The following is a 57084-nucleotide window of genomic DNA, read 5'->3' as shown; positions in this document are numbered from 1 at the left end:
GGTTAAAGGTCAAGTCACTTTCCAAAGTACAAAAGCAAATGTACTATCCTGACGACCTACCTAACATTCTCAGCCACAGCAGAAGCTGGAATTTCCAGAACTGCCCTCCAACAGTAACATTCCCATGCAGCGTTCAAACCCTAATCCTTGGAGTATAAATAAAGGCTGAAGATTGAAAAATGCGGTTGGAAGAATCTCACACGCGCAAGCTATATTCAAACCTTCTAAGCATTCTTTCTTCTGAATTTATTGTGTTTACTATTAGCTTTTCAGAAGCAATTTCTTTGTAAACATTCTTTCTTAAACAGTTGTTTAGTTACCTTTAGGAGATCAAGTTTGATCGGATCCTAGAGAAGACTAAGAGAGTGAATCTTAGTGTGAGCTAAGTCAGTGTATTGTTAGTCACTTGTAGGTTTCAAGTGCTGTTGTAACAAGTACCTGATTAGTGGATTGCCTTCATTCTAAGAAGGAAGAAATCACCTTAACGGGTGGACTGGATTAGCTTGAGTGATTCATCAAGTGAACCAGGATAAAATCCTTGTGTGCTTTTCTATCTCTTATCTTAAGCACTTTATTTGTTCTCGAAAGATTTGCCAAAATCTTTAAGGTGGAAGTTTTATTCTGAAAACGTTATTCAAACCCCCCCTTTCTACCGTTTTTCATACTTCAGTATGTATTTAACATTAGATACTACCATTGGAGATGCTCTACATTTTTAATAATACTTCACCTTTTTAGTACTAATATTGCATTTTTGACTAAATAATATGTACTAAAGTTTTTTACCCGTGCGCTGCACGGCGAAGTTTACTATTGTATTTGATAAATTAGTGGATACTTTGATTATAAAAAAATCATAATAAATAAGATGAAGATATTCAAAAAAACATAAATTTGGACACACAATTATAGTGTTCCGTACTCATACACCGATTTAACCAATTTTGTACATGTGGCGAATAAATGATTGAGTTTAATTTTGGTGCACTGACAGTATAAAGCTTTTTTACACCCTCAATCAATCGGATGAGACTCTCTACTATAAACTTAGCCTTGATTCTTTCATCCCTCATGAAAAAACCTCTTCTACCGTTGTTTCTCTTGAACCCACCGTTTATGCATAACACTTTCTTCAGCGCATAAAAAGGTTGACCATGTAACAATTTCAAAATGTCAAATAACATGATGAAGTTGAACCTCTTGCCAAGTCACAGTCAGAAAGTAATGCCTTCTATGGTTTTACTCAACATATACTCCTAGAACTTTAATACAAAAAAAAAAGAAATATGGAGATCAACCGGCTTGAAAAACTAACATACTTGCTATAAATTACAAATAAATGCAGGGGAGCAACCTAAACACAAATATTACATATATATATATATATATATATATATATATATATATATATATATATACCAAGAGGGGGTCGGAAGCAGAAGGAGGGGGATGAGAAGAGGATTAAGAGAAGTAGGACGCCTCCACGGAGGGGCTTCTTGCAGAAAATTAAATTGCAGAAATTAAAAACAGGAATTAAAACAGGAGGCTCAGCCTTCCATAAACAGAAAAATAAAACTTGAACAAGATATATATTACATAAACATAGATTACAAAATTGAAACTTAAAAACTGAAAAACTGAAACTTAAAAACAGAAAAGATTGAAAGAAAGGAAAACTGAAGGAGAACTTACAGAAGGAATTCTCTCAGTGTTTCTCTCTCTAAACTCTCTATCTAAGCTCTACCAAACTCTGATTAACAAGGTTCAGAATGAGCCTATTTAAAGAAAAAGATTGGACACTGTTTGAATAGTTCCGGTTGAATAGTTCCGGTAAACGGTACTATTTGACGGGTACTATTTGCTACAGTAAAAAGTTCTACTGTTGCTACAGTGGATTACAATAATTGAGGTAAATTATTACAAAATCAAATTATTACAAGACGACAATTCTTTAGCAGAAGTCATCATCATCTGATTCTGAGGTTTGGACATAATCCGACCCAAAGGATGGCTCGGAGATTTTGAGTTGGGGGGCCTTTGAGGATGAGGCCTGCTCATTTGGCTCTTTTAATAATTGAAGAGCGGATTGAAGATTTTTCAGCAAGTCTTCTTCTGTTGAAGCTCCTGCTAGGGCCGCTGTGATGTGGGCCTTCTGATTTAGCAAGAGGCTGGTTTGTGGACTTGCGTGCTTGAGATATTTCTGATTGGTTTTGAACCATTGGCTCACATTTTCTTTGTAGGCTTTTGAGGCATCAAAGACCTTCCACCATTTGATGAGAGCCTGTTTGAAGAGGATTGGTTGGGCCTTGGTCTTAAGACCATAACGCCAAGAGAATACCCAGGAGAGGGAAAAGATTGTAAAAAAGTTTAAACAATCAGGATAATTGTTTAACTCTTTGTTCCAGTGTTTGATGAAAAGATTGTATCCCTCAAAAACTTCAGAGGGGAAAATTTCAGTGGTTGGTCCAAAGAAGCTCCACCATGAATGAAACCAATTTGGAAAAGAATATTTGTTGGTCCATTTAAAGTAAATGAGCCAAGAATGTTTGAAACTTTCGTTTTGAAGACCAAGGATTATATTATCCCAGGCCTTGATATAATCCCAATAATTGTAACCGACTGGGTCGAAATTCTGGGAGAATTTTTTGTAACTGTTTGGATTTGGTCCAAAGTTAGTGGGACGAAGGACACGGAGGATTTGGAGAGTAGAATGAGTAATTAGGGAATTGTCAGACTTATCCCTAAAATGCTTGATTTCTACGCTGTTTGTGTGTACAAGAATAAACTCATAGAATTTTTGGGTTTTGTTTGGGTGAATGGGGTCAAGATGGTTTGGGAAGAGTTTAATGCCAATTTTGTTAGCCAGGTTAGCTCCTCCAGAGTTATTCCACCATTCTGGTTCAATGAAAGTTTGGAATTTGGAGATTGTTTTGGTCAGATAACCGGAATTCTGGTTGGGTTGAGCAACAACAGGTTTTTTCCCGCAATGAGTTGCTAAGGTTTTGGTTTTATTAATGATGGCTTGGAGGGATTGGATATCTTGGTCATCTTCTTCATCGACAAGGCTGGCCCAAGATTTATTTGGAAGTTTGGTGAGGCCTTGGGGTAATTCGTCTAGGCCTGATTGTTTGAGGGCAAGGAGTGTTGGAATGGACAAAGCATAATCTGCTTTGGTTTGCTTTGGTTGTGGAGATTGGTTTTGAGCAGTGGGCTCAGTTTTTTGGACAGTGGGTCCAGATTGATGGGCAGTGGGCCCAGATAAGATTAAAGAGTCAGAGATAATAATACCTTGGCTCTTGCTTTTGCCTTTTCCTCTTCCTCGGGAGGAGGAGGATCCTCCTCTGGAGGACATCTTAAGATCTTCCCTGCAAATATTCACGGGTGAGAAAATCAGGGAGAGAATTAGTAGATCTTTTTATATATTCAATATCGAAGTCAAAAACACTTAAAATAGCTTGCCATCTGGCGAAGATATGTTTTGAAGCTAAGTTTTTGACATCTTTTTGTAAAATTTCTTTTGCAGATTTGCAGTCCACGCGGACTAAGAATTTTTGATTTATCAAGTCAGATTGAAATTTTGAAATGGATAAAACGATTGCTAAAACTTCTTTTTTGACAGTAGAATAATTCTGCTGAGCAGGGTTCCAATGTTTTGAAGTAAAAACAATGATTTGTTCTTTGTCCAAAACCTTTTGTTTCAAAATACCACCAAAGCCAATATCAGAGGCATCAGTTTCAATAATCTTGAAAGCTTGAGGATTAGGAAGATAAAGACAAGGAAGATTCTTGACACGTAGTTTGATTTGTTTGACCACGTTGGTATGAATATCAGACCAAGGTGGAGGATCCTTCTTGAGTCTATCATGAAGGGGTTTGATTATAGTACTGAGTTGAGGACAAAAGTCAGCAACATAATTGAGACATCCCAAAAATCTTTGCAATTGGGTTTTGTCAATGATTTGATCAGGAAATTTATCGGTGAACTCAATGGCTCTATTGATAGGGATGATAGTTCCTTGGTGAATGTTGTGGCCAAGAAATCTAATTTTGGTTTGGAACAAGCTGACTTTGGTTTTGGAAACAGCCAGGCCATTCCTTTTGATAACAGAGATGAAAGTATTGAGATGTTTGAAATGTTGATCTATGGTTTGAGAAAAGATCAAAACATCATCAATGTAGACAATAGTGAATTTGGAATAGGGATTGAAGATTTCGTTCATAATCCTTTGAAATTCAGAAGGGGCGTTCTTTAGCCCAAAAGGCATAACATTCCACTCATACTGTCCAAAAGGGACAGTGAAAGCAGTTTTATACCTATCCTTCTCCTGTAATTGAATTTGCCAGAATCCAGATTTCATGTCAAATTTTGAAAAGATCTTAGCATCATGCAGTCTGGCTAGGAGATCTTTCTTGTTGGGAATAGGATATCTAATCCAACAAAGAGCTTGATTGAGGGGTTTGTAGTTGATGACCAGCCTAGGGGTTCCACGTTCTATCTCAGCTTGCTTGTTGACATAGAAGGCTGCACAGGACCAAGGGCTCTTACTCCTACGAATAAGCTTTTTCTCAAGAAGATCATTGATTTCCTTTTGGCAAAAATGAAGAAGTTCTTCATTCATTTGGATGGGTCTAGCTTTGGTTGGGATTTGTTTGTCAGAAAAATCCTTTTCATAAGGAAGTTCCACCATATGGCTCTTTCTTTCCCAAAAGGCATTGGGTAGATCAGAACAGATGTTGGATTGAATATTTTCTAAAATATTCTCAATCCTTGATTTGACAGAGGTTTGTTGTAATTGAACATCAATGTTCTTGTAAGAGATTTCTTCCTTGAGGAAGTTGATTTGCTTCTCCTTGTAGGATATGACATTCAAGGTCTTATCAAAGGGAGGTTCAGAGAATTTGAACAGAATAGGCTGCCCAAGGTGCTGGACAGTGATGCCTTCCTCGTTAGTATTATAGGGAAAGAGCTTCTTAATGAAAGGAGTCCCTATAATGACTTTTTGGCTAAGATTCCTGACTAACAGGAAAGGAGTTTCGATTTCAAGGCTACCATTTTTGATAATGGCTGATGGGATCTTATACTTGATGATTAATCTAGAACCTTCAGCTGCACTGAGTTTCTCAGTTGTTTTTTCAAAATATCTTGTGGGAATAAGTCCCTCAGAAATACAACTGGAATCCGCCCCGGTATCAAAGAGAGCAGGAATTTCTAGAACAAAATCTCCTATAAGGATTTTGATGTGGACATAGAATTTCTGGATGATAACCTGGTTAATAACTTCCAGAAAGTCATCGCAATTGTCGTTGGGGACAAGATTGGAATCAGGTATAGAAGAACTATCATCTTCATAATTCCTAGTCAGTTTATCTAAGATAAGCTGCTGACTTTTTTGGATTTGTTTAAGGCCTTTGACTTCCACATTCAAAGTATTGATCTCAGATTGAAGGTCTTGAATAGTGACAGGTTTGACAGTAGATCTTTCAAGACGTTTGAAGGTGTCTCTGAGATTGAATTTATTGGTAGTAATGGGACTTTTGGGAGGCCTATCTTCAAGAGTAGATCTGAGGCGTTCCAAATAGATTTTCTTTTCTTCGGGATCAGGGATAAAATTAATGGCCCTGAAGAGAAGATCTTGCTCATTGGTCAAGGTATTGATGGACAAAGTATTGACAGAAGATGATGATCCAGAATCATCATTCTGGATTTGATTTAGGTCTTCAGAGACCTCAGAGTCCGAAGGATTGGAATCTTCTTCATCAGAAGTTTGGATGAGAAGATTATTGATCTTGTCTTCAATCTCAGGTTCAAGATGAAGTTCAGAGATTCTTCTCTTGAGTCTGCAATATCTGCTGATATGGCCAGGTTTGCCACAATTATAGCAGGTGACATCTTTTCCTTGAGAGGTTCCTTGAGAGTGTCTGTTCTCAGGAGGGTTTGGAGCTTTCGCAGAATGGGGTTTAGATCTAGGTTTGGGTTTCCTATGATCATTCCTGCTAGATCTCCTTTTCCATTGTTGTTTAGGAGGATCTTGCTTTCTGGGTTTAGGTTTCTTGGGACAACCCTGAATACCAAATTGTTCGCAGAAGGTTCCCAAATCCCTGCGATTCTGAGATTTCTCTTTGGTGAGTTGCTGTTGGATTTTGTCATCTTGACAGATTTTGAGAGCAACTCTTTGAATGATTGCTATGAGCTGACCATAGCTAAGAGTTTGATATGGGATTTCTCCCCCAGGATTTTGGCTTCTAAGTTTTTCCCGAACTTTGTCGCCAAAAGATTTAGGAAGACCTGCCAGGAATTTCTCTTTCCAGAAGGCTTGTTGGCTGTCTTCACGGGTGTAGACTCTGGTCAAGAAGGTATCCTTATACCATCTAAAATCACCCAAAGATTTACACTTAAGATTGGACAAAAGATCACCAGATCTATCCTTGATGAGGGAAGGATCTCCAATAAAGTGTTGGGCTATGGTAAAGATTAAGGAGTTGACAGCATCAGGAATGAATTTGCCATCTTCGATGATAGGATTACCTTCTTCATCAGTCTTGATGGCAGTCAAGATCTGATTCTTCTCGTCTTCAGTGAGATAATTATCCCACCATCCTTTGAGCTGGCCACAGAAACCAGCAACCAAGACTTCGACAATAAGAGATTCAGGACAACTATTGGCGGTAACATAGGCTGTGGCTACCATAGTCATATTTTGGAGGATTTTGGTGATACCATACTCATTTTCACCATCAATATTCCATTCATAGACATTGTTGGCGCTGAAGCTTTTGAAGTTTGAGGATTCTTCTAAAAGAAGATCAGGAGCAGTAGCTCTAGGATAATAGAGTTTGGTCTCTTTTCTCCACTGATTCCTAGAATTGTGATTAACAGTGTTGATAGGAATACTCTTGACAGATTGGATATCAGAATCAGACTCAACCTTACCATCTTCAATATTGTTTAAAGAAGTAGAGGCATTACGAGTAGAAGTCCGAGTTTTTGGAGGAGCAGGAGCAGAGACTGTAGGATTAGAAACTGCTTCCGGAGTTGGAGTTTCCTGAGTCGGAGTTTCAGGGATCACTTTATTGAGAAGCTTCAGTTGCTCCACAACTTTCTGAAGAAGCTCATTATCAGATTCATTCTTGGCACGAAGAGATTGAGCTGAGTGCCTAGATCGGTTACTGATTTGGAAAGGTTTGAATAAAGGTTTCTCCAGTTGACATCCTTTAGGGATATCAAGATCTGAGGAAGAGGGTTCAGTCTTGACCTTTCCTTTTCCTTTTCTAGCAGAATCATCATGAGTCTGAGATTCTCCAAGAGTTTGAAGATACTTATTGGTATAATTGGCCTGTTCCATGAGGTCTTTGATGTCCTTACTGGTGACCTCACCTTCTTCTTCCCTAGTCTTGAAGGGAGAAGCCAAGACAGGTGTAGATTGAGCTCCTTTAAGAAGGAAAGGATTTTTAGGAGGTAGATTAGAAAGGGTTTCTTTTCCATCCTTATGCTGCCACTTAATCATGTCAACATGGAAGGGGTAAGATTTTCTATTCTTGTTGGCATAATCTTGAAACCATTCAATAAAGAAGACGTTTTGCTGGGTTTTCTCAAGGAACCCATAGAATTTTTCTTGGATCTTTTTTCTCTTTTCACCCTGATACTTTGCAAAGAACCATTTTCTTTGCTGAGTCCAACGGTCAGAGTAGAAATCTGCTTTGATACTTTCTTTGTCAACGACAAATTCAGTAGTGATTGCTCCAATGAAATCAGATGCTTCTCCAGGAGTTTCTAGAGAAGAATAAGTTGGAGACAAAGTAGATTGATGATCTTCTTCACCCTTGTCATAGGTAGTCTTGACCGGAGTGGAATTGACATATCAAGCCAGATGGATAGTAGATGCGTCATGAGAGAGGGAAGGTCGAGCACTAGACTCAGGCTGGTTCCTTCTAGTCATAGAAAAAGATCTTCTGGACATGGCAGATTGGAAATCAGAGGATGTCCTAATAGATCTAGGGATGGAGAAAGAATTTCTTCTATCAAAGATGAGATCTACTTGGCCAGATTGGTGTTGGACAATTTCACGAAACTCAGGAGTTTCAACAGGTTGGGCTGGAGTAGCCTTTTCCAAAGACCATTTCTCTGGAAGGGTGATATCACTCCATTGGATGGTTTTGGGAACAATAACGTTTGCCTTATCATAATCTGTAAGGAAAAGAGTTGTTTCTCCAGATTTCTCACAATTGGTTCGCAAGAAATAAGATTTGATAGAGTTCATTACCTTGTATTGAACCCTGTAGATCAAAGAGATTGGTATGGAATCTTCTTTCATATCAAGGCCGTGAAGCTTGATATTTAGGAAGAGAACGTCAAGGATGTTTTTGTCTTCCAGACTGACAGTTAGATCTGGAAAGCAATTGAAAAAGATTGGTCCATTACTCAGGCTGGTTTCAACCGTTCCTAAGAGGGAGTCATGGAATTGATTATGTCTAATATCCCTAAGACAAAGAAGAACAGAGATGTCCAGAGACTTCCTAGTTAGGGGTTTGAGACCAACTTGAACACTACCTATGTGAAGATAGTTGAAGTTCTTGCTGATATGATCTTTGACGCTTTTCTCAGAAAGCAGATGGATTTCTTCATTATCAGATCTGAGCTTGTAGGTTTGCTCAACGGTTTTGATGATGAAGTCTGATCGTTTGAAAAAGGATCTGTTTGGTTTGTAGATCTCAGCATGAGAGATTTTAGGGATTTCCCAGTTGTCGAGATCTTGATTGATATCTTCAAAATGAATTTCTTCTTTGAAGACAGATTTGGATAATTGATTGGATTGATGAGGATGATCGATAGAAGAAGAAGAGGGTTGGGAAGATTTGAAAGAAAGCTTGGAGGAAAAAGAACGAAGCATCATGAAAGATAAATCTTCCTCACCCGTAAGTATCATCGCCATCACCTGGTTCTATAGAAACAGATAAATAAATTAGAAATATAAGTTAGGTTCTGCGTTGTTCTTAATAGTTGAGCAGTATAGATCTGGATCAGACTTAAGTCACCACAAAAAGAAACTAAACAAGGACATAATATATATATATATTATTTCCTTTTTCCCGTGATACTGTATAATCAATCAATTAATTTTGATTATAAAGGGACAAAATTTGAGATACTTACAATAAAAGTACAATTAAATTAACAATGAAGATATTTGACATACATAAATTGAGACACAATTATATGGTTTGAAACTCATACACCCATATAAAAAATGAGTTTAATGGATATACACTGACAGTGTAAAATAGTTTTACACAGACATCCAATTGAATTCCGCCAAATCAGAAAATATCTTATTCTTTTAATTAAAATTAAAGTCAAATGTAATTATCTCTCCTATGTGGCATGCTTTGATTGGATGACTGTGTAAAACTATTTTACACTGTCAGTGCATATCCATTAAACTCATAAAAAATATTACAAAGATTTCACAAAATAAAAGAATTAATTCACAAAAATAATAACTTGTTAGAGTGCATATATACATGATTTCATGTTTTATTTTTTACCATTCATGATCAGATCTAACGGTCATGATTGATTCTTATTTTCTCATATAAGAACACCTTTCACATATGATACATTCTATACATACACACAGTGTGTATATATACACCTATATTAAAATATTTTACAAACCTCTTATAACATAATTTCACTCTTAAATCATATATTTATTTGTGAGATAATGAAAGTAACAGTCTATAACTAAACTAAATATGTAAATTTGTCTATTAATTTAAATGTCAAAGTATATTCTTAGTTAAGTATACATTTCAGATTAACAATCCAATAAAAAAGCACAATAGTATAATTTGTGTGCAAGAAGATATATGTAGCATATCATTCGCTGATGCTGTTATATAAAACTATTATTTGACACAAATAGAAACATAACAAAAGGATAAAAACAATGAAACGTATAGGCCTCTATTCAAGTGAAGAGCTTAATGTTCAAAGAAAAAAAAGTGTAATATATATTACAAAACATTCCTCTTCTACTAACGCACAGTTCCCTTCTTGAAGCAAATACTTCAACTCAAGGATTCTCTCTAAACTCTATAATAAAGCCGCCTCTACCAAGGAATTATTGCACCAAATCATAAAGTCTCCAGCTTAGTGAGAATGCATGTGTCTTGAGCATTGATGAGGATCCAGTCTTGTTCAAACAAGCCATGGAATGTAGCAATTATGAAAAGTGGTTCAATGCTATGAAAGAAGAGTTGAAATCCATGGATGACAATAAAGTATGGGAACTAGTCGAGTTGCCTCAAGGTTCAAAACGAGTCGGATGCAAGTGGGTCTTTAAGACTAAACGTGACTCGAAAGGCAACATTGAAAGATATAAGGTTAGACTTGTCGCCAAGGGTTATACTCAAAAGGATGGCATTGACTACAAATAAACCTTCTCTCCAGTTTCTAAGAAGGACCCTTTGAGAATTGTCATGGCTTTGGTGGCTCATTATGACCTAGAGCTTCACCAAATGGACGTAAAGACTGCTTTTCTGAATGGTGACTTGGAAGAAGAAGTTTATATGGACCAACCAGAGGGTTTCTTGACCACAAGAAAGGATAATTTGGTGTGTAAGTTAAAGAAATTAATATATGGACTAAAACAAGCTTCCCGACAATGGTATCTCAAGTTCAATGATACCATTACGTCATTTGGTTTTGTAGAGAACACCGTTGATCGGTGTATCTATATGAAGGTCAGTGGGAGCAAGTTTATTATTTTGGTTCTGTATGTTGATGATATCCTACTTGCTGCTAATGATATGAGTTTGTTACATGATGTAAACAAATTTCTCTCTAACAACTTTGAAATGAAAGATATGGGTGAGACATCCTATGTTATAGGAATAGAAATATTCCGTAATAGATCAGAAGGATTGTTAGGATTTGGACTGGGCGAGACCCTAGAGGCCCTCGCCCAGTGATGCTCGCCCATAGTCGATGCATAAGCCAAAGGTTAGGGCCTCCTCCAAGAGGCCCAACCGGCCCATTAAGGACCGTTAGATACGCCAGGCCCAACCCCTCGCATATAAATAGGGGGCGGTTACCAATTGTAAAGGACTCTTAGCTCATTTGATGAATAACAAAATTGAGATTCAGTTACACTCTTTCTCTAAGCAGTTACACGCTCTCTCTCTAGATTCTCCCATTGCAATCCTCTCATTCTAGGTACTATACCTTCTTTCTATGTTCTTGGCTGGAACATTTGCCGTCGTCTATGGGGATCGGTAGATTTCGATTCCCAGACTACGTGGATTGTTGTTCTTTGGACTGGGCGAGACCCCAGGGTCCCTCGCCCAGGAGCGCTGGCCTAGGGTGATAAGCGGACCAAGGACTTGGGCCTTCATCCCGGAGGCCCAACTGGCCCATTAGGACAATTCAGAGGCACTAAGACCAACTCCCCCAACTATAAATAGGGGAGGAATACCCATTTATGAAATAACAAGATTAAAATTCAGTTATTCTCTCTCCAAAGTGGTTACGCTCTCATTCTCTCTAGGAATCTCACATCACGTTCCTTACACCTTAGGTACTATACCTCATCTCAATGTTCATGATGGAACATTTGGCGCCGTCTGTAGGGAACGGTAGATTTTGATTCCCGGACTGCGTGGAAGGCAATTTGGTTTAGAGAAGTTCAATTTTCTGTGTGATTTTCTTCGGTTTTTAGTTTTTCGCTTGAAGTTCTTTGGTTCACTAAGAAAGATCGATGGAGACACGTCGTCGACGATGCGACGAAGATCAGGAGCAGCGGCGCGGTTCGCCTCTACGTCGCGTGAGAGGCAGGCCGCAACGCGACCAAGTTCGCCGTGAAGAAACCGATCGGTTAACTCCTCCACCACCACCACCTCCACCTCCTCCTTCTCCAGCGCCTCCATTACCTTCTCCACCAACTTCACCAGAGCAGCAGAGAACACCAGCGCACTCACCCGGAGCTTCGGGAGAGGAGACTCCGGCACCTCAGGCACAGATCTCTGGTCAAGACTGGAGGCGCTTGATCCGTAGTGTTGATGATATATGGCAGCAAAACGATTACTTAAAAGAACAGCTAGAATATTATCGTTCTGAGCAGCAGGATGAAGGCGAGCGCGAAGCGGAAGCCGTGGCTGAATTCGAACCGTTCTCAACGGCAGTAAGGGAGGTTGCTATACCAGATAACATGAAGAATATTGTCCTTGAGACAAACAGCGGGAAAGCTGATCCCAAAGAGCACCTACTATATTTCAATACAAAAATGGTGATCAGTGCCGCTTCCGACGCTGTGAAGTGCAGGATGTTTCCAGCTACGTTCAAAGGCATAACCATGGCGTGGTTTACCACGCTACCTCGAGGATCCATCACTAATTTCCGTGACTTTTCATCAAAATTCCTTGTCCAGTTTTCCGCCAGTAAAACCAAGCAAGTGACAATTGAGGATCTCTGCAACATTCGTCAATCTGAGGGCGAGACTCTAAAGCAGTACGTAAAACGATTCAGCGCGGCATCAGTAAAAATTGAGGAGTCAAAGCCGCACGCCTGTGCACGTGCCTTCAAGAACAGGTTGCAGCCGGGGAAGCTGAATAGCAAGTTGAGCCGCAAGCCGGCTCGGTCCATGGCAGAGATCCGGACGCGAGCAAACACCTATATTCTGGACGAAGAGGATGATGCTTTCAAGCGAAGGCGCGCGAAAAAGGAGAAAGACGGCGAACGGGGGAACGCTTCGCCTGAAGAGAAACAGAATAAGGAGAGGGGAGAGGGCAGCAAAAGGCGAGACAGGAAGGTGAGGACAGGAGAGAAGGCTGCGAAGGAGCCATTGTACCCCAAGAGAGAAAATTTTGAGCGCCGCAGACCGTGGCATCAAGCTGACCCTCGCCGGGGAGAGGAGTCAGGGAAGAGTCTAAATGCACATTTGATAGAGTTGCTTCGAGAGGTCAAGGCAACCCACGCGGTTGAGGAAGGCGAGAAAGAGGCCGACCCGCCCCGAGTGGCGTTGGATAAAACGAAGTGGTGCGAGTATCACCGCTCGGCGGGCCACGACACGGGAGATTGCTTTACCCTGAAGAACGAGATTGAGAGGCTCATTCGAGCGGGACGATCGCAGATGAACGACCGTGGCGATCGGTGGAATGGAGAACGACAGCAAGGGAACCGGTAGAAAGGGGCCGTCAGCAGGATGACCGCAGGCGAGACGACCGCCGACGTACGCCAACCGCTGACAAAAAGGAAACACTGACAACAAGGAAGAAGGGGGCGGAAGAAACCTTTAATAAAGACCTTGAGCCGCCAATTGGGACAATAAACACAATCACGGGTGGCTTTGGCAGGGGCGGAGACACAGCGTCGGCAAGGCGAAGGCACGTGAGAGCGGTGACATCAGTGCAACAGTATGAAACCCCATTCGGTTTCCAGCATCCAGATATTGTGATATCGTCGGCAGATTTCGAAGGGATCAAGGCACACAAAGACAATCCTGTGGTTGTAATGATAAGGATTAACAGTTTTAATGTGCGGCGGGTTCTTTTGGACCAAGGAAGCTCCGCTGACATCATCTACGGCGATGCTTTTGATCAATTAGGATTGACGGACAAAGATTTGATGCCCTATACAAGAACGTTGGTAGGCTTCTCGGGCGAGCAAGTTTAGGTACGCGGATATGTAGATCTGGACACAGTCTTTGGTATCGACAATAACGCCAAGCTACTCCGCGTAAGGTATCTTGTGTTGCAGGTTGTGGCATCTTACAACGTCATCATTGGAAGGAACACACTCAATCGCCTCTGTGCAGTAATTTCGACGGCACACCTGGCGGTGAAATATCCGTTGATGAGTGGAAGAGTGGAAAAGATTGTAGTTGATCAAAGGAGGGCGAGAGAATGTTACAACAACTGTCTCAGCCTGTATGGAAAGAAAGGAGCTGGCGAGGGACACAGGTGTCATGAGGTTGAGGTCATCCAAGGTAATCAAGGCAGGCAAGGGGGAACGAAGCAGGGGGTTGACAGGAAGATAGCAAGATCAGGGAGCAACAAAGGACAGGTCAGGATAGATGGCAGGACGAGCAAGGATGGACAGTTCACGGACGCGCATGTAGAGGAGCGTTGGGCAAGTGTGATCGCAGATTTAGAAGCGTATAAATTCAGCAGGGGTGTTGGCGATCGAGCCTAGGCTCACGATTAGTCAAGAGAGACGCTTAGAGAAGCTGGTAGAGGACAAATTTGACCTCTTCAACTGGAGCTCAAAAGAACCAGAACTCTGGGAACTACCGATGTTAAGGAAACCGAATCTCTCGAATTCAGGGCGAGATGAGCAAAAGGGAAAAGGAATCACGATTCAAGGAATGGATCAGCGAATCGTCCAACAGGGCAGCGGTGAGAAAAGAGATAACAAGGCGCGCGAGCGGTCTAAGGACAAGAAGAAGGCGAGGAAAAGGAGCCCAGTGAGTCGTCTCCCGGGTAAAGCAAAAAGAGAGTCAAAATATTGGAAGCCTGTGGGTTCGGTAGTTTTCAAGCCAGGGACGTCCAAGCGCGACAAGCAGAAGGGCAAGATAGGAGAAGTTCCTCATTGTCACGAGGCGGGCATGGAAGGAAGCCAGCCCAAAAGTAACGATGAGTGGATAGCGAGCACGTCGGGCTCGAAAGATGTGGTGATGGGGATGATACTTTGTCCCGAGGGGCTGGAAGCGGAAGCGTATGGAAAGCAGGGCCGAGGACGCAGCAAAGGAAGCAGGAACAAGGACACAGCAACAAAACAAAAAATTAGGACAAAAAATAAAGATGCACTATTTTTCTCCGCCACGGGAGTTTTTTAATGAGGCATCCCTCCCATGTAAAATTTTTTAATAATCAAATACAAAAGGATATGCTCAAGTAATACTCCTAGTTGGATTACAATACGACGGTCGCTCGGTGGGAAAAATTCCCCGAAGGTGGCGATCCCAACACGACCATGATGTTTGGGGATCGCTCCGGGAAAATCCGACGCGAACCGCTGCTATCCAGATAGCAACTCAACTAACATGTCACGTTCGCCCGGTGGGAAAAATTCCTTGAAGGTGGCAATCCCAACACGACCTTGATGTCTGGGGATTGCTCCGGAAAGTCTGGCGTGAATCGCTGACCTCTCGTTGGCGATGTGTGCGGGTAATCTCCTTGTCCAAGGACAAGCAGTTTATCCCAAAAGGCTCCCCGAAATATGGGCAAACGAGACCTCCCCGAAATATGGGCGAGAACAAAAACTAGGCATAAGTCTGGGTAAACCTATATGGTCATTGGGTCCCTAGCAACTGTAAGTCCTCGCCGGGACAAAACCGGCGAGGCCACACCTGCTTTTACAGGAAATATTGGTGTGAAAAAGAAAGCCTTAGTCCAAGGCTGAGCTAAAGTCCTAGTTTCGCTGGCACACATTCAAAATCGCTACACGAGCACAAAATGCAAAGCCCAAAGGGCACAAGGGCGCGAACGAGGAGAGAAATGGACAAACGGAATCCCAGCAAATTTTCATTAAATAACGTGGGGTGATATTAATTATAAAAAAGGGGGGGGGGGTAAAGAAAAAAGGTAGATACAAAGATGATACAAAATGTTCAAACTGCATTAACGTCTTCTGTTTCCCTTGCGTTTTCAGCTGCCGCGAAATATGCAGCATTGAAGCCCGGGGGATCGTCTTAGCCGACCAACCCGTGGGGGGTGACCTTCTTGAAGGCTCTCGTCCCGCTGAGGTCAATCCCCTCATAAAAATATTGAACTTGGGCTTTGGCGAGGAAGAAACCGCTACTACGCTCTTCCATAGCCTCAGCAGCAGCCCTGACCGCCAACCTTGCCAGGAGAGTTCTGATCTCGGAATTCACACGGTTTTCTGCGTCCGCAACAACTATGGCCTTTGTTCCTAATTCGGACCTCACCTCGGCGAGGGATTCGTTCGTTGACCCCAACTCGCTGCGAAGGAATGCGATCTCTTTGTCTTTGACAGGGCAAACAGCCCTGCCCGCCGCGATCGCCTCGGCCTTTGCCTTCAGTTCCTGGAACATTTCCCGCTCGCCCTCCAGTTCCTCCGTTCTCCTTTCACAAGCGGATAAGTCAGCCTCGCGATAACTCATCTCGATACCCAAATTGTTCAGTTTAGTCATTTGGGCCGCTACCTGGGTCAACAACTTGTCACGCTCGCCATGTGCTTTGAGTGTAGCGTGGCGGTAACCCTCAGCCCTCTAACGATGCTCTTCAACTTCAGTGGCTGTGGCTGAGTCCTGTGACAACTTGGCGAAGAGACACCCCGCACGCAAAAGGCTCGAGATGGCCTCTCGCGCCACACCATCAAGGTCAGGACTCTCAGTTCCTCTCATGCTGCCAAGAAAAGGGTCAGTTAACATAAAGTCGACAGGGCAGGGCTGCTGATTTGAAACAAAGCACGTCTGCCCATCAAAAATCGGATGGCTAGCGGCGGGGGAAGAACGGCGAAGCGGAAGCGAGGCGGTGGGGGTTTGGTATACACTGCAATGAATGGTCCAGAGAGAGGGTCGTTTGGGGAGCACTAGAGGGAACGTCTTCCGAAGCATGTTGATCAGCGATGACTTCCTCAGGAAAGGGCGAGGACCCCGCATCGCCCGTGGGGTTTGGCTTTTCCCCGCCCACCAGGTCTTGGCGAGGGGCAGATGTTTCGCCAGCCCTGGGGTCTCTTGGCTTTCTTCTTTGTTTTTTTTTTTTACTTTTGAGGCGAGGGAGTCGCGACCCTCGACTTTTCATCTGTGCCAGGGGCGACCCTTTTGGATTTTTGGGATTTTCTTGTTGGGGAAGGTTGGTCAGCGTCGTCGGTGGACATCGGAGCCGGCTCGTCAATCTCCAGCGGAAGGATGGAGTCTGGTATTGACTCGCCAGACCCCGTGGCAACGACGTTTGGGGCCGTCACGACCGTTTCAGAAGGGGTAGCACCGAATCTTATGGTCCGTTTCTTTAGAGAGGAGGCGGCGACCTCGACATCAGCATCCGCGACAGCACATTTCCTCTTAACCCCGTTAGTATTAAAAATGAGAGGAAACTCAAGTGAGTCAGCAGCTAGGGCGCGCTTGAGCGCGACTTCAGTGAAGTTCATTCCTCCTAGAAATGAGGGGAGGGTGTTTTTGCGAGCGACTTCAAGCAACTATGAGCACTCAAGGATGGGGAGCCCAGCGAAAAAGCCAAGGATGGCTTTATCTTCATCGCTCAGCGATGTGTCGGACGACTGCGGGACGTCGCGAGGACTCTCGGTCCAGTAGAAAGGGAACAGAGCAGTCCCGTCCCGGCGGGTGAAGGCTTCAGGGTAGGTAGGATGTACGAGTATGCGGAAGTACCGGCGCCCGGGTCCCTTCTTGACATTGCTATTGTAAGGGTAGAGGCGCTGCCGGCCCGTACGAGATTTCAGAGAGACCCACCTAGGAGTTAGAGTCTTCAAGGATTTTGGCTCCACGCTGTAGAAGTAGAAAAAATGGGAGGTTTTTACTTCAAGACCGACGGCGTCGCAGAGAATCTCAAAGCACCGAATGAAGGCCCAAGCGTTCAAATGAAGTTGGCTTGGGGCTACATTGATTTCTTTCATTACCTGACAGAGGAAAGGGGAGAAGGGTAGTTTAATCCCAGGTCGAGGAAGAAGTACTCGTAAACATAAAAAAAGTGGGGTTGCTTCACGCCTTGTTCTATCGTGCGGTGCTGCCAGGGACGGCGGATTTCCAAGCCCCGACCGGTGATGAGGACATCTTCGAGGGACTTCTCGTGGTAAAGCCCGCCGGCCTGGCGGGATGTCTCGGCAATAGACTTGTCAGTGGACTCCTCAGAAGGTTGGCAGATGGCCTCCTGAGTGGGGTCTTGAGTTATGGACTGGGGTAAGGTGGCGAAGATTTGGTGCCAGAAAGCGTTCTTTTCATTTTCAATAAGGGGAAATCCCTCGGAGGGGGGAGGGTTAACCGAAGAAGGAGATGTGGGAGGATCCTTTGGTGCGGCGTTGGGGAGTCATTTTTGCTGGGAGGAAGGATAAGGATGGGAAAGGAAGAGGGTGCTAGTTTGTCAATTTCAGCAGATTGTAGGAATTTCAGAAGTGGTGAATGAGTGAGGGAAGGGGATTTTAAAAGTTGGGATAAGCAGCGGTTGGGAAATCGTGCCTCATCATGGCAAAGGTGTAATGATCACTCAAGGGAGTGTGGCGCGGATTTCGGGAAACAAAGGCAGCGCATTAAATGAAAAGTTACAATGGTTGAAGCTTATTGGCTTGAATTCAATTTGTCAGGCTTTACTATGATTCGAAAGGACGTTTCAAAGGTAGTGGTTGAGATTCCATGGATTTGCTGACCTTTACACCACCTCAGGGCGCAACGCGTGGCACAGGCTCGACACATGTCAAAAGTCACGATTCAGGGCACGTGCGTAACTATGGCAGGGCGAGCAGATCCAGCATCATCGCCACAAGCTCGCTTGTGGACTCAAACCGCCGGAGGAGCAAGATGGGACGTTCGAAACTTGAATTTTTAAGCTTTAAATTACCAAGCCATGTTGGCAACTGTCCTTTGATTTCATACCTTATGTTTTAACATTAGTTAGTTCCGTATGGTCGTCGCCTTGTTTCTTCAGTTTAAAGACACACTTAGCTCTCATACTTCGAGCTCGGTGTCTTGTGGACTTGTGGTCTGGGCGAGACCCCAGGGTCCCTCGTCCAGGAGCGCTGGCCTAGGGTGATAAGCGGACCAGGGACTTGGGCCTTCATCCCGGAGGCCCAACTGGCCCATTAGGACGATTCAGAGGCACTAAGCCCAACTCCCCCAATTATAAATAGGGGAGGAATACCAATTGTAAGGGACTCTTAGCTCATTTATGAAATAACAAGATTGAAATTCAGTTATTCTCTCTCCAAAGTGGTTACGCTCTCATTCTCTCTAGGAATCTCACATCACGTTCCTTACACCTTAGGTACTATACCTCATCTCAATGTTCATGATGAAACATTCTTGGTCGAATTTTGTGCAATTTCCTCTGATTTTCATGTTTTTGGTTGAATTTCTGGTTCACGGTTGAAGGCGTGGTGTAAAGGCGTGGTTCACCACTGCGTCGTGTGAGGGGAAGGCCTCGTCGTGAGGAGGTTCGTCGCGAGCAATCTGAGCAACCGACTCCTCCTCCTCCGACGCCTCCATTACCTACTCCACCGTCCTCACCTTCGTAGCAAGGATCTCCGGCACGCTCGCCGGAAGCCTCAGGAGGTGGGTCGCTGTTACCTTAAGCTCCGATCACTCACAGAGATTGGAGACGTTTGGTATGCAACGTTGACAACATACGGCAGCGGAATGATTACTTGCAAGAGCAGTTGGACTATTATCACCTTGAGCAACAGGACGAGGGAGAACGGGAGGCGGAGGCTGTAGCGGAGTTTGAGCCTTTCTCTATGGCGGTGAGGGAGGTAGCAATTCCTAACAACATGAAGAATCTCGTTCTGGAGACGTACAACAGAAGGAAGGATCTAAAGGATCATTTTCTCTACTTCAACACGAAGATGGTGATAAGTTCAACTTCTGATGCGGTGAAGTGCATAATGTTCCCGTCAACTTTCAAAGGCACGACAATGGTTTGGTTCACGACTTTGCCTCGCGGATCTATCACGAACTTCTGCGATTTCTCATCGAAGTTCCTTGTTTAGTTCTCTGCAAGCAAGATCAAGCATGTCACGATTGATGATCTGTATAACGTTTGCCAGTTAGAGCGAGAAACTTTAAAGCAGTATGTGAAGCGGTACAGCGCAGCATCTGTCATGATCGAGGAGTCGGAGACGTAAGCCTGTGCGCGCGCCTTTTAGAATGGACTGTTGTCGGGGAGGCCGAACAACAAGCTAAGTCGGAAGCTTGCTCGTTCGATGGCGGAAGTTCGCGCTCGGGCGAACACTTATATCCTGTATGAAGAAGACGACACGTTCAAAAGGAGGCGTGCCAAGACGGAAAAAGATGGCGGTCAGAGGGACGTATCGCCAGCAGGCAGGCGAGGTCGGGAGAAGGGAGAAAGTAGCAAGCAAAGGGATAAGAAAATCAAACCATCGGAGAAGCTAGCGAAGGAGCATCTCTATCCGAAGAAGGAAAACTTTGAGCGACAACGCCCGTGGCAAACTGATTCTCGCCAGCGCGAGGGGTCAAGAAAAATCCTGAATGCACATTTGACAGAACTACTTCGGGAGGTCAAGGCAGCGCATGTAGTTGAAGAGGGCGAGAGGGATGTTAATCCGCCGCGGGTGGCAGTGGACAAAACTAAGTGGCGCGAGTACCATCGCTCGGCGGGCCACGACACCGGTGATTGTTTCACATTGAAAAGTGAGATTGAGAGGTTAATTAGGGCAGGACGCTCACAAATGAATGATCGCGGTGATCGCTGGCATGGCGAGCGCCAGCAGGGGAATCACTATAAGGGAAACCGCCAGCAGGATGACCGCAGGCGGGATGACCGTCGTCGGACACCAACAACGGACAAGAAAGAGACATTGGGGACAAGGAAGAAAGGAGCTGAAGAAACCTTCAACAAGGATCTCGAATCGCCGGTTGGAACAATCAATACAATTGCAGGGGGCTTCGGCGGTGGCAGCGACACACAAGCGGCGAGACGAAGGCATGTTAGGGCGGTAAGTTTTGTACAAGAGTTTTCAATTCCATTTGGTTTTCAGCACCCAGACATAGTGATATCATCGGCAAACTTTGAAGGAATTAAGACACATAAGGACGATCCCGTGGTGGTGATGGTGAAGATCAACAATTACAATGTGCGGAGAGTGCTTCTAGATCAGGGTAGTTCTGCGGATATGATCTATGGTGACACACTTGATCAATTAGGGTTAACAGATCAAGACCTGATGCCATATTCTGGGACTTTGGTAGGCTTTTTGGGGGAACAGGTTTGGGTACGCGGCTACTTGGATTTGGACACAATTTTTGGCGTTGATGAGAACGAGAAGCTCTTGCGAGTAAGGTATTTGGTTTTGCAGGTGGTCGCGTCGTATAATGTCATCATCGGTCGGAACACGCTAAACCTCCTCTGTGCGGTAATATCGACAGCCCACCTGGCAGTGAAATACCCGCTGAACTGCGGGAAGGTAGGAAAGATCGCGGTAGACCAACGTCGGGCGAGGGAATGTTACAACAACTGCATGAGCTTGTATGGTAAGAAGGGAGCTGGCGCCGGGCATAGATGTCACGAGATTGAGATTTTGGAGGGCGATATGGATCAGCGGAGCGTCCAGGGCCGGGATCAGAACGGCGCGAGAAGGCAAGGACGGTGGATCAGTGAAAGGTGCGGGGGACCAAGAAGGAGTCGAAACCAGGAAAGGCCAGACGGCAGGATAGGGAAAGATGGGCAATTTACCGATGCTCATGCTTAGGAGCGCTGGGCAAACGTGGTCGGGGGCCTGGAAATGTATAAGTTCAGTAAGGGAGTATTGGCGATTGAGCCCAGGCTCACGACCGATTAGGAAAGACGCTTGGAGAAGTTGGTAGAGGACAATTTTGATCTCTTCAATTAGAGTCAAAAGAATGCGGCATTCTAGGGGTTGCCTAGGTTCAAAAAGCCAACCCTGTTGGGCACATGTCAGGAAGGAAGCGGAGAAAGGGGGGCAGTGCTACATGGTGCGGTTCAGTTGAAGATTCAGCGAAGCCGAGGCGAGCAAAGCAAATTGGGAAAAGTTGATCAATCCCGGGGCGAGTCGAATACTGAAGAGGAGCGGTGCCAAGCGCGTCGCCACAGGAGCAAAGGGAAAGGGAATGTAGAATGTTGGAAACCAATGGGGGCCGCAAATTTTAAACCTTCAATGGCGGCCCGGTACGTCAAGCGAAGGGACAAGTTAGGCAAGCGCCCATTCTACCATAGGGTGACCAAGGGGGGCGACCATCCTCACAGGAGTGACAAATGGGTGGCGAGCACGTCGGAGCTAAAAGATGAGGTACGTGGCGTGGTACTCTGATCAGAGGCGACGACTACTTGGAAGGTAGGAGCAATGGCACGGCAGGAAGGAGCAAAAATTAGGACAAAAAATAAAGATGTACTTTTTTTCTCCATCGCGGGAGTTTTTTAATGAGGCATCCCTCAATAAATGTAAAACTTCTTTTTACAATCAAATACAAAAGGATATTCTCAGCAATAATCCTAGCTCATAACTGAATTGTAATGTTTGCTCGATGGGGAAAATTTCCTGAAGGTAGCGATCCCAACACGACCTTAATGTCCGGGGATCGCTCTGAAAAGTCCGGCGCAACCGCTGCTACCCGTTGGCGACGTGTGCGGATAAGCTTCTTATCCCAAAAGTCTCCCCAAAATATGGGCGAGCAAAAGACTCCCCGAAATATGGGCGAGCGTTTCTAACTAGGCTAAGCCTTGGGCAACCCACCATAAGCCCTCAGTTCGAAACTGAGCAAAAGTCCTAGCTAAACCTGGCACACCCTCCAAGTCGTCAAACGTAATTCAGACTTAAATTGAAAACAAACGCAAAATTGAACAATGGCGAAATAAAAAGCAAAAGAAGACAAAAAGTCAAATTTTCATTAGCAGCCAGCCTCGCTGGACGGTCATAATTACAATAAGCGGTAATGAAAATAAAAACAAATAGTCAAACTCAATTAATATCTTCTTTTTCCCTTTCATTTTCGGCAGCCAGGAAGTACTCCGCGTTAAAACCTAGGGGGTCATTTGGGCCAACCAAACCCTCGGGAGTGAATCTCTTGAAAGCCCCCATCTCGCTAAGATCCAGCTCTTTGTAGAGGTGCAAGACTTGGGCCTTCGCCAGGAAGAAGCCAAGACCACGCTCTTCCACAACTTCAGCAGCAGCTTCAATCTTCAACCTCGTCTCAAGGGCCTTGACATCGGAGGATGCCTGGGTCTTTGCCTCCGCGATAGCTTTGTCTTTAGCCTCTATCTGGGTTCTCGCCGTGGCGAGGGCTTCATTTGTCGATGATAGTTCGCCGCGCAGGAACGCAAGCTCTTTATCCATAGCGACGCAGGTTTCCCTACTCGCAGCGATCGCCTGGGCCCGGGCGTCCAATTCCTTCTGCTTGTCGACAAGCTCATCTTCTAATTCTTCAATTCTAGCCTCGTAGTCAGACAAGTCAGACTCGCGTTCACACATTTTGATGCCCAAATTGTTCAGCCTGGTCACCTTGTCCGCCACCTGGGCTACTGGCCTATCACGCTCGCCATACGCTTCAAGCATGGCAGTGCGGTACCCCTCCGCCTTCTGACGAAGCTCTTCAACCTCAGCGGCGGTGGTCGAATCTTTGGAGAATTTAGCAAATAGACAACTAGCATGGAGAAGGCTCAAGACGGCTTCTTGAGCGACGCCATCAAGATCAGGGTCTTCTACCTTCTTCAAATTCCCAAAGAAAGGATCAATGAACATAAAGTCGACAGGGGTAAGTTAGCGATCCACCGTGGGACCTTCTTTTTCCTCGGGGTCCATGTGTTCGGGGGCGGGAAAAGAGTGACAAGGCGAGGGCGGAGGCGACGACAGAGCGACAAGAACCTGATCCTCGTCATTACAATCCATTGAACATGCGGGGGATGCCCGAGGTGAGCTCACCTCGACTTGTTGAGTTGAATGATCAGATACAAGGACTGATTGAGGGGCGGTGGTAGTGGTCCCCTCGGGCGCAGGTTGGTTGGCGATGAACTCCTTAGGGGCGGACGGTGTATTCACCCCGCTTCTGGATTCGATTCGCCCCCAGCAACCGGATCTTGGCGAGAAACGATGGTCTCGCCAACTTTAGGCTTTTTGGATTTTTTGTGTATCTTTTTCACCAAGGGGGCGACAATTTTATCTTTTCCATCTAACAATGGTTCGCTAGATTCAACTTCTTTGGATTTTCGGTGCTTTTTCTTCCATGGAGGGAGGACAGTCTCACCAACAGTCTCGCCGACAGCGCTTAGAGTTAGCTCGCTAGATTCGGAAGGGACGGTCTCGCCGGCGGTACCCGGCGCTGGCCCACCAGATAAAGCCTTTGTGTTCTTTTTCGGAGAGGGGGCGACGGTCCCATCGTCAGCACCCGAAGCGGCGATGCGTTTTCTCTTGCCCCCACCGGTGTTGAAAATGGGGGAAATTCAATCGCCTTGGCGGCAAGGGCACTCTTTAGTTCAGCCTTGGTGAACTCCATTTCCCCTGAGAACAAAAGGAGATATGCGCAACAAGGGTTAGTAATAGATACAAAAGAAAAAACATGATGGTGCGATGCAAAGAGGGGGTAGGAGGGAATCCAACCTAGGACTGGACCAAGGGTGTTTTGGCGAGCGGCCGCCAACAGTTGCGAGCACTCAAGAATGGGGAGCTTGGCAAAGAAGCTGAGGATAATTTTATCTTCATCGCTTAGCGACGCGTCCGAGGGCGGCTGAACAACGTGGGGGGCTTGAGTCCAGTAAAAGGGAAACTGGGCAGTCTCATCCTGTAGGGTGAAAACTTCAGGGTACGTGTAATGCACAACCACCCGGAAGTATCGACGTCCGGGCCCCATCTTGACATTGCTTTTGTATGGATGGAGGCGTTGTCGACCTGTGCGGGATTTTAGAGAAACCCAGCCTTGGGCCTTCAGTGACTTCGGCTCTACGGCGTAGAAATAAAAGAAGTGCGCAACCCTCGGCTCGAGGCCGACGGCGTCGCACAGTATCTCAAAGCACCTTGCAAAGGCCCAGGCGTTTTGATGCAGTTCGCAGGGAGCGACGTTGATCTCCCTCATCACTTGGCGGAGGAAGGGGGAGAAGGGTAGTTTGATCCGCAGATCAAAGAACAGGTACTCGTAAACGTAAAAGTAATGGGGCTTCTTTACGCCGTGATCAACCGTGCGGCGCCGCCAAGGGCGGTATCTATTTAAGCACTTCCCAATAACAAGAATGTCTTCAAGGGACTTTTTGTAACAGAGCCCGCTGGCCTAGCGGGCAGTTTTGGCGACGGATTCATCGGAGGCTTGCTCGGAAGGCTGGCAGATGGCCTCTTGGGTGGGAATCTGGTCTGTGGGTTCAAGAAGGGTGGCGAAAACCCGGCGCCAAAAGGCCTCGATGGCCTCCCCGACGAGGCGAAGCCCTCCTGGAGGACAAGGGTCAACCGGGGGTGGAGATGCAGGGACATCGTTCTGGGAACGGGAAGATTTCTGGAGACGGCGTTGGGAAGTCATTTTGAAGAAGGTAAAACGGAAGGGGGCGCGAGCACATGGATGTAGGAAGTGGTGTTAAGGTATCAACTCTCTGAAAGAAGTAGAGAGGCAAAATAAGGAAGCAGGGCTCAAAGTTCCTAAAAGTGACGAATGATGGGAGAGGGGGGTCTTATAAGGAAGTAGTTGTTGAGATCGTGTCCGCATGTAAGGGTAGTGGGAGATCGTGCCTCATGATGACAAGGTGAAATGATTACTTTGGGGAAAGAGACGCATATTTTGGGGAAGTGGGAGCGGCGCATTAAATGAGAAGTCAAGACGGCTGGTTGGTTTAAATTTAGATTGGCAGACTTTATTGAGATTTGATGGGATGTTTCGAGGGCAGCGGTTGGGATTCTGCGGATTCGCTGACCTTTGCATTTCCTCAACATATTACACGCGACCTACACGTATCAAACCACCGTGATTCACGGCGATCGCAGTAGCAGCTGGGCGAGCAAGTCAATCGGTGTCGCCACAAGCCCACTCGTGGGCTTGTGGACTCAAAGGAGTCTGTCAAGAAGAGTCAAGATTTAGCTTTGGCTTTATTTATCATGCCATATTGGCGACCTACCTTGTTCACTAGCCTTGATATTAGTTAGTTTTTCTTATGATTGTCGCCTTTGTTTTAAAAGACACTCTTAGCCCTCATGCTTCGAGCTCGGTGTCTTGTGGACTAGGCGAGACCCCAGAGACCCTCGCCCAGTGATGCTCGCCCATAGGCGATGCATAAGCCAAAGGTCTGGGCCTCCTCCGAGAGGCCCAACCGGCCCACTAAGGACCGTTAGATAAGCCAGGCCAAACCTCTCGCCTATAAATAAGGGGCGGTTACCAATTGTAAGAAACTCTTAGCTCATTTGATGAATAACAAACTTGAGATTCAGTTACGCTCTCTCTCTCTCTAAGCGGTTACACGCTCTCTCTCTAGGTTATCTCATTGCAATCCTCTCATTCTAGGCACTATACCTTCTTTCTATGTTCTTGGCTGGAACATGATTGTCCCAGAAAGGTTATATCAATAAAGTGTTAGAGAGATTTAGAATGAAAAGTTGCTTCGCAGGAATAGTTCCAATTCAGAAAGGGGACAAGTTTAGTAATATGCAATGTCCTAGGAATGATTTGGAACGAAAGGAAATGGAGTCTATTCTCTATGCATCAGTGGTTGGGAGTTTGATGTATGCTCAAACATGCACTCGGCCAGATATCAGTTTTGTTGGTGGAATGTTAGGCCGATATCAAAGTAATCCTAGAATGGACCACTGGAAAGCTGCAAAGAAAGTCCTTAGGTACTTACAAGGCACCAAGGATCACATGCTTACATACAGGAGGCCAGATCACATTGAAGTGGTTGGCTACTCGAATTCAGACTTTGTTGGATGTGTAGATTCAAGGAAATCTACATTTGGTTATGTATTTTTGCTCTCTGGTGAAGCAATATCATGGAAGAGTGCAAAACAATCAGTTATTGCTACTTCAACTATGGAGGCTGAATTTGTGGCTTGCTTTGAGGCCATTATTCATGCATTATGGTTGCGGAATTTTATCTTAGGGCTTGGTATTGTTGATAGTATAGAAAGGCCGCTAAGAATTTATTGTGATAATTCTGCAGCTGTCTTCTTCTCTAAGAATGATAAGTACAAAGCACATGGATTTAAAGTACTTAGCTGTCAAAGAAGAAGTGCAGAAACATAGAGTGTCTATTGAGCATATTGGTACTGATATGATGATAGAGGATCCGCTAACTAAGGGATTGCCGCCCAAAACATTTTCTGGCCATGCTGTAAAGATGGGCATTATAGACAAGTCCTTGTTAGCATAATATTATTGAATGCATATGTACATATGATGGGTTTGCTTGTATGGACATGACACTTATGAATTCAATTAAATATGTGTTTCTGTTTGTTTTACCTGTTATTCATAGTACGGTGTATACGTGTATGGTTTAGATGAGATAACAAGTTGTGTTTTGTTTGAAAACATTAAAGTTGAACATTGCAGGAAGTGTTCATTAAAGTTGTTTTGATTTGATTTGGTTCTGTGATACATGGAAGGGATCATGTCGCATGATGAGTTGTGACCGCCATGATCCGATCATCTCATTTCAATTAAAGATGAACTGATAAATTTCAGCGTAAAGTGCGCACTTATGGTTTGTTGAATCTTCAAGTCGTCACATGGGCCAAGTGGGAGATTGTTAAATTATTTTAATAATTAATGTGGCTCATGTAACTTATAGAATTAACTTTATGAAAAGATCCTCAATGTGATGGTCATTAGGATATTAAAGCAATTAAAGTTAGTTGGGAGTTTCAAAATTCAATTTTGAATTCCCTCTCCTCTTCCTTCAGAAAATTAAATGATGAGTGGGTGGTTACAATAACCAACCTGCAATAAAGGGAGCAGTTTTCAAAGTAACGGATTCTACCTCTCTTCTCATCCATCAGAGAAGGACTAAAAGTAGAAGGCAAAGAGGAGAGAAAAAGATTAAGAGAGCATAAGGATTTCTTCATGGATTCTAGCATGAATCCTGGTTAGTTATCTTCTCCCTTTAAAGTTAGTGAGAATCATATGAATTAAAGATCCTGGCTTAGGTTTTCTGTATGTTGAAAACCCTAGAGTAGATGAAATTTGCTAACATGAGTAGCCACTAAGAATTCCATGAACACTCACTCCTTCTAAAAGAGGCAGAAATTAAAAATGCTTGTGGACTATTATCAGCAATATTCAGCAGTACGCGAAGCTGCTTCTTCTTTTCGTTTGTGGAACTTCAATGCCTCCCTTAATGAGGGAGACTTTGATTTGGAGCTTTTAATGAACGTTTTGATGGAGACAGACACATATGCCATCAAGTTGTCATTATTATAATAAGAAATTAAAGGAGTTGCTACCACTGTGGTGGGAGTTCAAGTGCTCAAATGTAACTTCAATTGTAACTTATATGTTCCTCCTTACCCACAAAATAAGAAGCCAACTTGAAAAATCTTGAAACTATCATTGGGTGTTATTTACCACACCAACTTATAGCATTCAGTACTTTGAAACACAATGTTATCCTATCCTAACAGTAAAACATCACTTTCTTAACATTCTCCTTCACTGCAGGTAATGACCTCACAACAACAGGTGGAGGAGTACTTGTACTTGGTCCATCCATTCTGCGACGACGAGCAACATCACCGGTCATGGTCCCACTGTCCAAAGCTTCAGGTTCCATATAGAACCTTGCTCGGTATGCTGCCAAATGTGCATAGTACGCTGGCGGCACTGCAATTGTCACACATAATCATTTACCAAACACAACTTGTAATCAAATTTGAACTATTGAGTCGAAAAATCAATGATTTAATGTGTAACAAACTATTATCAGAGATGGAAAAAAACGGATCTGGATCCTCTGCAGCAGCCATCTCCCTCAATCTCTCTGCTGCAGAGTTTTTGGCCATTAGATTCATCTACAATTCACAGTCATAAACATTTAATTTTTTTAATCAAATAAAAAAATACGCACGTGACGCACAATGGAAACTTGATAGGAGCACCGCAACCACCTAGAACCAAATTTCTTCTCCCTTTACCGCTGCATTGTTCATCACCACATTCCAAACAACAGTGAGTTTGCCTTGCCTCACCGATGGTCTATGACAATGTTTACCAAATCAATCTACTCAAATTGAACCAATTGATTCTTCGTTTGAAACTGAAAACCCCCAATTTTCTAGGTAAAAAAATTTCTGATTTGGAAATGAACACAATCATTGGTAGATGTAATCCTATATTTCAACTACTCAATCTCAAACACAATGGCCCCTAGTTGAAATATCATGTATTTTCAGAACCTACAATGCGATTGATATCCTCGTAGGCTTATGAATTGGTGTGTTATGGTCGCTCGTTGCCAGCGGTGGTGTGAATGTGGCCCACTAAACGAAGGAGACGGTGTCGAACTGTCGGTGGTGATGGTGACCAGCCGTTGGATAGTGCAGTGGCAACGGGAAGTGGAAATGATTTCTGGTGGTTGCAGTTCTCTTCAGGGACAGCTTGTGTCACGTGCCTGCTTTTTTATTTGATTAAAACACATTTTTAATACTTAAAATTCTGAACCGTTGGATGAATCTAACGGCCAAAAACTCTGCAGCAGAGAGATTGAGGGACTAGCTGCGGCAGAGGATCCAAATTCAATTCGAAAAAAACTCACCAATAGATACTGATCGCGTGCACCTTGCATAGCTGCAACAAATATTTAAAAATATTAGATTACAATATCTTGATTCCAATATCACATTACTAGTTTATTACTTACGTATAGCACAGGTTGTAGGTAAAGCTTTGCAATGCATCAGCAGTGAAATTGTTTTCATCCCATAGGACGTGGTAATAAGCAGGACGACTTGTTCCCTGTAACATGATTCATAGTCATAAGAACATATATAATCATTCACTTCCAATTTGAAAGAAGCTAAATTTACCTGGATGCCAGAATGGCTACAAAGATAGAAATCGAACTCCGTCGGATGGCAGATTTTGGAGTCCACAACGGTACCTGCAACTTTCACATCAGACATGCCCAACAAGAATATTATTATGATTATTATACATGCATGAATGCACGCTTTGCACACTATCAAATTACCGGGCAAAATATTGCCACTCGCATCAACAGAACTCTTGTCATCATGGTCCCTAGCAAAGAGCCTAGTGTGATGGCGCTTCTTAACCACAACAAAAGTTACATGAGGCTGATATTCGGGCTCAAGCGATGCACAAGCCTGAAAGCGGGGGAATAGAACAAATAGTTAGCAATTAACAACATATATTATTTAAACAAATTGTTGGATGATATTCTCCACCTTTCGGATAGCATCAAGCTCAAACAATAAAACTTGATGATGCTGTCCTTCACTTACACCATCCCTGCAAATTAATAATAATTTAGAATCATACCATGATACCAACATCAAAAGAATACTATGATCACAAAGGATTTAAACATTATTGATAAGACTACCTGTAAAATATGATGCGTTCGGGCTTTCGTTGATTTGTAGCCCTAAAGAAAGATATAAGAAGTTCCCTACCAACAAATTATGCAATGAGACAAGTAACTAGAAAAACTGAACTTCAAGGAAAATTTTCTGATTGGTTACTAGCTGGCCATATGATTACAAGGGATAAAGATAAGAGAGTACTTGATCATTCCACCGGTTGATGTTCCTTTGACTGGATCATGCCATTGTTTGAAAAGATCTTGAATGATCTCCTCTCTATGTGTTTGGGCACAAACCAAACCAGCATACTTGGTGATTTCAGGCCAATCTTGAGAAGCAACAACCTATAGTATCAACAAGCATGATTTTAGAGAGAGTGAGCTAGTATAAAAAATATATTTTCAAGCATCAGTCGCTTGAACCTAGCTAAACACACAAATTAAAAACACATACAGCTGCTATGGATGGACTTGATTCCTCTCCAGGGTGCGGATGAGTGACATCCGCCCCAAAAACAATTGTAACCTTGTCACTGACAAAAGGAATTCTTTTTGAAAGAGCATCAACAATGACAGTGTTTCTTCCCCCGACCTTCACATTAATCTTCAATGCTACGTTTGCCAAGTATTGTTGTCGATTCCTCTTGAGAACATTCTTACTCAAACAACATTGTGAAACAAGCCCAAGATCGGTCTCACATATGCGTTTGAGATCCCCTACATATAAAACGACCAGGAAAGTAACAATAGAAAGGGAAGGTGGTGGAGAAAAAGAGAGATCACTTAAAAAATCATACCATAAAGAGAGCCATTGTTATCCGGTAAAATAACAATGAGCAAATCAACATCCCTTCCCCGAATTATGTTTTTAGCATCTTGATATTGGGCTCTCAGAACCTTGCCAACTTGATCGGGTGGAGCACTCCGTGTAGGAACCACCGGCTCACGATTAAATGTCTACCAGTAAAATCAAGTAATGAAGTAAATTGTTTGTCTATAAGAGAAGAGAAACAATTTTAGCAAAGATAATTTATACATAACATACCATGCCTGAAGTCCTACACATTTGGGCGAGTTCATAGCAAAAGCTTTGGGCAAATCTATCCTGAATGTTCCTTGCAAAGTTTATGCAGAACCAGTTGTTGACTGCCCCACCCTCGGCCAATTTCTGAAATATTAAGAAAGCGAAAGGTATTTCAAACTTAAATTAACTTTGAAATATTGACTCTAATCATAGTAAGTTGATAATCATAGAAAAAATACCTTGTTCCTCATATTCCATTTGCCTTCTCGAGGAAGACATTCCTTTTCATTACCAGTATCATGATATTTGAGCTGAAGGGAAGATAATGTCAATTGCCATAAGTAAAATCAAGTGTCAAAATGTGTTGTTTAAGAACAAAAATATACCCAAGGTGGAGGAAGGACCCGAGCTTCAACTTGAGCAAGCTTGTCACTGATTTTGATTCCAAACTCTTTAGCATAAGGATCTTCATGATAGGCATTCCTATTAAGGGTCTGCACTATATCGTTCTCCCTTTGTCTAGGACGTTGGCAAGTGGATTTTAGCAAATTAGTAATTTGCTTCTCATTAAGGCGTTTTGTGTGCCGTTGGCCATGTACTATCTTGCAAACCTACAATATTCCAAACAATTAAGGGCACGTTTGTTTTTGAGTTGGGCCCTTCAAAAGCACTTTCAGTTCTATGTAACTTTGTGCCATTTTGTTTGGTAAATTTTAAACCCAATTTTACTCAACCCACTTTTAATCCTAAATCCACTTTCACTCAACTCACCAAAATCAACACTTCTACGTTGAGTGAAAGTCCCGTTGACACTATTCTAAATAAATTTTAAAACTAAAAAATCTAATTCAGACAATACTACCCCAACTTCCAATATTTACCCATTTCTCGTAAAATCTCATGAAATCTGTTTAAATTGAAAAACTCAATTCTCATTCACGAGAATGATATATTATAAACTAGTGATTTTTTTAAATATAATAATATACTGTATTATCTATTAAAGAAGTAAACGTTGTTTTGTATTTTGATTTAGAGTATATATAACTACAGCTTACCTTTAAAAAAAAACAGCTTAATTAATTATGTTTTAGTTACTTTTTAATTTACACATTTTAATTACTAACATGTATTTTTAATACTTTTATATTAACTACAGTACAAGAGTAGTTAAAAATAATGAATGGATTTTTTTTTCATATTAATTTTATTATAAAAATCATACCCCTTTTAGTAATTGTACAACCTAAAAATGCTTTTCATTAGTATTATCCAAACATAATTCATGATATCAAACTCTGTTTCGAAATAAAAGTATCTAAACATAAATCACATTACAACTAACCTACTTTAACTCAAACTCTGTTTTCCAAACCCACATTCACTCAAACTCTGTTTCGCAAACTGAAATCCAAACACACATTAAGTCATTTACATGCATACACATAATCCAAACATACATGAGGAAAGCTAACAACACTCTCCTCTGAACACTCGCGCTCTCTCTTTCCATGCATTTAGGTCCCACCAAATCTATATAGGGTCACATAACTTAGTGAACACTATATAGATTTTATCCAATTAATGAAAGAATGTTAAAAAGAGAGTATTGCTAGTATTTTCCATGAGACAAACTTACCAACTGCTGATAATGAATTTGTTAGATTGTTTGTTTACCTCCATTGGTAAATAGTTAGGCTTCTGTGTGTTGCCCACTTGCAAACAAGGCAAGTGAGGATGTTGAATTTCATAGCCATATGACTTATAGAAATAGTCAACAACAGACTTGAGTGTTCCCCTCTCATCCACATGGAATCTAAAATTAAATATTGACAAAACTCAGTCAATCAAAAAACTAAAGATCAACTTATTTAAATAAAAAACTATTCTTCTTGTTACTCACGTCAAATCTCCAGTAGCCTGTGAGGTCAGACCACAGACACGATATTTCCTTCTCATGTTTCCACGATGTGTTACTTCCACTTTGAGACCACAAAGTGCTTTTTTTATCTGAAAGGAACAAAAACAAGAGTTCAAGCTAGCGCATAGAGAAAATAGTAATAAAATGTTGCAGTGTATGTAAAAGATGAACCTTGCCGCGGTCACCATTAGACAATGGACTACGAGAGCGTAAGACATCCCAGTTGAGCAATTTAGTCACAAAATCTTTGACTGGCAAAGCCTCAATAAATGCGGTTGATGATATGTCTACACATAAAGCATTATTAACATTTAGCTAGTTAGTAATTACTGAAGGAAAATTTGAAGCAATACAAAATGATATTTACATACCAATGTTGAGTGACAGTCCCATTTGAGTGGGACGAATGCTTTGATAGAAACCACGCCAACTTTCCAATCCGTCACCTAAGGACTGAGTTCTACCAATATCAGGTGAAAAAAATGATCTCCCCACTGGACAATACCTATAATAACATCAAAAATCCAATTCAGGCCAAGACAGCTAATTCCACTACTCAAACCTGCAACTCCAAAGTCACACAATAGCAATTTTACTTGTTAGTAGGGAGTTCACGCAGAACAATGTCAAGAACTTGGAGAGCTTCTTGAGGAGCGTCAGTTTGCCTTCCTTCCAAAAAGAGTCCCAAGTGGTGAAGATCTGCTTGAGCAGCGAATTTTATCACCACTTTGAACTCATTATCCCTCCTCCTCCTCCTGTATCAAAATAAAATTAGAGACAAGAAGATTAACAAATGAACAATTAATTAATAGGCCCCTAGTTGGTAGTTAACAATAAACATGAAGCAAATTAACCTCGGTGCGCCATCATCATCATCCTCTACAAGGTTGATTTGAAACTCTTCTAATGTGAACGGCAATGACCCTGCTGTATAGAGGCTCTTCCTGCCATCATAGGCAGGAAGTCTGTTTCCCAGAGAGTCACGGTACTGCCTCACCAGCTGCTTCATGATAGCACGGTTCACATCATTAGAAGTCACTTCTGGAGTAATAGTGACCTAAGCAACCAAGAGAATCAACAATATAAGTAACATGCATGTTATACACAAAACGAAAGGCAATTATTACCAACCATTTAAGGATGAACTTACATCATAATGATATAGTTCTTTGTTAGGAAGGTCCAAGAAGAAATGGTTAGCCTTCACAATGCACTTAGTGCCAAGGGTACCCTTTCCCGGGCGGAGGGGAATTTCAATTGTTGATGAAGTAGAAGCACTCTTCTTAGAAGGGCTTTTCACCTCCTCATAGCTTTCACCACCACTAGGTCCTTCGGTTCTTCTCTTTCTGTCCATGATGAACCCTGCACACACACAACACAATGGAAAAAACAATACCAGTGTTTTTTATTAATTACTAGACACAACAAATATTACAAATGCAATCACATCAATGCAAAAGGTAATTAATAACTCGGAAAACACTCAAACACACTAATATAATAAACTTTAGTTCTCACCAAATTCTTTTGAGAAAATGATAAAGAGAAGCCACCGTAGGGGAAGAGAAGGAAGGCAACGTTCAAGGAGAACGTACGTGATTGGTATGAGTAAGCATATCAAAGAAGAGAATCAGGCTATTCCCATGATAATCACCAGCTAGTTTCAAATGGGAAGAAGAGAATCAAGAAGGAAATTACCAAAAATAAAAGATCAATGGTGCAAGAACCACACATGAATTGATCAATGGGAGTTTGAATATTTTGTAGGGGGCGAGGAATGAGAGAAATTAATTTTAGATTGTCATTAATCTAAATCAGAATCATACATGTGTTTCTATACAAGAGGAAATTGATCTAACTATCACTAACTAACTGGAACTAACTGGAATAGCAGGTTGTTACAACAGAATGAGTTTTTTTAAGTAAAAAACTGGTAACATACCCGTGTCCGGTCAACCTCAATGATTGCTTTCCCCGTTAATTGTAGTGACCAACTCACATATTCTAAATTATGATCGTGTGTATATATATATATATATACACATAGGGAGCGGATGAAGTGAGAGGAGTGGTTTAATGTGAGAGATGAGAATAAAGAATAAGAACAGTTGGATTATAATTGATGGTTAAGATTTAATTCAATTTACTGTACTCCACTTATTCTAATTTCCTAACCCACGCGCAACTTCTATTTCTCCCGTTCCCTTTCTTTTCTCGCCGCAGCTTCGCCATTGATGAATCATGAATCCTTTCACCCATTAATCTTTCTCCATGTTCTTCCTCTTTTGCATCATCACTCTGGTTAAGGTTGTGAAAGTCATACCCCCAAATCCCCAATATGTACCGTTTCAATTTCCATCCAGTCTCAAATTAACATAACATAGAATCTTCCTTGATTTCTATGTATGTGCCATGTGAAATTGTGGATTACAGTGAAGAAAATTAGAATTGCATAGAAATTAAACTATGCTATATGAAGGCGGTGACAGTGAATACAACTCCTCCTTAAAATAAAATTAAAAAACTCAAATACGAACTGTGCGAGAGAGATATGCAGACAAACGAGGAAGATAAAAGAGTAAAGACGCGTGCGCGTGGGTATGTGGAAAGAGAGACATTTGCAGATTTTATGAACAGTGTAATCTGAACCGTTAATAATGATCCGATGGATCTTATTGATGGCTCTCATCTCTCACATTAAACCGCTCCTCTCACTTGATATGCCCCCCTATATATGTGTGTGTGTAAGTGTCTATATGTATGTATAAGGTATGTGTGTGTGGGGAATCCTAACTTACGTATGTGTGTGAGAAATTTAGAGGAGCAAGATATGAGCTATGATACGTTTACACCTCTAACTTCATTTCCACCTTCACTTTCTCTTTATCTTTTTCTTCTTTTTCAATCATATCACATTTATTACTCTCTCTTCTTTTCTTTCTATCTCTCTCTTCTCTCCATCTTTTACACATATATTTATAAGGTGTCAAAGTAACTTAATTTAGATATCGGTATCATCTTACATCTTGTCACATGACCAAATAACCAGCTCAATTATTTTCAACATAACTCTCACTTTTGGGCATAAAGGTAAATTGGGTTTAATTTTTTAATAAAAAAATGCATTCCCCCATCAGTTCCAATTATCCATCTCTACCTATCACACCTATCATGCTACTTCATCAATCACCCAAAATCCCACTACTACAAGAGTTAATCTCACCATGGGCAGCACATGCGAAACCATGAAGCCAACAACAAACGGCAAAAACAGAACTGTGAGATAGTTTGAATGTGTGATTTTCTCATTAATCTGAATAGGTATACATACAAAACTAAGCCAAAACATTCCTAATATGTCTAGCTTAATTATATACATGATTGTAGCCTAATTACAAAGACTAAATAAGAATAATACATATTCCTATTCTATCACACCCCCGCAGTCAAAGCGGGAGGTTCACTGACGCTGAGACTGGTTCGAAAATCATCAAAAAGGACTCGAGGGAGGCCTTTGGTGAAGATATCCGCAATCTGGTGACGAGAAGGAACATGAAGGATGCGTGCCTGGCCACGAGCGACCTTCTCTCGAACAAAGTGAATGTCCATCTCAATGTGTTTAGTGCGCTATGATGGACAGGATTGCCGGATAGGTAGATGACACTAACATTATCACAGTAGACCAAAGTAGCCTGAGAAAGAGAAAAGTGAAGCTCCAAAAGTAAGTTGCGGAGCCAACATGATTCAGAAACCACATTAGCAATGCCTAGGTACTCTGCCTCAGCACTAGAGCGGGAAAGTGTGGGTTGTCTCTTGGACGACCAGGAAATGAGCTTGTCGCCGAGAAACACACAGTAATCAGAAGTAGACCGACGAGTGTCGGGACATCCACCCCAATCTGCATCGGTGTAGGAAATAAGCTTCTCAATAGGAGAAGGATAGAGATGTAAGCCAAACTGTAAAGTGTCCTGAATATAACGCAGGATGCACTTCAATGCAAGCATATGTTCTGTGCGGGGGGCATGCATATGAAGACACACCTGCTGAACAACATAAGAGATGTCAGTACGGGTGAATGTGAGATATTGCAAAGCCCCAGCAAGACTCTGATATAAAGTAGTATCATCACACAGAGTACTAGCAGAAGTACTGAGTTTCTCCTTTGTGTCTACTGGAGTAGTAGAAGGATTGCACGATGTCATACCGGCTCGAGCAATAATGTCACGTGCATATGTACTCTGACTAAGAAAAAGTCCACCTGCATGTGTGGTGACGGAAATGCCCAGAAAATAGCTCAACGGTCCCAGATCCTTCATAGCAAACTCGGAGGAAAGAAGGGCCATGATAGATTTGTGAAGGTCATGAGAGGAGCTGATAAGGATGATGTCATCAACATAAAGCAGGAGGTAAGCCATGTCAGAGCCTCGTCTGTATATGAAAAGGGAGTGATCAGAGGTGCTGTGCTGAAACCCAATGGTGGATACATAGTCTGCAAAACGATGGTACCAGGCACGAGACTCTTGCTTCAACCCATAAAGAGATTTCCGCAAGCGACACACATAGTCAGGATGCTTAGGGTCACGAAAACCCAAGGGTTGATGCATGTAGACTATCTCATGCAGATCACTATGGAGGAAGACATTCTGAACATCTAACTGGTGAATGGGCCAAGACCTGGAGAGGGCAATGGTGAGAACCGTGCAAATAGTCGCTGGTTTAACCACATGACTAAAAGTCTCGTCACAATCAACACCTGCAATCTGTGACCTGCCATCACCTACAAGACGAGCTTTATAACGCTCAATACAACCATTAGCTTTCGTTTTATGACGAAAAATCCACATGCAACGAATGATATTTACATCACAAGGACGAGGAACAAATCCCAAGTGTTACTTCAAGTTAGAGCATCAAATTCAGACTGCATTGCAGATTTCCAATTTGGGTCTGAAAGAGCTAGCTTTGGGTTTTTGGGAAGAGGTGAGATGGTGCGATCGTCAATGGTTACAAAAAGGTTGAAGAGCTTTCTGAGTTTGTAGATACCACGCATGCTGCGAGTGGCCATGGTACGGGTGGGTTGTACAGGCGGAGTCGGCGAAGGAGGTGAAGGAGAAGGTGACAGGGAGTCAGAAGAGGAGGAAGAGACCGTGGGAAGTGGTGGAGGGACCGAAGGAGTAGGGTTAAGGTCAGGTAAAATGGATGGATGAGTCCACTAGTTAATAATAAAGGGATGTATAGTATTTGAGAAGCAGTCTATGTGGAGGGAGGAGGGGTAGCCATGGTGGCAAATGGAAACTGAGTCTCATCAAAAATGACATGTCAGGAAATAATGATTTTGCTGTGCGACAAATCATAGGGTAATGGAAGGAACCAAAGGGTAACAAAGACAACCAAAAACGCGAAGATGTGTGTAAGACGGGTCACGGCGATACAAAAGTTGAGTGGGAGAAAGATTAGACAGAGCTTTTCGGGGAATGATATTAAGCAGATAGGTAGCCAATTGAAGGGCATGATGCCAAAAGGACGGAGGAACAGACGCATGGGCGAGAAGAGTGCGAATCATGTTGTTAATGGTACATATTTTACACTCCGCCTTGCCATTTTAAGATGATGTATGTGGGCAAGAGAAGTGGAAAATAAGACCATTAGCAGCATAATAAGCATGAAATGATTTATTGTCAAATTCTCGCCCATTATCACATTGAAGACATTTTACAGTTTGAGAAAAATGTGTTCGGATTTGATTCGACAGAGAAGTGAACATTTCAAAAACTTGAGATTTATTACTTAAATTGAACGTCCACAGAAAATCTGTAAAATCATCTAAGAATAATACATGTGAGATAGTTTGAATGGGTGACTTTCTCATTAATCTGAATAGGTATATATACAAAACTAAGTCAAAACATTCCTAATATGTCTAACTTAATTACATACATGATTGTAGCCTAATTACAAAGACTAAATAAGAATAATACATATTCCTATTCTATCAAGAACATTGCAAATTTTTTTATTTTTTGATGACCCATTTATCTAACCAACGTGTAGGATAAGCTCAATGTAAGGAAAAAAATCAAAATTCACTCATCATATATATATTTAGGGAGTTGTTATTGAAATCCCCCAAAATCTATTCAAACCCCCATTAATCTGCGAAAAGTCTAAAATACCTTTTTTTTTTAAATAACTTCCCAACCCCCCCCCCCCCCACTAACTACCCCACTTCTTCCCCATTTAATTTCAAAAAATCCCTCCATCAAAACGTTCCCAAACCCCCCAAACCCATTTCAGTTTATTCACGCATCCTTTGCTTCCTCCACTTATGTATCATCTGCTTCCTCACCATCATTCAACCTCTGCATCTCTGACTCGTCACCTTCAAGAACGCCACTGCCACCTCGACCATCTTGTTTAGCCGCCGCCCCGGAGTGCTTCGCCGACGACTTTGCAGTTGCAGTCGTGCCTAACTGCCACCCATTTGTGTGTCGTCACGATCTGGTAGTACTCGACCCAACCCATCTGTTGCGAATTGTGTCGCACTTTGAAGGTGCGTTGTTGTCGCACCTTAAACGTGCGATAGCAACGCAACCCTCAAAGTTGTGATGGTATAAGTTTGTTCCTAACGCACGCACCTTTGAAGGTACGATAGAGGCGCACTTTGAAAGTGCGGCTCTAGCGCACATTTGAAGGTACGATTTTAATCAGTGACTCTCAAAGCTGCAATTCCTTTCTATCATTTATGTTTTGTGTCTTATGTTAAACATTCCAATATTGGTTTAGATAAGGCAAGAACAAAGAATCCGGACAACCCATGTCCACCCCGCTCTAGCAGAGTTAGTAGAGTTCCCCCTACGACATCGATCCGTTGGGAGCGTGAAGAAGCAGCCCGCAAAAAAAAAGCGTGAATAAGCCGCTCGTAAAAGGTGTGCAGCGAGTGCAATACAAGAGCTTGAACCAGTGGATGTTCCTCAGGAAAATGATGATATGGTTGATGCTAGAGTGAAGAAGAGGAGGGTTCTGGTGAAGAAAAGGAGGAGGGTTCTGGTGAAGAAGGGGAGAAGGGTTCAGAACGCACATACAAGGCCGGTGTGTTTCAAGGCGCACCTCCAAAGCGCGACATACCTATCGCACTTTGACCAGGCGTGACTGTCACACGTCCATAGTGCGTCGTTGACGCACACACTATAAACGTCTGAAATTAGTCAGGGATGCAGAAACAAAAACAAAAACAAATATGAAACAGATACATATGAAACATATATGTGAATTAATAGAAAACAAATATGAATATTTATTTATAATATTTTGATGATATCTTACAAGATTGAACATACAAGTATCATCACCCCTAAACCCTAAACCCTAAACTTAGTGCTTGAAAAATACAAGTACAATGACCCCTACAGGATACCATAATGAGTATTTTAATCTACCTCTTCTTCGGGTCCTCTTCCTCTTATTCTGGTCCTACTATTTTCTTCAGTCCTAGTTGGGGAATCCAGCAGCGCCGCCAACTGAGCCTAGATGTTTCCATCATCACAAATGGTCTCGAGAGAGGCCCTTTCTACAGGAGCTTGGACCCATTCTATTTAGGTAGTTTGAGTACTCTGAATAACCAAGGATGGTCACCCCTACATTAGCTAGTTTAGCACTCTGAATTTAAATAATCACTTACAAAGTACTCAAACTAGCTAATGTTGGGGATAATATCCACATCACCCCAACCATTGATAACCATAAACCATAAGAGGTATGAAAAAGGAAGAGTATAAGAGGATGAAGGGAGAGATTTGTTTGAAAAAGAAGGATTGGAGAGGCCCAATTTATAGAGCTCCAACTACCATAGAAAGTAATGAAATACCATAGGAAATAATGGATGCATGGGATAAACATGCACATTTAATGCTTTTATCGGTTGCTAAGTTATGGTCAAAGGCCGGTGCGTTTCAAACACACTCTCATAGTGTGTCAACAACGCACTCTCAACGTGTGTCACCATCGCATTTACAAAATAAGGTTTAAAGTGCGGCACAGACACGCTCTGAAAATGCGTTTGACAAGAGTGTTTTCGGGTTTTTGGATTTTCCTTGAGTCTGAATAGACGTGGGGATTCCAATAACAACTCCCAACAACTTATATATGAAAGGTTTGTGTGTCTGTAAAGCTAAAGTTACAGGCTTGGAACTCGACACTGGCCTAGAAGCTAAGTAATGTGATTTAATATAAAGACAACCTAGTTAACCTTTGTAGGTTCTTTTCTAGTTTAAATATTAATGCTGAAAGAGTCTCTCGAGTGTCTAACTCTAGGAACCTTGTACATGAAGATCAAATGTGACACAGCATTTCGTTTGTCAAGACTTACTTGTGAAAGAAGGATCTAATCTTATGGAATTAGATCAGGGCCGTGTAGGGGCTAGGAAAAGTAGGCAATTGCCTAAGGCCCCCTAGTATATATAAGGCCCCAAAAATATTTTGTATGTATATACTATATAAGATATATTATTGAGACTTGATAGAGTAAAGAAACAATAAAAAATTATGCAACATTAATCGTAACATGGATAATGTAATGTGAGAACTTAAAAGTTCAACGTTGGATGTGCAACTTTGGTAGTTATTAGTAGTATTATTTTGTATTGGCAAATTTACATTTTTCTGAAAAATTAATAAATAAATTAAATAGTTGTTGTTTATACCTTTCGAAAACTAAAAATATTAAATTGTGTCACTCATAACATTTAGGTTTTTAATCACTTATATATATAATATAGTATTATATAAGTTTGTTCTTCACTCGTTGTTTCTTTTCTAAAGAAAGAATTTTTTTTCATCACTTCAACATTTTCGCCTTAGGCCCCAAAACCTCTCTACACGGCCCTGAATTAGATATATCAAAATAGCATATTAAACTCTAAAAGACAAGCCCTGAATAATCATTCTTACGCATGCAAGATATCTTAGTATGTTGTTTCCCATGCTTGTATTTGTTAGCTTTCAAACCATCTCGAAAGCACTAGCATCTGGATTTGTCTTATTGACCGGCTACGATCGAGCAACTGCTACATTTCTGATAGGATATAGTATATATTGGAGAGATCGTCATAAATAATTAAAGCGAGACGTTCACGGTATATAAAATATTCCACAAGAACTGCTCCTCTGTTCGTTCTTCTTCCCTCTTCGGTTAAAGAGGGCAAAGGTGTGTGGGAGAAAGAATTCTTTAAGGAGATAATCTTTCGTCCACCAAGAGGACAGAGTGCAACCCTAAGCAATTGGAGGTTCTAGTCCATCTCTTGGGGGTTCATATCATATGAAAACTCAATGGGTCCGTACGTGAGACTCTCGCGTCATACGACTCAGTCTTAGAAAAAGGACCTCTCCTTTCCTTTGATCAAGGGGTCCTCGAACCATTCCCGCGTAGAAAACTTCTAGGCTACCCTGTGAAAGATGAGAAAAAAACCTTCCATTGAGAGGATGAACTTCGCTCCACTCCATTAAGATATGAGTAGTATTGAATAATTAAATAAGGTCATTTTCTTCAAAAAAAAAATAAAAAAATTAATACAGTACATAATTCTAGCCGGTTCTTATTAAAAGAAAGGGTTAATCGTCTACTTGATCCCTGTCTTTGTCTCGCCGTCTGAAGTAAGTCCCTCCCCGGAAAATTTGCAAATCTGGATCCTCTCGTTTGCAATAAGTCTGGAGCAGGTCCTCGCCGGAGCCTGGAGCTCTAGCGAGTGATGAATAGACATGCTAACTGGATAAATGAGGCTGACATGTCAAGGAAAAAATATAAAAAAACAAAAAATAAATACAAATAAGTTTTATTTAATTAAAATTTCTTAATTAACCCTAACAACTAACTAAACTCAATCAAGGTCCAAATACTAATCTAATTAACATAATCAGATTCCCCCCAACAAGATTTATTAATTAATCCAATTAACTAAAATTAAACCTATTAACTATCTAATCCTAATCTAATTAACAAAATCAATTTTCCAAAATCCAAAAATAAAACATGGTGAAGTTAAACACGTTAAACACAGAAAAACTCAAATCCACATCTCCTTCTTCATCATCTTCATCTTCTCAATCTCATCATCTTCAGCCCCTCAACCTCGGCCTCTTCCTTTCTTCCTCACACACCTTCTCTGCGGATCTCTCTTTCTCCCTTTTTTCTATCTGGCTCCAATTGCAAGTTTCTGGGTGGTGGTGGCTAGGTTTGGGTGGTGGTGGTGGTGGCTCGGTTGTTGGGTTTGGGTGGTGTTGTTGGTGGCTAGGCGTGGTGGTTGGAGGTTGATTGACGTTCGCGGCTGGGTTTGGGTGGTGATGAACCCAGATCTGGAAAAGGAGGAACAGAGGCGATCTCTCTCTCGATCTCTGCCTCTTCTCTTCTATGGCTGAAACGGTGAGGGGATTCATAGATTAAGCACCAGATCTACCCTTCTTCCCTACAATTCATGATTTTTCTTCTTCTTCTGGCTTCAATCAGTGTTTTTTTGGGTTGAGTTTTTATGGATTGAGATTGGAGGCTAGGGTAAATCGCCGGTTCTGAGGTTGAAGGTGACTTGGTTGTTGTTGGGTCTTGGAGCTCATGTTTTGGGGTGTCAATCGTTGGGTTGAGGTTGCGGGTGGGGGTTGGGGTTTCGGTTGGGTTCGGGGTGGGGGTGATGGTGAGGTTGCAGGTGGAGAAATCTGGTGGACAAACTGGAGTATTCAGCACTGGTTTGAAAGGCAAAGAAAAAGAATTTGATCTTTGTTCATTCAAAAAAGAATTTGATCTGCGTATAGGACCTTAGTGTTAATAGATAGTTAATAGGTTTAATTTTAGTTAATTGGATTAATAAATCTTGTTGGAGGAATCAGATTATGTTAATAGATATTAGTTTTTGGACCTTAATTGTGATTAGTTAGTTGTTAGTGTTAATTAGGAAATTTTAATTAATTAAAACTGATTTGTATTTTTATTTTTATTTTTTATTTTATTTCCTTGACACGTCAGCCTCATTCATCCAGTCAGCATGCCTATTCATCACTCGCCGGAGCTCCGGGTTCCGGCGAGGACCTACTCCAGACTTATTGCAAACGAGAGGATCCAGATTTGCAAATTTTCCGGGGAGGGACTAATTTCAGACGGCGAGACAAAGACAGTGACCAAGTAGACGATTAACCCTAAAAAAACCAAATTATATCTCCAATGTTCTTGTAATAAGGACCCGACAAAATAGCATGTTTAGAGCTTGTTTTCATGAGCCAACTAAATTAACTTATAAACAAGTGCTTATAACTAACTACTCCATATAATCTAATTTAATACCACATTAAATCTAATTTACTACCACAAAACTCAATTTCATAATCATTTTCAGCTAATTTCCTGGTCGGTTTCTGTTTCTCCACATTTAATCCTCACAACAAATGAGAACAAAAAGATAAAACATGATCTCGAGCTTAGGGAAAAACAAAATGCAGAAAAGTTAGTGGCTAAGCAATTGGATCATCGCTAATTTAAGTAGACACAACTAACTGGTAACATGTGTTCACTACCTGATACAACATCAAAGCACAACGAAACACAACATCCATCAGACCAGAAATTTGGCAGTGCGGCAGGGCATTCATTCGTACAAAGATTGACCAAGTTTGATTTTTCAGCAGATTCTCTATAAAACAGCAATCAGCATTTTTGGATTGCACTCATTACTCTTTCCATCTTTCGAGTTCCCTCCATGTAAGTTCTCATGTCAGATTGGCATGTCTTGAAAACCAGGGCAATCCTACTTGAGGGCACTGTTTTGCGTCTGGGATCGGAACAATAGGCCCCAGAAATATGCGCCACAAATCGAGTATTATCGTGACCAGCATTGCAGCACCCAAAGCATCAACAGCCACTCTGGCCAAGTCCCATTTATTGCCAGGTTTCTCATCAATCCTGCATTTTCACATGAATCGCCATCAATAAGATTAGTACACATTTACATATTTCCGGTTCCTGTGATAGGGTTTGCAACAAACCCAGACACAGAATGAGGCAACTCAAATCACAGCTAGTTAAAAGATTACCTCAGAAACATTGGGAAGCTTACAATAAAGTAGATGGCATAAAACAAAGATCCAACTTTGTACATAGACTCTCGATCCACGAATTGGTAATAAGGGAACTGCATACATCCAATACATAACATCATTCTAAAAATATTCATTTCATATAGAAGGTCCACCATAGCAATGCTAAATTCAATGTTTAGCATTTCACCAAGGCTATTTCACAGAAAGGATAAATTAACTAAATCTTGCAATGCCTTTCAAAAAAAAAAAACTAAATCTTGCAATAAAAACTGAAAGGCATATCACCTTTGGAAACTTATGATAAACAATAAAGAATGAAGTGACTACATGTAAATTCCATAAATTGTTGTGACAAACTAACAAGTAGTTAGCAGAAAACTGATCAGAGCAAATTTTAAAAATAGAAGAAATGGTTACAAATGACATCTCAGGGTGGTATACCCTGAGCAGGGAAACTTCTTAGTTGGCTTTGCTGATATGGTGAATCTATATCATCTTAAGGAAGAAAGAAAAATCTAACACAAAGAAAGCACTTAAAATAAATATACGCATCAACCTTACAAGATCAAAATATAAGCATCAACATTAAGCATAAATGCACGATGGTACTTCTGTGCCATTTTCTCACTAATACTGACCCCTGAATAATCAAAAGACAATATATCATTTTGATATAAGATATCATCTATCATCTTGTAGATAGGAAAATTCTAAAAAAATGTCACAAGTTAAATCAAGATATCGACTTGAAGGTAGGAGGGACATTCAATTGAAAGAAGAAAAAGAAATAGAGGAGAAATGTCTAACATGATTTGACAGATACATCAAAGAAACGGAGTTACCATAGCATGAAAGAAGCAGGTGAATTTAGGCAGCAAGAATTTACAAAAGAAAAAAAGAAAGAAAAGGAAGAACAAGAAAAGAGGAGACAAAATAAAGACATATGATATGAACAACTAACGTAATGATAAACTTATCCAAAGTTAAATACAGTGTGAGAGAGATCCTCAATGTAGGATAGCCAAATCAACTTGTGTGGATTCCAAAAAATTAAATTTACACTTTTCCTAACTCAAAGATGAAGTTCAGGCTTTGGGATTATTTGTTCTGAATAAAACTGGAGAAAAATTATTCCAAAAAATTATCTTTACACTTTTCCAAACTCAAAGAAGAAGTATTGGCTTTGGGATTATGTTATTCTATATAAAACAGGAGAAAAACTTGAAGGAATAAGGAACATCAAATACTAAGATACCTAAAATCTATTACAATCAACATCAGTATTCAAAATATCTCATGAGTCCTATGAGTTAACAAAATATCTTGAGTTGAGCTATGAAAAGACAGTGGTCTCATTTCATTCATATAGTTGTTCCTACCAAATAGGAGAATAGATGTATTGTTGTTTGTGTGACAGAAGTATAAAATGTGTAATAAATATGAGAAAGCATGTATCATAACGTTTTAAATCAATTTACCAAAGGAAATCAAGATAGACCTGAAGGAAGGGAAATTTTCAATTAAAATAAAAGAACATGGGAGAAATTGTGTAAAATGGTTTACCTAACATAACTCAGAGATAGAGGAAGCATGAATGCAAAAAAAGAAAAAAAGCAGGAAAAGGTATACGTCAAATGCAGATTCCTGTAATTATAAAATGCATTGAAACTAAAATTTTGGGGTTAGGCTCTGGGACTATACATTTACAAAAAAAATGTTAGATGAACTTGAATTACAAAGATTAAGGTAAATCTAAATGCTTTAATACCTCAAAACTACAAATTGCAATCAATGAAAATAAGCAAAATGCATGACTAAACAAAGATCATAATAATAACAACCAGCAGAAGGGTTTGTTACGACATACATTGGAAATAGCTATTGTCTCCAGGTATGCTATAAAATATGCGAGAGCAAGAATCCATGCAGCTTCAGTAGCCCATCGAATTTTTTCTGGCAAATCAGCAATACAATGTCGCAATCGGCGCAGTGTCATATTTGATGCAACATGATAAAAGAGGAAGCAAACATGAGTGAGCAGGAATGTTGTGTGTGGTACCTGCCAAAAGAGCAAATCAGTATAGAGTATGCGGTCTCACTCAGAGATAAGTTATAGGCCCTTGGCTTACATTGTTCATTTTCCATGATGGAAAGGTATAAGATGCACCAAGAACTGTGAAAAAGTAATGTGTCCAGAAATAATTCCCAACGTAACTGAAGATTATAATCCAGAGACTGGCCTGTCAGCATCATCATAAGAACATTTTAGATTGTGAGGAGGTCAACAGATCAAGCACAAATAAGTTAGATAATCAGATTGGCCCAATAGATCCATAATGTAAGGCAACTAGTACCCTTTTTTTCAGGATAATAACTCGACAACAACAATCAGGCCTTCCCACAGTAGGTAGGGTCGAGTACATGGATCAGTTAGTGACTTAGTGCCATAAAAATCTACCATGTATTAAGATAGATCATTTACCTTTTAATATCTCTTAATGGTTTGGCCTATAGTATTTCTTGGTGTCCCTCTACCTCATAAAATCGGACTATCTCTACTTCTATGGATCTTCTCATTACGCACCTTAGACAGAAACAGAACTCTACCATCTTTTCTACAATAGGAGCTACCCTAATATATGTATTATTGTATTAGTGTATCCACTCATCGGTCATAACATTCTCATTTCTGCAACAATAAGTTGACTTTATTGTTGATTGTTTATTGCCAACTATTCAGTCCAATAACTGATTCATAATCTTCTAGCTGTATGGTAAAAACACTCTTTAAGCTTAAAAGGTGCTTTTCTATCACAAATCACACTCAAAACATTACCCCATTACACCCATCCTACTTGGACCCTGTTGTATGGTTGACATCTCCCTCTATCTATATGTCATTTTGCAAGATAGACACAAGCTACTTTAAGTGTAAGAATTGTCACATTGTGTGCTCCCTAATATTAACCTTTAAGTAGAATTTGTGTTTTTTTGGGTGCCAAATATGCATTTCGTATACTCTGTTTTACTTCTAGTTTGATGTAAGTCATTTCGCATACTCAAAATGAAATGAATCTCTGAAGTGTAAAGCCATCAACCAAGACATGAAAAATTGCATCAATCACAATTCAAATCATCCCGCTTTTCTAGGAGGGGCTAGCTGCCCTTCTTTCTAAGATCTTAACTTTAAGAGTAAGGTACCATAAGGTAAGCCCTACAGGCTTTTTGTCTAGCGGGAATTATTTAGTCTTCAAGCAAGAATGTCTTAAATGGATAAATTAGTCATGCCCTTTTTAATGCTTCTTTACTTGTCATATCAAGATGGAAAATGGGCTTCAAGCTAAGAGCTATTATTTCACCTCACTTTTAAGGATTCAAAATGGTTTTGTCATTTTATCAAGATTAAGAAGCAAATACAATAATCAACAATAAAATGCAAAATGCGTATTCAAAGTATACCCTGCAAATCACAACTTTAATGTCTACTTCAGATCCTAGAGAGGCCTATATAGGGACCTAAGAGGAGTAAGGGGAACGGGATTTCGGGGGATTGAGTCCCACAAGCAAGCTCCAAGACTAGAGGAGTTAACAGCTGAGCCGGTAATGGCTAGTAACTAGTTCTATTATGTCTAAGAAAACCAATATAAGAAGTATATATAAGAAGATCCAGCACAATTAACAAAATAACACTCCAATTTCACTGAAAAATATTTTAAGGCTCACATTCCATAACTTGCCTTGACCCAATAACGGTCGCTCCATGACATGCCTCTATCAGCCTGCAAAATTGGACATTATCATCAAATACAAAAATAACAAAACTCAAACTCTTTCCATTTGATAAAAACATTCTTTTGATAGATACAAGGTATTCATTTGAGCATACCTTTCCAACGAGCAGCATTGGAATTGCGAAAGAAGGAACAGCAGAGACCAAACCAAGAAGCAAATACTCCAATTCTGTGAAGTTCTGTCAAGTTTCATAGTAGTATTATCATTATTATTACACTCAAACAAACCCCATAATTGAAAGAAATGAAGAAAATGGAAAAGGAAGAAGACCTCGTAAAGGTTGAAGGGAACAACAATGCCGAGACAGAGCGTGAGCCAGAAGGGAGTGTAGAGAAGGAAGAAGAGTTCGCCCCATCTTTTGCTGGGGTTTGGAGCAAGCCACAAGCTGGGAGAAGCAGAAGCTGCAATTGCTCAACACAGAGGAGTGTTAGATTGATGAATGAATCGGAGATTGGAGAGAAAGTAGAATGGAAGAAATGGATTTACCTCCCATTGTGGATAGATATTGGATCTGGTTCAACGAATGCGAGTTCACTCTGATCGGAAATGTAGTCCAATACCTCTTTGCTCTTTCCTTTGACTCTTAACCACTCCCACTCCACACTAGAATACAAAAGTGAAGAGTGAAAAGTTAATTTTTTTAGGCATAAAATGGTGATTTTTGGTAGATTCTGATGATTCTCTTAGTTTTGGCTACTTTTGGAAGACATTTTTTTCAGTAAGAAATGATGATTTTTGTTAGATTATACTTCGAATAATTCTCTTCACACCTTCCATTCACACCTTCCATTGAGGTGGAGAGAGGTGGAAGAAGGAGAGAGATAAAAAGAAAAGAAAATGTAAGAGAGAGAAAATATGAGATGTGATAGATGATAAGAGAAGAGAGATAAAATTAAAAATAGATAAAAGTGAAGTGTATTAAAAATGAGGTGTGAGCATATTATATTAGGTGCTTGCTAGGATACCTCAACACTTAATTGGGGTATGATACAAGATGTGACGTGTGAAGGTATGAAAAACGGTAGAAAGGGGGGTTTGAATAACGTTTTCAGAATAAAACTTCCACCTTAAGATTTTATCAAATCTTTCGTGAACAAATAAAGTGCTTGAGATAAGGAATAGGAAAGCACACAAGGATTTTATCCTGGTTCACTTGATGAATCACTCAAGCTAATCCAGTCCACCCGTTAAGGTGATTTCTTCTTTTTTAGAATGAAGGCAATCCACTAATCAGGTAAATGTTACAACTGCACTTGAAACCTACAAGTGACTAACAATACACTGACTTAGCTCACACTAAGATTCACTCTCTTAGTCTTCTCTAGGATCCGATCAACCTTGATCTCCTAAAGGTAAACTAAACAACTGTTTAATTGAGATTCGTTTACAAAGATATTGCTTCTAAAAAGCTTGTAGTAAACACAATGAATTCAGAGATGAAAGAATGTTTAGAAGGTTTGAATATAGCTTGCGCGTGTGAGATTCTTCCAACCGCATCTTTCAATCTTCAGCCTCTATTTATACTCCAAGGATTAGGGTTTGAACACTGCATGGGAATGCTACCGTTCGAGGGCAGGTCTGGAATTTCTAGCTTCTGCTGTGGCTGAGAATGTTAGGTAGGTCGTCAGGATAGTACATTTGCTTTTGTACTTTGGATAGTGACTTGACCTTAAACCTAGTAGACTTCTAATCAGAGGAATGCTTCGTGTTGGAACTTGTGAAACTTGTTGATCAGAGTCAAAATGAAGCATGGATCCTCTGACCATTGTATCTTCTGATTCTGAACTCAGAGCGAAGTACTTGGTCTTCAGAGCCATCTTGCTTCTGGACTTCAGAGTTTCCACTTTTCAGCTTCTGGATCTTCAGAGTCTTCTATACCATCAGATCATCTGAACTTTCAGAGTGTCTGGGTTGTCAGAACGTCTGGATCTTCAGAACTTCAAGTGACTGAGTCCACATCAGAGCTTGATATACTTCAGATCTTCTGAAGCATTTCTACTGTTCAGACTGAACATAGAGATTGCGAAAGCGTTGCTTGGGACACTCTTTAAGCACAGTGCTTCTGATTTGTGTGAGATTAGATATAGGTCAGAGCCTGTAAAAGCACACTTAGAAAAACACGTTAGAGTATCAAAATTTTTCATACTAAAATGTTAACTTGTAATCATCAAAACATAGAGTTGTACTACTCGATCAAAGCTTGATCTTACAATCTCCCCCTTTTTGATGATGACAAAACCAAGTATTTTGATGAACAATTCTTAAACAATAAACTGAATTCACTCAGATTATAGAGAAAAGAATTAGACTTATCCTGATGTGAATGGTTTATTTTGCTCATTCTGAATCCAAGTTACAACTTGATTTTGAGCTTAGCTCCCCCTGAATCTAAGACTTAATGAAAACGTTAGTAGTGTCTAGATTCTGAGCTAAATAATATAAGAGTTCAGAGTGAAAGCGCATGACATAGATGAAATGAAATAATCAGAGCGCATAGGTATTCAGAGTCACAAGCAGGGTATCAGAGTCAAATTAAATCACTTCAGAAGAAGTGAAATGTATTCCTTGTATTTGCCCAGTGACATATCTATGGTCATAGCAGTGGAACTCTTAAATTCTCCAAATAATTAAATCACACTAATCAGCATATACATCAAAAACTTGAGTTATACTCCCCCTTTTTGTCATAAGCAAAAAGCTTGGGGTGTGAAAAACTTAGCTTGAAGTACAAGGTACTCCCCCTGAAGGAAGGACTAAGTTCGAAAAGATGGAGAATTAATTACTGAGATTAGCAAATTAAGGAAATAATTAATGCATGTGTAGAACGTTTACCACCGGCCACGGGAGTAAAGAGAAGCTTCAGTTACCAAGGATTTATCTTTGAGAAACTGCAGTAGCAATAACTTCCGGAGAGAAGGGGATGCTTATATAAAGCGGGTAGAAACGGAGTAAACTTCACAACAAGATTAATTCCATAAAAAGATATGGCTTCATACATAGTTGCATTAGAAGAGCTCAGAAGGAAAACCTTCGAGGAAGATATGTTCCTCAACATTAGGCATCCTGATGGTTCAAGAACCATACAAGAGCTGACGAAGACACTGCTACAAGAAGATCTTGGGCCAGAGCTGGAGAAAGATCTGAAGGAATTCCTCTGCTTCGTGGAGGAGATTCAGGAGCTTTTCCAGCTGGAGCTGAATCTGCTAGAAGAGAAGGAAACAGTGGAAAAGAAGCTCAAGACGATAGAAGATAGTCTGGAGAGGAAGGAGCTGAGTATCAAACTCGGCAACATAGAGTATACACTGGATCGTCTGGAGAAGGAAAGAGTGGAGCAGCGCCAAGAATGCAGAAGAATGAGGAAGGATCCTCCATTCTAGATATAGGGAATAATGTATGATGTATTTTAATGTTTTATCATGAATAAAGAGATGTTTTATAAATATATGATATAGTTGATGCAATAATAAACACAGAATGAACAAATACTGAAGAAATTAAACAAGTACAACACATAAAGCAAATATCATAAAATTAGAAAAACAATAGACTAAAAGTTAAATAATAAGAAGGAAAACCGAAAGAAATCCTAAAACACTAAGGCTTGGTGGTGCGACGCAAAAGTTCTTGAAGAGCTCGGTTCATATCGATCAGGAGAGTCTCATGACTGTTGAGACGTTGTTCCAAAATGTCAAGTCTGGAAGGACTTGGCTGTGTAGAAGTAGAGGGAACATCCTGAGCAGAGTGAGGAACTTCAATGGATCGAGAATCAGCATGTGTGAAAGGCACGGGTGCAAGTGCTTGACACCGGAGAGCTTCAGCTTCAGCTTCTAGCCTTTCAGCTTCTAACTTTGCATTTGCAATCCTTTCAGCCTCTTGACGAGCAGCTTCTTCTGCTTGTTCTTTCTTTCTTCTTACTTCTTCAACAGCTTCCAGTAACTTACTTCTCAGCTGTTGTTCATGCAGAACCACTCTTCTGTTGAAACGCTGCCTAGCAGCCTCAATCCTCTGATCCCTTTCCGCAGTGAGATGACTCATCATAACAGGAACTTGAGCAACTAACCAATCACTCAGACGATTCCATTCTTCAGCAACAGAGTCAGGATCCTCACTTAGGTCAGTGTGACCTTGGACATTCCGAATCATCAGTGATGCTTCATGATTATACACACTGATGCACTCAAGTAGGGAGTTTGGCTTGAGGTAGGTATAGGGAACAATGGAAAGATTGGTTTCTAGAGAAGTGGGGTGGTTGCTGCTATTGGCCTCAGAAGCACCTTGAGGAGAACCAACATCTAAGGTTTTGACATTTGAAGTGTGGGTCTCAAGGTTTGATTCAGAGGTTTCAACCTGAGGGTGTGGTGATCTAACTGAAGAATGGTTAGATACTGAGTTCTCTGGTTCTGGTTGATTGGGTTCTTGTTGAATATGTTCTGGTTGGATTTGTTGAGCTAAAGGGTCTGCTTCATTCAGAGGGACAACAGGTATAGGATGATCTGGGTCAACTAGACGATCTGGTCTAGGTCCAGGGTATCTCCTAGGGCTAGGTACAGTCAGGTAGTACTCAGGAATGACAGACTCTTTTTCCTTCGCAATTTCAACAAATTTGCGAACAGATTCAGAGTTGTTTGAGGGTGAGGAGTCAGCAACATTTATGGGAAAAGATACAGAAGTATAGGGTGTTGAGGAATCTGTATCAGTGGTTTTTCGAACAGGACGTTCTGATGCTCTGGGGACAGAGTGATCAGAAGGTCTGGGTTCAGGTTCAGATTGTTCAAGAATAATGGGTTCAGAGGTATGTGGGTTGTATTGAATGGTTATGGGTGAGGTAGGTTCAGAAGGTCTTGGGGTCTGAAGCATATTCCATAGAGGAGCTTCTTGTTGAGAAGGTTGGAAAAATGAAGACCTAGGTGAAGTGGGTGGAGAAGTGGTTTGGTCAGCTGGTTGAGACTCTGGAATAGGAGTGAGTTGGGTGGCAGTGCGGTTAAGGAGTGCAAAGATGGAGAGTGCATCAAGTGTATTTAAATCATCATCAGAATCAATAACGGCAGACTTACTTGATGATCGCACGGCAGACCGAGTAACTCTGGTAGAAGTCTCCATTCTGATTACTTTAGCAGCTGGTTCCACACGTGTTGACTTCTTCATAATCCTGACTTGCTTCTTTTTCTTCTTCGGAGGAGGAGCATCATCATCATCACCATCAGATGGAACATCTGGCTTGGTGGGTTCCTCGTGCTTCCTCTTAGACTTGTCAGCCTTTTTCTTCTTCTTCTGACCATCAGACTCTTCAGAGGATTCCTCCAAGACAATTTTTCTTTGAGTCTTCTTCTTGGGAGGAGAGTCAAACTCTGGAGTTGGTGGCAGGGTTCTGAAGAACTCGTCCACATCTATCTCATACCCTTGTTTTCTCAGATCATCAATGTAGCACAAAATTGCAATCGGATCATCTGCTTGAGACCACAGAGGGTAATCAGACAGAGGCACCCTTCTTTGTCTCACTTCATCAGAAGTATCTTTATGAGCAGGAGCAACCTTGGTCTTGATTAATCCCATCTTCTTCAAGGATGTGGATGTGAAGGCATCACTAGCAATGGTTGACAGATCCTCTGTACATCCTGCTGTGATCAAGTCTTCTACCAACTTGCTCTCAATGAAGAGGTCTGATAGCAGTCTTCCAAAAAGGATGTACTTGATGGCAGACTTGATAGAAGCAGTAGTTCTGGATTTCCTGATGCACTCTTTGAGGTAAGAGAACAGGAAGAAGGGAAGGCAGATCTTTTCATGATCCTGAATGAAGAACAACATCGCCTTTTGACAGAAGTTGATGTAGTCTGGAGAGCTGCCCTTAGGTCTCTGATTGATGCAGTGAAGCAGAATCTTGTGCCAGATCCTTAGCTTTGGATGAAGATCCACCACCTTGTAGTCACTCTTGCCAGGTTTATAGTTGGTGTAGAGAGCCTGGTTGGTTTGGTCCTTTGTCCTGGGTTTCACCTTTGATTCTGTCAGTTGGAATCTATAGCCTGTGCCAGTGTGTGCACCCAGAAGATCAACAATTGACTTCTCTGTTATGATGATCCTTCTGCCAGCAATATAAGAAACTACTTGAGTGTCGTCGCAGTCGGCATGCTTCCAGAATTCCTTGACCAACTTGACATACACTGGACCTCGAAGCCTGTTGAAGTATTGTTCTCATCCTTGAACACGAACTTCAGGACGAAGATCATACCCATTTGCAGCTATGTTGTCCAGGTCGAATCTCCATTCAGCAAGAACCTGAAGTTCTTCAGGAGCATAGACACAATGAACGGCACAACCCCGTTCTGCAAGAGGGATCATCTGCCCTTGAGCTTGAGCTTGAGCTTCTGGTTGATTTCTTTGATTTGCAGAAGCCGATTGCCCGATAATTTGACCTACTTCCATAACTGGAAATCTGGTTCCTTCGGCAGTTTCTCCTCTGTTGGATCTCACCATTTTTGAGTCGGTTGAAGGTTTGGGTAGAAAGGTAGAGGATGAAATAAGAGAGAGAGAGAGAGAGAGAGAGAGATCGTGGGGATAAGGATTTCACAATCGAAGAGAGAGAGAGAGTAAAATTAGAAGTGATGGAGAACGTGTGTGTATAGTGGGTTTTTGAAAATAACCGTTGTTGATTAAAAGCAAAATAAAATCAACGTTTGAGAAAATAAAGTTATCATAGCAGCAGCTTATACCAATAGCACACGTTGGAGAGAAGCACATCAACACTCATTACGGCAGACTGTCAGTACGGGCACAAGGAACGATGTATCATAGCAACTGACACACGTTTACTATCTAAGCTTTAGAGTGAGCACCAATGGGTACTTAAACTCTGATGGAGTTACCTTCTGAACTAGACATCTTCTGATAGAGAAGCATCATAGTCAGAGGTTCTGATCCATCTTCATGCTGGACAAAAGTCCATATTCAGATTTTTCAGAATGAAATTAAATCTATCCTCTGCTAAGGGCTTTGTAAAGATATCTGCCCATTGATGGTCAGTATCAACAAACTTCAAAAGAAGTACGCCCTTTTGAACATAATCTCTAATAAAATGATACTTTACCTCAATGTGCTTTGCCCTTGAATGTAAGATAGGATTCTTACTCAGTGAGATTGCAGCAGTGTTATCACAGTAGATTGGGATATTGCTCTCAAGGATTTGATAATCCTCCAGCTGATGTTTCATCCAGAGCATCTGAGAGCTGCATATTGCTGCTGAGATGTATTCTGCCTCTGCAGTGGATAGTGAAATGGTTGATTGCCTCTTGCTTGCCCATGAGACTAAGTTGCTTCCTAGAAATTGACAATTTCCAGAAGTGCTTTTTCTCTCTGTTCTATCTCCAGCATAATCAGCATCACAATAACCTGAAAGCTTATACTCTGATGTTTTCTTATACATCAAGCCAAGGTTAGTGGTACCTTTCAGATATCTCAGGATCCTCTTAACAGCAGTTAAGTGGGTTTCCCTTGGATCTGATTGGAAACGAGCACATAAATGGACACTAAGCAAAATATCTGGCCTAGATGCAGTTAAATATAGAAGTGATCCTATCATACCACGATAGAGCTTCTGACAAACTTTACCACTTGCATCTTCTTTTTCCAGAATGCATGTAGGATGCATTGGAGTCTTGGCAATTGTAGATTCCAGCAAGTTGAACTTCTTCAGAACTTCTTTAGTGTACTTGCTCTGATGGATATATGTTCCTTCTGATGTTTGATCAACTTGTATTCCCAGAAAGTACTTGAGTTCTCCCATCATACTCATTTCAAATTTAGCCTGCATCATCTCAGAAAATTCTTTGCATAGAGATTGATTAGCAGAACCAAATATTATATCATCAACATAAATTTGCACAATTAAGATATCATCTTTGTAAGTTTTGCAAAAGAGAGTTGTATCTACTTTACCCCTTACAAACTCATTTTCCAGAAGGAATGAGTTGAGTCTCTCATACCATGCTCTGGGAGCTTGCTTCAGACCATAGAGGGATTTCTTCAATTTGAAAACATGATCTGGTTTCTTCTCATCTTCAAAGCCTGGGGGTTGATGAACATAGACTTTCTCTGAGATGTAACCATTTAGGAATGC

The 57084-nt window shown here is 41.4% G+C and overlaps 3 protein-coding genes across 3 annotated transcripts; 1 reads left to right on the top strand and 2 right to left on the bottom strand.

Annotated features, from left to right (window-relative positions):
• Positions 1-11756: 11756 nt before the first annotated feature.
• Positions 11757-14188, top strand: LOC130739544 (uncharacterized). The gene is made up of 3 exons (XM_057591871.1): positions 11757-13177; positions 13351-13642; positions 13754-14188. Exons 1-3 carry the CDS (start codon positions 11757-11759, stop codon positions 14186-14188), a joined length of 2148 nt encoding a protein of 715 aa, XP_057447854.1.
• Positions 14189-28024: 13836 nt separating this feature from the next.
• Positions 28025-34980, bottom strand: LOC130731925 (protein argonaute 1-like). Its single transcript, XM_057584086.1, has 21 exons — positions 34626-34980; positions 34258-34469; positions 33962-34164; positions 33704-33862; positions 33479-33612; positions 33279-33394; positions 33090-33196; positions 32864-33002; positions 31573-31797; positions 31426-31497; positions 31208-31330; positions 30960-31119; positions 30617-30879; positions 30365-30507; positions 30184-30249; positions 30026-30089; positions 29809-29944; positions 29645-29718; positions 29479-29573; positions 29374-29405; positions 28025-28442 (listed from the first exon to the last, which is right to left on the bottom strand). The coding sequence occupies exons 2-21, from the start codon at positions 34459-34461 to the stop codon at positions 28237-28239; spliced, it is 2721 nt and encodes a 906-aa protein (XP_057440069.1). The 5' UTR covers positions 34462-34469; positions 34626-34980; the 3' UTR covers positions 28025-28236.
• A 9464-nt stretch (positions 34981-44444) lies between these two features.
• Positions 44445-49612, bottom strand: LOC130730732 (cycloeucalenol cycloisomerase). Its single transcript, XM_057582821.1, has 8 exons — positions 49461-49612; positions 49245-49375; positions 49069-49152; positions 48920-48961; positions 47312-47422; positions 47050-47241; positions 45177-45274; positions 44445-45045 (listed from the first exon to the last, which is right to left on the bottom strand). Exons 1-8 carry the CDS (start codon positions 49465-49467, stop codon positions 44853-44855), a joined length of 858 nt encoding a protein of 285 aa, XP_057438804.1. The 5' UTR covers positions 49468-49612; the 3' UTR covers positions 44445-44852.
• Between the last annotated feature and the right edge of the window lie 7472 nt (positions 49613-57084).

Source organism: Lotus japonicus, chromosome 1 (assembly GCF_012489685.1).
Source record: "Lotus japonicus ecotype B-129 chromosome 1, LjGifu_v1.2".
NCBI classification, from domain to species: domain Eukaryota; kingdom Viridiplantae; phylum Streptophyta; class Magnoliopsida; order Fabales; family Fabaceae; genus Lotus; species Lotus japonicus.
The sequence above is the reverse complement of the archived record's forward strand: the minus strand, read 5'-3'. Positions and strand labels throughout refer to the sequence as shown.

What these genes read in the sequence shown, in the direction of transcription:
- LOC130730732 (XM_057582821.1), bottom strand. An exon ending in CAATGCTGCTCGTTGGAAAG is followed by an intron (nt 48,962 to 49,068) that starts GTATGCTCAAAT and finishes CCAATTTTGCAG; the next exon opens with GCTGATAGAGGCATGTCATG. An exon ending in AGACAATAGCTATTTCCAAT is followed by an intron (nt 45,275 to 47,049) that starts GTATGTCGTAAC and finishes GGATGTATGCAG; the next exon opens with TTCCCTTATTACCAATTCGT.
- LOC130739544 (XM_057591871.1), top strand. Translation starts at nt 11,757, where the DNA reads ATGGAGACACGTCGTCGACGATGCGACGAAGATCAGGAGCAGCGGCGC. An exon ending in GAACGACAGCAAGGGAACCG is followed by an intron (nt 13,178 to 13,350) that starts GTAGAAAGGGGC and finishes TGGCTTTGGCAG; the next exon opens with GGGCGGAGACACAGCGTCGG. An exon ending in TGCCCTATACAAGAACGTTG is followed by an intron (nt 13,643 to 13,753) that starts GTAGGCTTCTCG and finishes CTTGTGTTGCAG; the next exon opens with GTTGTGGCATCTTACAACGT.
- LOC130731925 (XM_057584086.1), bottom strand. Translation starts at nt 34,461, where the DNA reads ATGGACAGAAAGAGAAGAACCGAAGGACCTAGTGGTGGTGAAAGCTAT. An exon ending in GAACGCATCATATTTTACAG is followed by an intron (nt 30,090 to 30,183) that starts GTAGTCTTATCA and finishes ATTAATTTGCAG; the next exon opens with GGATGGTGTAAGTGAAGGAC. An exon ending in CACGCGATCAGTATCTATTG is followed by an intron (nt 28,443 to 29,373) that starts GTGAGTTTTTTT and finishes TGACAATTGCAG; the next exon opens with TGCCGCCAGCGTACTATGCA.